General features: G+C 43.3%; 21 protein-coding genes across 21 annotated transcripts; 13 read left to right on the forward strand and 8 right to left on the reverse strand.

The window, feature by feature from the left end:
• Nucleotides 1-5,792: 5,792 nt before the first annotated feature.
• Nucleotides 5,793-7,200, forward strand: BDR25DRAFT_350756 (uncharacterized protein; the record flags this gene model as incomplete). Its single annotated transcript, XM_033694753.1, has 11 exons — nt 5,793-5,816; nt 5,868-5,916; nt 5,998-6,090; nt 6,123-6,505; nt 6,557-6,586; nt 6,663-6,695; nt 6,719-6,763; nt 6,822-6,855; nt 6,882-6,975; nt 7,017-7,031; nt 7,092-7,200. The coding sequence occupies 11 exons, from the start codon at nt 5,793-5,795 to the stop codon at nt 7,198-7,200; spliced, it is 909 nt and encodes a 302-aa protein (XP_033552214.1).
• Nucleotides 7,201-9,441: 2,241 nt separating this feature from the next.
• On the forward strand, nt 9,442-10,118 carry BDR25DRAFT_310763 (uncharacterized protein; the record flags this gene model as incomplete). Its single annotated transcript, XM_033691180.1, has 2 exons — nt 9,442-9,468; nt 9,534-10,118. The coding sequence occupies 2 exons, from the start codon at nt 9,442-9,444 to the stop codon at nt 10,116-10,118; spliced, it is 612 nt and encodes a 203-aa protein (XP_033552215.1).
• A 148-nt stretch (nt 10,119-10,266) lies between these two features.
• BDR25DRAFT_102196 (uncharacterized protein) lies at nt 10,267-10,648 on the forward strand. Its single transcript, XM_033683460.1, has one exon. It carries the CDS (start codon nt 10,322-10,324, stop codon nt 10,601-10,603), a length of 282 nt encoding a protein of 93 aa, XP_033552216.1. The 5' UTR covers nt 10,267-10,321; the 3' UTR covers nt 10,604-10,648.
• A 3-nt stretch (nt 10,649-10,651) lies between these two features.
• BDR25DRAFT_212787 (uncharacterized protein) lies at nt 10,652-12,596 on the reverse strand (the record flags this gene model as incomplete). The annotated part of the gene is made up of 3 exons (XM_033684731.1): nt 10,652-11,374; nt 11,615-12,254; nt 12,316-12,596. The coding sequence occupies 3 exons, from the start codon at nt 12,594-12,596 to the stop codon at nt 10,652-10,654; spliced, it is 1,644 nt and encodes a 547-aa protein (XP_033552217.1).
• A 3,724-nt stretch (nt 12,597-16,320) lies between these two features.
• On the forward strand, nt 16,321-16,962 carry BDR25DRAFT_213443 (uncharacterized protein; the record flags this gene model as incomplete). Its single annotated transcript, XM_033684752.1, has 1 exon — nt 16,321-16,962. The coding sequence occupies one exon, from the start codon at nt 16,321-16,323 to the stop codon at nt 16,960-16,962; it is 642 nt and encodes a 213-aa protein (XP_033552218.1).
• Nucleotides 16,963-17,098: 136 nt separating this feature from the next.
• Nucleotides 17,099-18,402, reverse strand: BDR25DRAFT_310766 (uncharacterized protein; the record flags this gene model as incomplete). Its single annotated transcript, XM_033691181.1, has 4 exons — nt 17,099-17,393; nt 17,453-17,925; nt 18,163-18,308; nt 18,387-18,402. 4 exons carry the CDS (start codon nt 18,400-18,402, stop codon nt 17,099-17,101), a joined length of 930 nt encoding a protein of 309 aa, XP_033552219.1.
• Nucleotides 18,403-19,281: 879 nt separating this feature from the next.
• On the reverse strand, nt 19,282-20,993 carry BDR25DRAFT_382319 (MFS general substrate transporter; the record flags this gene model as incomplete). The annotated part of the gene is made up of 2 exons (XM_033697769.1): nt 19,282-20,900; nt 20,951-20,993. 2 exons carry the CDS (start codon nt 20,991-20,993, stop codon nt 19,282-19,284), a joined length of 1,662 nt encoding a protein of 553 aa, XP_033552220.1.
• A 1,608-nt stretch (nt 20,994-22,601) lies between these two features.
• On the forward strand, nt 22,602-24,548 carry BDR25DRAFT_279414 (general substrate transporter; the record flags this gene model as incomplete). The annotated part of the gene is made up of 8 exons (XM_033687752.1): nt 22,602-22,763; nt 22,816-23,139; nt 23,179-23,271; nt 23,323-23,448; nt 23,498-23,930; nt 23,977-24,114; nt 24,165-24,330; nt 24,385-24,548. Exons 1-8 carry the CDS (start codon nt 22,642-22,644, stop codon nt 24,546-24,548), a joined length of 1,566 nt encoding a protein of 521 aa, XP_033552221.1. The 5' UTR covers nt 22,602-22,641.
• Nucleotides 24,549-25,163: 615 nt separating this feature from the next.
• On the forward strand, nt 25,164-26,244 carry BDR25DRAFT_382331 (uncharacterized protein; the record flags this gene model as incomplete). The annotated part of the gene is made up of 2 exons (XM_033697770.1): nt 25,164-25,580; nt 25,676-26,244. 2 exons carry the CDS (start codon nt 25,164-25,166, stop codon nt 26,207-26,209), a joined length of 951 nt encoding a protein of 316 aa, XP_033552222.1. The 3' UTR covers nt 26,210-26,244.
• A 7,391-nt stretch (nt 26,245-33,635) lies between these two features.
• BDR25DRAFT_382335 (uncharacterized protein) lies at nt 33,636-34,495 on the forward strand (the record flags this gene model as incomplete). Its single annotated transcript, XM_033697771.1, has 2 exons — nt 33,636-33,988; nt 34,029-34,495. Exons 1-2 carry the CDS (start codon nt 33,685-33,687, stop codon nt 34,493-34,495), a joined length of 771 nt encoding a protein of 256 aa, XP_033552223.1. The 5' UTR covers nt 33,636-33,684.
• Nucleotides 34,496-34,827: 332 nt separating this feature from the next.
• BDR25DRAFT_102232 (phenazine biosynthesis-like protein) lies at nt 34,828-35,968 on the forward strand. Its single transcript, XM_033683461.1, has one exon. The coding sequence runs from the start codon at nt 34,989-34,991 to the stop codon at nt 35,931-35,933; it is 945 nt and encodes a 314-aa protein (XP_033552224.1). The 5' UTR covers nt 34,828-34,988; the 3' UTR covers nt 35,934-35,968.
• Nucleotides 35,969-36,022: 54 nt separating this feature from the next.
• Nucleotides 36,023-37,272, reverse strand: BDR25DRAFT_331836 (uncharacterized protein). Its single transcript, XM_033692682.1, has one exon. It carries the CDS (start codon nt 36,939-36,941, stop codon nt 36,297-36,299), a length of 645 nt encoding a protein of 214 aa, XP_033552225.1. The 5' UTR covers nt 36,942-37,272; the 3' UTR covers nt 36,023-36,296.
• Nucleotides 37,273-37,474: 202 nt separating this feature from the next.
• Nucleotides 37,475-38,000, forward strand: BDR25DRAFT_279425 (uncharacterized protein; the record flags this gene model as incomplete). The annotated part of the gene is made up of 1 exon (XM_033687753.1): nt 37,475-38,000. The coding sequence occupies exon 1, from the start codon at nt 37,515-37,517 to the stop codon at nt 37,998-38,000; it is 486 nt and encodes a 161-aa protein (XP_033552226.1). The 5' UTR covers nt 37,475-37,514.
• A 4,747-nt stretch (nt 38,001-42,747) lies between these two features.
• On the forward strand, nt 42,748-43,986 carry BDR25DRAFT_340160 (uncharacterized protein; the record flags this gene model as incomplete). Its single annotated transcript, XM_033693475.1, has 3 exons — nt 42,748-42,965; nt 43,071-43,284; nt 43,397-43,986. Coding segments are annotated over exons 2-3 (723 nt in total), but the record flags the coding sequence as incomplete, so codon positions are not given.
• Nucleotides 43,987-44,058: 72 nt separating this feature from the next.
• BDR25DRAFT_301079 (uncharacterized protein) lies at nt 44,059-44,476 on the forward strand (the record flags this gene model as incomplete). The annotated part of the gene is made up of 3 exons (XM_033689497.1): nt 44,059-44,122; nt 44,174-44,259; nt 44,307-44,476. The coding sequence occupies 3 exons, from the start codon at nt 44,062-44,064 to the stop codon at nt 44,334-44,336; spliced, it is 177 nt and encodes a 58-aa protein (XP_033552228.1). The 3' UTR covers nt 44,337-44,476.
• Nucleotides 44,477-53,088: 8,612 nt separating this feature from the next.
• Nucleotides 53,089-54,420, reverse strand: BDR25DRAFT_350764 (uncharacterized protein; the record flags this gene model as incomplete). Its single annotated transcript, XM_033694754.1, has 10 exons — nt 53,089-53,242; nt 53,307-53,495; nt 53,527-53,606; nt 53,644-53,729; nt 53,782-53,855; nt 53,921-53,935; nt 54,001-54,069; nt 54,132-54,221; nt 54,251-54,305; nt 54,366-54,420. The coding sequence occupies 10 exons, from the start codon at nt 54,418-54,420 to the stop codon at nt 53,089-53,091; spliced, it is 867 nt and encodes a 288-aa protein (XP_033552229.1).
• A 721-nt stretch (nt 54,421-55,141) lies between these two features.
• On the reverse strand, nt 55,142-56,365 carry BDR25DRAFT_350766 (uncharacterized protein; the record flags this gene model as incomplete). The annotated part of the gene is made up of 10 exons (XM_033694755.1): nt 55,142-55,162; nt 55,250-55,441; nt 55,506-55,530; nt 55,577-55,653; nt 55,676-55,748; nt 55,799-55,843; nt 55,879-55,899; nt 55,947-56,052; nt 56,129-56,167; nt 56,236-56,365. The coding sequence occupies 10 exons, from the start codon at nt 56,363-56,365 to the stop codon at nt 55,142-55,144; spliced, it is 729 nt and encodes a 242-aa protein (XP_033552230.1).
• An 80-nt stretch (nt 56,366-56,445) lies between these two features.
• On the reverse strand, nt 56,446-57,685 carry BDR25DRAFT_340161 (uncharacterized protein). Its single transcript, XM_033693476.1, has 3 exons — nt 57,319-57,685; nt 56,756-57,269; nt 56,446-56,696 (listed from the first exon to the last, which is right to left on the reverse strand). Exons 1-3 carry the CDS (start codon nt 57,635-57,637, stop codon nt 56,627-56,629), a joined length of 903 nt encoding a protein of 300 aa, XP_033552231.1. The 5' UTR covers nt 57,638-57,685; the 3' UTR covers nt 56,446-56,626.
• A 669-nt stretch (nt 57,686-58,354) lies between these two features.
• On the forward strand, nt 58,355-59,233 carry BDR25DRAFT_301083 (uncharacterized protein). The gene is made up of 3 exons (XM_033689498.1): nt 58,355-58,414; nt 58,480-58,875; nt 58,944-59,233. Exons 1-2 carry the CDS (start codon nt 58,370-58,372, stop codon nt 58,867-58,869), a joined length of 435 nt encoding a protein of 144 aa, XP_033552232.1. The 5' UTR covers nt 58,355-58,369; the 3' UTR covers nt 58,870-58,875; nt 58,944-59,233.
• A 4,673-nt stretch (nt 59,234-63,906) lies between these two features.
• On the forward strand, nt 63,907-64,818 carry BDR25DRAFT_301084 (Rho protein). The gene is made up of 2 exons (XM_033689499.1): nt 63,907-64,037; nt 64,138-64,818. The coding sequence occupies exons 1-2, from the start codon at nt 63,958-63,960 to the stop codon at nt 64,676-64,678; spliced, it is 621 nt and encodes a 206-aa protein (XP_033552233.1). The 5' UTR covers nt 63,907-63,957; the 3' UTR covers nt 64,679-64,818.
• Nucleotide 64,819: 1 nt separating this feature from the next.
• BDR25DRAFT_254322 (uncharacterized protein) lies at nt 64,820-66,288 on the reverse strand. Its single transcript, XM_033686291.1, has one exon. The coding sequence runs from the start codon at nt 66,253-66,255 to the stop codon at nt 64,891-64,893; it is 1,365 nt and encodes a 454-aa protein (XP_033552234.1). The 5' UTR covers nt 66,256-66,288; the 3' UTR covers nt 64,820-64,890.
• Between the last annotated feature and the right edge of the window lie 358 nt (nt 66,289-66,646).

Here is a 66,646-nt window from a genome sequence, read left to right on the forward strand (position 1 = left end):
TTTGTACTATTTATAAAGGATAGCTTTAATATGTGCATTAAAATTTATTATGTCTTTAGCTTTTATAAGAGATGTAATATCCTTTCTATTAGCAGATTTTTAAATCTTTTTATGTAATTACTAGTGCTAGAGAGGGTGTATTAGCTCTCTAATTACAAGGTCTTAGAGTTATTAAAGGGGTGCATTGCTAGTTAGGACCTTCTTCTTTGTTTAAAATCTTTTAGAACATTTTCTATTATTTCTTGTTATTAAGTACAGTGTAGTAAGTTTAAGTAATTTCCTTAATTATGCTATAAGTGTCTGCGTTATTATTAATATGTACTTTATACATTGTTTTCTTGCAGTTTTGTAGGTTATAGGTGTTGCTACATTTCTAGCAGTTACTATAGTTAAATTAATATTGCAATTTCTAGGCAGAGACTCTAGTTATTAGTTATTTTAGAGGGAATAATTCCTTCCCTTCTCTTATGTTTGTAATATATGTTGTTGCTTATGTGTAGCCTTACTATTTTTTATAGACAGCTGCTTGTTCTAGTGCTTTAAATACATTATTATTATTTTAAACTTTAACTTTTTAGTATTCTGTTAGGCATCTATTAGATTTATAATTGCCTTTATATTACTAGTAGAGGTTTTTGTTTAGTCTGTCTAAAATTTCTAGTCCTGTTAGACCCTACTTTATATGTATTGCTTTTATAGTTAGTCCTTTATCTTTATTCTCTTAGTTAATAAAGTCTAGGCATTCTCTTCTATAATGTTCTACTTTTTTATAGTTAAGGCACGCTCTTTCTTTAAGCTATTTCTGTTGTTTAGTACTTAACAGCAGCCTTTTACTATTTTAGAACTTGCTCTTTTTTTTAGTTAAGCCCTATGTATGTTTAGCATAGCTAAGATCTATTAGTTTACTGTTAAATTATTAAGTTTTTTTCTTTTTCTAGAATACTTCTAGTTTCTAGGGTGTTATGCTAGGGCGCTTCTTATAAAGACGTTCCTAATGTTAATTATTATACGTAGTTGCCTTTTTTATGTATTCTTTAAATTTCTCTAGTTTGCTGTAATGCATAAATTTGTTTTTAATTATATTAAATAGTCTATTATAGAACATTCTTCTAATTACTACTTTGTTAGTCTATCTGCTAATAGCTAATTGTTTGTAGAAGCATGCTGCATATAATTAGACAGTGCCTTTTTCTTGTTATAAGGTGTTTATTCTATTAACTACCTTTTCTTTCTAGTTAGCTTACCTGTAGATTGTTATAAGGGCTTATTTAAAAGCGTCTATGCTTTAAAAGATTTCTTAAGTGTAAATAAAAAAAACTTTTTTAGTTACTTTATGTTTTATCTAGTTATTTGCATGTAGTTAGAACTAAATAGCTAGGGGTCCTTCTAAGTAAAGTCTTATCTATAAAATTATTTCCTTATCTGTCTAGAAAGCGCCCTTGTTGTATTACATGTATAAGTAGCATTAAGTAAAGAATAGCTTAAGGTCCTTAGCTATGCTGTTAAATAGTTTAAGTAAGGCTAGGCGTAGTAACTTCTTTAACTTAATGCTAGTCTTTTTTTTAGCAGTGTTGCAAAGTTTAGCAACTTCTAGATAAAGGGTGTAAAGTTGTTAGACATATAGCTGTTGTTAAAGCTAGGTTCTAAGTACTTTAATTTCTTATTAGAGATATTATATTTATTAACTATGTTCCTTCTTATTCTGTAACAGGAGTTTACTAGTGCTAGCAGCACTAGCTCCTGTTATTCTAATATTAAAAAAGGTGTAAGGTGCTATACTTTTAAAAAGGTAGTAATTAATGTTATAATCTTTACTTTAGAGAAATAGTGTTTTCTAGAGTACAACAGCCTATATAAGTATTAGTAAAGTTAGGGTAAGAACTTAGCTAGATCAGGTGTACAGTCTGTTAAGCAGAGTAAAGAATAGTTAGGGTTAAGAAGGCAGGCTATAGTTTGTCCCTATAGCTGTATAGGTAGCTAGGCGTGTACTAGTTAGGTAGACAAGGGTTAGAGGTATATATATTGCAAGATATACAAGGCAGCTTAATCCTCTTTAGAAAGAAGTTAAGCTTCTTAGTCTATTATAAAGAATAAACTAAACATTAATTACACCCTTCTAACTATAGTTAAGATTAAGACTATATACACAGGGTTGCATGCGTTTGCATGCGTTGCAGGTGCTGCATGCGCTGCCTACAACTGCCTGCGGCGTTTATGTTGCCTGCAATGCTCTAGTCCCTATTAGACAACGCATTCTGCTAAGCATTTGTCCATAAGATGACGCCATTCCTCTTCTGTTCAGTTATAAGGTCCGCTGATCGCGGGGTTAATCGTCTTCCATCCGCTGTGCTTAGGGCTGTGTGCCATAGCGAGCTGAGTCATTACGGTCTGTTCGTTGGCCGTAACACTAATTTAGCCATACGCGTGTATAGACACAGCTGTACTTACATACAAACATTATATAAAATATATTTAAATTATAGTTAGCTATATTTATTCTATATTTTTAGCTATATTAGTGTGTTAGAGATTAGCATTAGCTATGCTTAGTTACAGGCTATAATTAGTTACATGCTATAGTTAAATATTATTATTATATGTCTATTACCTATCTAATACTAATTTGTTAAGCATTATGCAACAACTATATAACAGCGCAGGCAAGACAATAGGTCTAAATGCAGTAGGAATTTAGTTAAAGGCATATAGAAGTGCGTAGGGACTTAGAACCTAGGAATGCTATTAACACCTATAAGCCTTATATAAAAAATATTAGAAAACTACTAAGCTAGCTAAAAAAAAAAAGGTGCAACTAAATACTTAAAAAAATAAAAGTAACTATAAAAGATAAAGTTAAGTTATAGTTAAAGCTAATATAAAAACTTATTAGATAAGTTCTAAGCAACTTAAGATAAAATAATTTATAAAAATTATTATAAACTATTCTTTAACCTAAATAACTTACTATAAAAATAAAATAGTAAGTAGCATAGATAGCACTAAAAGTAAGCTTTTAAAAAAAGATAAAAGTGTATTATAAGAGAGACAAATTGCTACTAAGCCTTACTTGTTAGAATTTATGCTTATATACAAAGTACAGGTCATGTGACCTCTAAACAGGTCAGGGGAGGCCATACTAGCCCGCTCTAGGACATCTAGCCTTACACCTACCTTAATGTGCTAACTATTGCTCTAAGCAAGCTTTGCTTTTACAGATCATTTATAAACTGTTGTAGTATTTTTAAATTATTTTACATAGCTTATTTTAGTAAGAGGCCTAGCTTATTAGCTTTACTTAGGTAGTTTTTCTCTAGGTTATTAAAAAGTAAGTCTAAAAACCTTTTATATTAAGTGCTACTTAAGTATTATTTAGGTGTAAGCATAAGTATATATCTTAGCATTAAAAAGAGTTAAAGTTTAAAACTTACTTTTAGTAATTAAAAGCAACTTTATGCTAATATAGCTATAGTTATTTTAGAATTAGGTTATAATATTTTATATTTATTACATAAAGCTTAATCTACTTCTTATAGTGTTAGTAGGTAATTATAATAGTTATAGTACAAAAAATAAAACTTTTTTTAAGTTATTTTCTATTAAATCTAGTTAAGTAAATTATTTAAGTAAGTAGTGTTAATTAAAAATTTAGTTTATATGCTAGTTTTTTATTAATATAACTTATGCTATTTACTTTTAAGTTAATAAGAGCTTATATTAAAGCTAATATAGTTTTTTATTATAAATATATAAGAATATTAACTTAGTACTTTTAGTTATTAGTAGGGGACTTAGCCTATAAGTTAGCAGAGATCTAGTGTTAAATTAGTTCTAGAGGGTAACTTAGCCCTAAGACAAGCCTTTTTACAGGCTCCTACTGCTATAGCTGTAGCTATGTTAAGAGTAGTAAAAAGAATTAGAGCTTAAATATAAGTTAAAGCCTTTATAAAAATAAAATTAAAATAGTAAGAATCTTTAATAAGTGCTAGCAGCGCTACTTATGTAGACTTAAAAAAGAGGAATAAAGTAGTTTTAAAATATATAACTATGCTTACTATACTTAAAGTATTAACTTTTTTTTTTATAATTTTTACACTTTCTAGAACTAACTAGAGCATAATTTAAATTAATTTTTATTATATTAAAGTCCTTATTTATAACTGTGCTAGTTTAAGGGTGTATTAGGGCTTATATAGGGAGGAACCTTATGTTATTATTATAGGTAGTAATTAGGTTTACATATGCATTAAGGTTATTTAGAAGGGGTTCTCCTACTATAGCACATTACAGTTTAGTTAAAAGGGAGTTATATAAGGCTATAATTAGACCTATTTTATTTAGGCCTATATTAAATGTAAGTTAGTAGAACTTAGTAAAGTGTAAAGTAAAGCTTTTTTTTTTATTATAAAGTGTTTAGGTAACTTAGAGCTGTTAACTTTTTATTTAAGTCTTTATAAGTTACTTATAGAAACACTATAAATTAATCTAGGTTAATAATATCCTTATGTATTAGTAAGTTAATTAAGGCTGTTATATTATAGTTAAGTTAAAAGTAGGTATATAGTAACTAAAAGTGTTTAAAAAAGAATTAGTTTATATTTTCTTTAAGTTTATATTAAAGCTTACATAGAAAAAAAGGTAGGTTTTTCTATTTTCTATTAAATAGTAGGGGATTAGAGAGTTAGTTAGATTTTATTACTAAGTTAGAAAAGTTATAGGTTATAAGTAGTATTAGGTAAAAAAAAGTTAAGCTATCTCTAGACTTCTAAGTAAGCTTTAAGGCTAGTAAGTTCTTAGTTCTTACTACTATAATAAAAGTTAAAGCAGAAATAGACTACTTAATAACATAAAGCTATTCTTTAAAGTTCTTTTAAAAAGCTTTAAAGCTTATAACATAGCAGCTTTTCTATAAAGTAAGCGCTTTTTAGAAAGCTTTTTAGCTTACTCTAATAGCTTAGAGTTATGCAAGTACTAAGCTTATTAAATTAAATTTAAAGGCTATTCTTAGCTAGAGTTTTAACACAACATAATGTTATAATTATGCATAAGTAAGGTTATAGAGCTTTACAGAGGTCTAGTTTAATTACTACATAAAGTATTATAGTAGGTATAAGACGTTATGTAAGGAACAGAAAGGTTTAGAAAGAAATTAGTAATTAAATACTTTCCAATACGGTTATGTCTGGGATCCGGGGAGGATACCGTGACAAGGAGGAACGTTTGACGAAAGCTGCTACATAGTACGAGCAATAAGCTCGAACAGTATGTTGCAGCATTTTGCAGCATGTTGCAGCAAATTGCAGCATGTTGCAGCAAATTGCAGCATGTTGCAAGCTGGTCGCGCATAGGGCTAGTGCGCGAGGGACTCGGATCGGAAAAACAAAAGCCGAGCAACACGAGTAGAGCAGAAAAAGGATCGATAAATCAATACAATCAATCATCATCCCATACATCATATCCAAACCCATCATTCATCTCAGGAAGCCCAGAAACAGTGCTTCAATCTGACAAAGTAATACTTTAAAAGCTTACTTTACTAATATTAGCTTAAAAGTTTAAGCTTACTAATTTTTTTTTTAGCTACTTTACACTTTTAAGCGCACTACTATATACTTATAGTTTATTAGTTATTTTTGTATAGCTTTACTTTAGTATTTACTTTGTTAAAGCTAAGGGGGTGTGTTGCATGTGTCTTACGCAATATTATACCTATGTTGTAAAGATGGGATAGTAGGTAGCACGGATAGCACTGAGAGCAAGGTTTCGGAGAAAGATAGGAGTGTATTGTAAGAGAGATGAATTGCTGCCAAGCTTCGCTTGTCAGGATTCATGCTTATATACGAAGCACAGGTCATGTGACCTCTAAACAGGTCAGGGGAGGCCATACTGGCCTGTTCTGGGACATCCGGCCTTACATATGTACTGCACTATTTACTTATTAGGCATAGCTCCTTTCTTGTACAGTATATAGTCAGCCTAGAGCTCTATTAAGCTCCTCAGGCCTTACAATACACTTGTGCAATCCACTTTGTTTGGATCTTAGTACCTTGTTGATTTGCTTACCATATGACCCCTTCTCAGCTCATGCAAGAAGTTCTGCCCCACCTGTCAGGCCAACCCTTAAGGGATTGACCCTCTCAGGCAATCCAAGGTTGAGCCCGACAAAGATATCTATCAGGCAAGCAAAGATCGGGTTCAGCGTTTGAAGACTCTCTCATCTGTCTGGGAACAACAACGATGGCCAGATCCGGAGGAACTGCGCGGATTAATAGACCAGATTTCAAGCCGTATTGAGATCGATGAAGAAACGTACGACACTGCAGCGGTTGTAAGCAACGGACAATCTTTAGAGAACGCAAGTTGGGCAATTCTGAGGAAGAGTCCGAAAGTAATGCGTGCTGTCAGACCCTTTCACCAAAAACGCCCAGCGAAAGTAAAGACCACCCAGGAAAAGCCCAGGCAAAGAATGTCGGATGTCGGTGTCCCCCGCTTGCAGCAAAGAGAGAAGGTGATATCCCGACGGTCTGACGGATTCCTGGCACTTCCACACTGGCAGTAGACTGCTGAGTTTCCTTCATGCTTTCCAGATGTTTTTTCTTGGCCGATCCTGTATCTGTACTAGTAAACTCTTTCTATTACCCTTTCTTGCCCGCACCCCGTCTCAGAACCTACCTTCAATATCACTCTTCATGCCTAAAGTAGCCTTTTCTACCTATGACAGAAGGCTATGACTGCTCGCCCTGTTACACTCCTCGAATACATCAATGTACCTCTCTTTTCACAGCATTCCCCCACACAACTTACAGTGACCTCATTGAATACAGAAACCTGCGCCGTACATTCCACTCCCCACTCCCAGTGATCCCGATTCCGACTCATTTGAGATATTATCCCAATATCAGGATCTTCAGCCTTTGACGCACGTTATTCCGGTCCTGGGCGTGGAAACGACATGGCCATGCCATTTGCTGGCGATTAGTTCCCCCACATGCTGTTCAGAACATCCTTGCGGACTATAGCTTCAACTACTTGACGTTCTAAAGTGGCCTCTGAAATTGTTTCTGCTCATCCGGGTGTCTTTTCAATTCCGTTAGCAATTTCCTAGTTGTTTCCATAGTCACCATGTATCAGGGACAGGGCTTCCAACGAGGCGTATTACTATACGATTGGGCGATTTTGAGGCCTGTACGAGTGAAGTTTTGAGTACGTTCGTACGACAGGAAGGAGGAGGGGTAGGTGTACGTGTAGTAACTGTCACAGCCTAGACTATAGGTCTCTAAAGACATAGAAATAAGGTCTAATTAACTATAAAATAACTAATTCTCCTCTAGGTGCCTTCTATAGGTGCTGCAGTAGCTGTACAATATTAGGTAAGTGCTCTCTATTAACTTTAACCTTTGCTCTCTTATTAGGGGTTAGATAATATAGCCATCTACTGCTACAGCTCGTAAGGCTAGTATCTATTAACTAGATAAGGCCTGTAAGGCAGTAAAGTGCGTAGATAGATAACTCTGCAATAGAAAATAGTTAGTAATAGGCATTTCTAAGACAACAGACTGCAAGTAGATAGATTAAAACACTTAAAAAAAGATTTAAGCGTCTGCTTAAAACTTTTAGTTAATTAGAACCTTAGAAACTTAGAAACCCCATAAACGCTTCCTGTAGACCTGCTGCTTACTAGCCCTTCTACTCTTTCTAAATCACTATATAAACTTCCTAAAAGGGTAATACAATCTGTACTACGTACCGTACCTAGGGCATCATTAGATGTACAGTACGGCTCACGAAGTTGGTATGTTCGTACTGAACACGTGACCGTTACGGTTCACTTTGTACGGACCGTAGTACGGCCCGTTGGAAGTCCTGATCAGGGAAAAGACTTGGCGAATACTTCCTAGACTAAGACTCCACGCATAGCTATGAGAATGAAGCAGCTTGTGGCCCCCCGAATGTTGTAGCTGTCATCGATTGGATCCCAAGTAGGGGCCTTCCATCCTTCCCAGCAATCGAGCCGCTGGTAGCGTCGGGACATGTCTCCACCCGCAAGATTCCGCACAGTAGCGCCACTTGCCAAAGTTGTAAGGGCAAGAATTCAATTAAATCTCTTAAAGTCGGAGTTCTAGATTTTTTTGGTAAGGATATCTTAGACTCTATTACAGATCACGCCTAGCAGGTCTAAGAAGCGGAATAGAATATCAGCTGCTGTAAACATGAGCCTGACAATAGCTACTTTAGTCTGAAGACCCTCGTATGTCTTGCCTGACTTGGGTCGGTTTGCTTTATATCGAATTTAAATTGTTTGCCGCTTTAGCGTTCAGGTACGTGGAACCCCCCGTGTCCACGGGGTTCTTCCATAAGTTGTGGTTTCTTGTTTATTTTACTGTAATTGGACGTTTTGACCATATGTGCTCGGCCAGAGTAACGACCTGTCACGCTTCTCAAATACGTCACTGCACCTTCTCTATAGCTGTTACTGTAACCACGCCAAGCCACTACCTACTAGTGTCTGTACCTCTCTATGTATAGCGGCTGCCCTAGAGGCTCCAGAACAGTACAAAACTTTCCCGCTGCACCACCGCCAGGCATACAGTTACCGTACGCACAACATAACAACCTAGCTAAAGATAGAGCCAGTGGTTCTTTACATCATCCTTTGTAACTGCAGCGTATTTTGCAGATTGAACCCTGAGGGAGGTCTGCACATTTATTCTAGTCACATGTTTCTCTGCTCTACGAGGATAGCCGCCACTTGTCCTACTTGCATCCCTGTCACTTGTCACTTCCCACCGGCGAACAGCGCGATTGTCGCATTTTGCTTTGGCAATCAACACCACCGTAAAGCTCACAGCTAGGAAGGGACGTGGTATTGCTCTGAGTGCGGTTTTGGTCCACCTCAGCCTTGCGCCTTTCTCGAGGGGCGTAATCCCGGGGCGTTATTTCCATCCTTGGCGAATGCTTTTTCCAAGATGTTGGGGCTGTGAGCTGTAAAGCTCGAATTTCGTCATGAAATTCGCCTAGAAGCAAAGCCGAATGACCAGACACGGTGGAACACGTCTGCTCTACCGCCAGCGAGCATGGATTCGTAGCGGAGAAGGGGCGCTGATGGCGTTGCTCCGCCCCGAGCCTCATTCTTTTCACATCAAATAACCAGACGCGGCGGAACACGTTTGCTCTACCGCACCCCGAGTAGGGATCCAAGGCGGGAAAGGGGCGCTGAAGGAGTCGCCGCGCCCTGCGGATGACACTTTTCCAGACTCCAAGTGGACATACAGGCTGTGGCAAGGATGAAGCTCTACCCGTGCGCATTAGCTTCTCAATTTTATATAAATCGATACTTAGACGGGCAATTTTGTGACTTTCGTCGAAATATCGCCTCAATTCTTCCCCCATATAAAGCGAAAATGCTGTCACTCGTGCCGGGAACTGCTCCTGTTGTCCAAACACATGGTAGCAGTTATTTCCATGGCACCTGTGAGTGGACTTGTGCTTGTGATCCTTCCCTTAGTATCTCCCTTTAACTCACCGCATATTTCTAGGAGTACGAGACAAATTCTGAGCTCTGGGGTATTGCTTTCGGAGGGCAATACTATCCAACCGCTGACAACTTCGATGTCGCCACAAACGATGCCAATCAGGCCCTGAGCCTATATCCTATTAGGGTATCCCAACCATCACCCAGGCCTTTAGTAAATGCGACCCTCCAGTGCTTTAACCAGTCCGTGGGTAACCTCGATATCGCCGACACGCAGGAAGCCGATCAAAACTCTTGTCAACACCATGTTAGCACATTCCCACCATCATCCAGGCTTTCAGCGAATGCAGTCTCCCAGTATCCTGGTCCAGGTTGCATCCAAGCATCATACCTAACTCTGGGATTTGGTGAATATGTGGACTACGAACAGACCGATAATAGTGGTGGAATACCATACAATATTAGCTCTTCAAGTACACACCATTCGACCAATGGACCCACTCATAGATGGCATCAACCCACTTCCAGCCTCGTCACACCCAATTTGACTTCTGGTTATGAGGGCCTTTCACAAGACTATCTACACCCATTCAATGAGGTCGATCCACCCACGGCGATACCACTTGAACTAACAAACCACGTCGAGTAAGTGCACATGAGGCGAATTGAGGCACAGTATATACTAAACTGCGTTCTAAAAGTAGCTCCTTATTTAATATGAATGCTTTCGATGAACCAAGATCGCATTTAGAATTTATCTGGGATGCTAATATCTTGGGTGATGACATGGTTGTAGACTTGAATAGACTCACCCCTCTGTATGTTCATACTGACTCCAACCTTGGATACCGCATGTTATTGATCTGTACCAGTGTCACCCCTATCTCTACACCAGAGGAGCTACCGGTTTCTAGTCCAGAACCCTCTCTGTCTTCCCTTGATACTTCCTCATCACAACCTCGTTTTGCTTGTCATTACCCGCAATGCGGTAGTACATTCAACCGACGCGCCGACCGTGATCGTCATGCAAGGGTACATGATGGTGTAAGAGAGTATGTCTGTCCGAAGACGAACTGCCTAAAGGAGTTCTATCGCAAGGATAAGCTCCAGGGACATTTGGAGAACGGACACTAGATCGAGCGGAACTCATGTATTTTATCACATCAAGGGAAATGTTATTCCTCAAGATACTAGCACCGAGTCAACATCGAACAGGAAGTGGATGACGGTCGTCGATAACGCGAACGGTTTAAGTGTTTTCTTCCAGCCGCTTACTATGCCATCATCCCTAGATTTTTCCGAACCAAGATCCATCTGTACGCAGTTAGACCTACGAAATTCGCAATCCTCGCTCCCCTTTAACTTACGAAGCTGGAACTGCGCCCAGTGGTAGGGATCATCCTCATCCCAGTCCTCCCACAGTTCAAGAACAGCTGCCTGAACTGCAACAGCGAGGTTGACAATGCCGTCTTTCCTGCTGCTAAACACCCTTTTGTAGAAACTTTTAGCAAATTCTCTGGCGTCAGATGTCTGCGTGGGCCATCGGGTGGCAATTACGCTGGTAGCACCAGCACACAGAAACGCCGAAAGCAGTCCCAGGGGATCATCGTTCGGCGCGACATCGTCCTCGCCAGATGCGCACGCTAGGAGGACTACCACTGCTGAGTCTAGCTGCAGGTCGAAGATTTCCATCACGCTCAATAGGCCATCGTCCCAGGGCAAGCCTGCGGTAGCAAGTCGAGGTTCTAGCTGCAATGCTCGGTCTCGACGCTGAGCTGCTTCTAGATATGCATGTCCGTGGTAATGCAAGAGCCTAACCCCTCGAGACCGACTCATGAAAACATCGCGGGTGACTTCGTTCCCACTCGCAAAACTCGTCTGGAGCAATTTGTCGGCCAGCCCGTCCTGCGCTGTTGCATACATGCGCGATTCTTCCTTGGTGTCACCTGGACCAAGTCGGGTGAATGCGGCTGTGGGGACGCTGTTAAGTACCGCAGAATTTGTGACACTGTTGACACAAGTCTGGAGTAATGAAAGACTCGGACAGAAAACCACTGGATTTGAGGCGATCAGAGGCTTACCCATGGGGCCGAAAGGGATGGCCTGCAATGGAACTGCATGGAGAATCCCACTGGGACAGAGAACGAGCAAGTCCTTAGGCTTTGCAAATCCTTCCAACTTCTCGAGAATTGGTGTTAGAGTTTTCAACCGCGTGACTTTGTGTAACCGCCTTCGGTCTGTTTGGCCTTGGTGAAGGGAAGATACTCCCAACTCACTGTAAACCCACTTTTCGATCATGTGGTAATCCATCTCTACGACACCTTTTTTTATCCGACCTTCAGTCCCGTTATAGGCGACAATGAATAAGGTATCATAATATCGCGTCCAATCAACGAATATGACACTCTGCCCTTCCTCGAAATGCGCTTCGGCGATTTCAGCCATAGTCCAGACTGACTCTTCCTGAAAGTCAGGCGGCTCGTCTCCTATATCCAACACAGTTGGGATACTAGGGACTCTCGATCCGGCTCCTCCAAAAGTGACCAAGTCCGGAGCTCGCACTCCACGTTCAAGTCGTCGAGAGATGGTATCTCGGAGCGAGACTGCTTTCCATTTTTGGATTGCCATTAATAATGGTCCCGGATCCCCTGTCAGTCGCGACTTATCCATCTCAAGGCCCATCTCATTCCAATAGAGCTCTTCCATATCGCCGAAGTAGAAGAGTCTACTGTTTTCTAAAGCCTGCATGGCCGGTAAATCTCCAAGCCTTCGACGAAGAGCTAGACTGTACATGGTCAATTACAAATGGTGGATAATTATTCAAGACTGTGGCAAAATCTACTCACTTTCCAGCAATGGCTTTCCGAACGGGAGACAGGCCTGCTTCAACGTGGTAAAGTAACCGCCGTTGGTTTGCTTGCTGATTGTCTGTTATGTTCTCTTTCCCCTCTATGCCTTCACCCCAGTCAAGTTCTTCAATCAGACTCTGAACTTCTCTCAGGTGAGCCCGGGTAAGAACCAGGCTGGCTTCTAGGCCATTCTTATAAGAAGACTGGCGCGATCCTTCGCCCCAAAAGAAGTCGACGGCTTGGTTCAGGTAGGCAAACGCGATATCTTGGAGTTCCATAAAACTTGGCCTATCTTGGTAGATCCACGATGTCATGCGTCGTCCAATCTTTAGCCGCAAAACGGCTTGTGTGTACCCGTCGGATCCAGCAGCTCGTAATTGACCCAAGTCGTAACTAAGTAGTGAAAGTATTGGGTTAGCTAGCATCTCGGCAGTGGTACCAAGAGCTTGACAGGCTTCTGAGAAGAAGAGCCCTTGAAACTCGCAGGGTAGTATAAGTAATAGGTCGACGGCAAGTTTTAGGGCCCTGTACACAGTCAAGATCACCTGCGGCGACATGATTTGGTCGCCATCATCCTCTACAATATGCCGAACAAGTTGTGCTGGCCAAAGAAGTGACTCGATAGGAAGACTCCCGGCCGAGATGGTAAACTCTGACGCCTCTATCTGTGCCAAAGCTGACTGACACAGCCGAGCGATTACCCTGTCGAAGGAAAAAGCAAGGCTCGCAATTTCGTAGATGCGATCTTCATCGGCTATTGTCGACACCATATTCCCAGCGCACCGGAAGTGTAACATTGTTGCGTAGTCTAAGAGCATCGGGTCATGACGGGCGTGAGCAATTCGTAGGTGCAGGAGTGCAAATGCGGATGACTCGGCGAAGTTGTTATTGATTTCGTAGATTTGGCTGAGAAGTTTCGAACCTTCAAGGAACAGCTGGTCGCTGAGAAGTCCTTCGCTGGGGTGAAAAATGTTCTCACAAAGCATGACAAAAGTTGGCCCTTCGATCCAGTTGCGCATCGAACGAATTTGGCAAGTCCTGAACAAGAGTTCATCGCCCGCCTCCTTAGCTATCGGAAGAAGCTGCTGGTATAAATGTGGTCCTGTCGGGAGCAATGATCTTGAGAGAATGTTATCAGACTTGTTGAGTCCAACGGCTGCTTTGAACTCGTAAAACTTGACAAGCCCCTTAAAATATCCCTGGGCCCAGAAGCGAGTCTCAATATCGCCCCAGGCCGGTAGTTCTGCAATATCGAGACTTATATTATATCGTAAGCTTAGGAGTACCGCCTCGGCCTGACCAAGCGATGAGCCACACAATCCAAATAGTTGCCAGGCTCGACTAAGATTGTCCCTCATAGTGTCGCTGTCTGGATCGTCCAGCTCATTTTCTGCCAAAGCATAGCCCAAAAGAAGTCTAGCAGAGCCTTCAATCCCGGCGATTTGACTTCCGCTGAGACCTTCACTACCTTCACATTTAGCCAGCATGGACGAGAAGTCTTCGAGGTTCTCTATGGCAGGTTTTGTTTGTGGGAGGAATATTCTCCGGTGATGGAGGTATTCTGTTCTCTCTAGTTCAAAGATTATTTCTTCTTCTTTCTGAGTTTGTAGCTCCATGTCCAGGACATATGATGCTAGATCATGAGCTCCAGTTCTTGCCAAGGCGCGTCGAAGATGGCGAAGTCGTGTCGCAAGGTTTGACACAAAGCCAGACTGTAAAATATTGTTTCTGTCCCTAGTTGCTAATAAGAATATCTTAAAGCAGTATAGCTCAAGAATACACTGTATCAGGCTCTACTAGTGAGCAGAGTTTATCATCACTATCAGTGGGAGGACTCACATTTACGCGCGTCAAATGTAATTCGGATGGTGAGGCAAGCTGCTCTAAGGTAGTAACTGCCCTTAACAGCGCATCTACCCACTGTCCCTGCGTAAAGCAGCGAAAATAGACTTCACACAGCTTGAATAGATCGCGAAATACGAAGTACTCTGGACCTTGTGCTTTGGCTTGACCCTGGATAAATTCGACTGCGGAGTGTGCGACACGATATGCTTCTGAGACAGCTCCACGAAGTTCGTAGAAGCATATCATTCTGAACATGTGAAAGGGGTTGAGATGGTCTAGCTCTGGAATTATGTCTGCCGCCGTTTTGAAATCTCTACATGAGGTGAGGCGTGTAAATGAGGCCAAAAGGGTATCAGCAGATTCAGGCCATGGAACATAGTCAGAAGAGCTGTTCACTATATTTTTGACACCACCTCGACATTGACCAAAATACTGCTCCTAGATTATGGAATATGAATCATTCATCTCAGCGAATATGCCAAGTGATAGAGACACTCACCATTCGGGTTAGGAGTCGCTTGTACGTTGACGTGTACTTTTGCCATCTTTGCATGCTCTCCGACAGAGACCACTAAGTTCCTGTAAGTCGACAAACTTCCATGTCCTATCTTGGGGTCACACATCAACATTTGGAGAACCCGGTTTCCGACGCCTCAGCAGAGCTTCCACTTCTCTAAATATGGGGAGCGAGGATGAACTAAGCTATAGTATTTGCGAATTAAAATAATTGTCTCATAAGCTAGATGGAGTCTTACATCGAAACCCTTCGACAGCATCTCGATATATCTTGCGGACTCTGAGATTTTATCTGTAGATATTGGCACCTCTATAGCACCACCACTGTTACATCTAGCAGCCAGGTGCGCATTCATGGCATCTTTGCATTTTTTGGTAGAAGTGCTATCAAGATCAGTAGTAAAAAGTTGCTTTCTAAGTATTAGAACGTTCGTTGAATCGGCATTCTGAACACTTTGTGCAACGACTTGTTGGCCTTTCAGGGCAAGGTATAACGGATGAAACCAACCAGAATACTCTGCTCGCACAAGTTGAAGCTCAAGAACAGGTTTGACGCCGTCTTGTACTTGGCGCCAGTTCCAGTCCTCTGGGGCGAGGAGTCGAATGACACCATCTAAGGCAACCTGTAACTGGACATCATCTAGAGATCTTTCAAGCTGCGTCAACAAGTTGCGAGATTCATCTTCATTTCGCGTTCTTGAAATAAGCTGTTCGAAGATCAGGGGGCTGAAGAACCAGGGATAATGTAAATAAAAGGACTGGCTGGTGGTACCCTGCTCGAATCTCTGAAGCAGTGCAAGGTCCTCACCATTTGCTGGCGGAAGAGATAGGCGACGATAGTGGATCCGATAGAACGAATGCGTCAGATCATGTTCATCGCTGGTTCCGTTAGATTGGCATTGCGAGCATAGGTCGAAGTCTTCGCATTTGGAACAGCGGAACCGCACGCCGATGACAGGCTGTCAGAAGATTTGTTAGCAAGGAACAACACCACACGAAAATAGTCCAGAAAAAGAGTCGTGAGCATACATTCCTGCAGATATCGCATTGGATATCTTGATGAACATATTCATTCTCGATAGTACAGGTAATGTCGATTGCGTCTAACAGTGTGGGTAGTATTTGGCTCTCGGTGTCTTCCATGATGAAAATTAAGCCACGGGAATTAATTGGAGACAATCTTTTCCGAAAATATCTCCGACTAATTGCTATTTATCAATCTCTAGACTGACAGATATGGCAGACAGGAAGATTCAGCAGAAGCAAGTCGCATTCTGACGTGTTCTGCCAAGGGTTGCAGCTTGGCAATCCAGGCAGCCAACCTTGCAGGTGGAATCTTGACAAGCCCCTGCCCCACTTTCCAAGTCCCGCCATTGTCTGAAACGTCCATCCAGTATATCTTAACATGATTCTTACTCTATAATTACGTAGATTTCCTTTGATAGGTGCCCAAAAGTAATCCTGTGTGCTAGCCTATCTTTACGTACCCATCTCCCATTTGCCTGAGGGAATTACCCTCTTGTACTCACAATGGCGGATCTTATAACGCCTATTGAACTCTTCTTCGAGCCTGACACCGAACTAGCGGAGCGTGACGCGCAGCCCTTCAGTGTCGACCTCATTCGCGCGAGCAAAGTCACCATGACAGCAACCCACATACGCTACGGAAAATTCGATGGAAAACCGGCATGTCTTGTCGTTGTCCAATTCGACTTTATTCCCACCTATCAAACCCGCTTCAAATATATTGAAATCGAGCTCAAGATCGTGCGAGGAGCTGGGTCCTCGATTATCACCTACCAGCCCCATTCATGGGAGGGTAAAGCTGGTGCGCTACCGGTCGAACAGACGTCTAAGTTCGGCAGTCAAGTGGGCGGTTCTGGTGGCGGTGCAACAGCAGGTCTAGACACAGGGTACGAGAGGCGTACGGAACGTACTGAGATCAAGAAGGCACGGATCTTTTCAGTGCTCGAGGATTCGACGGTGATGTGGCGTCTCAGCGAGAACGATGTGACTCGAGAGGGAGTTCCGAACCCCTTTCGAGCAGCTCTTATCGTTGAGACGGACGGGAAATTCTCGATTCGAGTTAAGTATGAAGCGAACATGTCTAGGTCTGTGGACCCGAGGTCCTGGAGATCAGCCCATGCGAGACTCACGGAGCCGTTGGATCTGAGCCAAAGCTCTGTTGGACAAGGGGTGGGTCCTGTCGTGGTAGGCATAGATGAGATGGAGAAAGGCTCGTTCAATCTTTCTGACTTTGCGCTGACTGAGTGGGACCTGTAAAATGGTGGTGTAGATACTAAGTCAGCACATAAATGTCAGATCGACGTGCAGATTACTCATTCTCTTAATCAAGAAGTTGGGCTTAATCTGATCGCTCTGACCTTAAGCATCCCTCTCTATGCAAGGGACGTTAAGATTAACGATGCTTTATGTAGAAACTTTCACCTCCAGATACTTGCTCTATATATATGATATTTCCTTCGTCGTATTCTTCACAAATCACAGCTAACATCCGTGCGAGGATAGACTGCTGTTCTAACTCATCATCTAGATCTACATGCGCGTCTCTCCTGTGGGAATGCCCAATGTTCTCTCGTCCTACGTCAGTATCAATATTGTGCTCAGTCTTTTGAAATATACAAGATCCACTCGACGGATTTTCTGATATGGCACAGGCTTCGCTCTTTGATGCCATATGAATGGGAGAGGAGCTACACGCGAGGTTTACATAAGTTTAGGTTATGCGTTGCATCTTAGTCTCCCTGCTTACAATATATATATGAAGGCACTGCTTGGGGAGGGGCTATACGTGATAACATCTTGGTTTTTCAGGACCTTGAAAATGGACTTTGCGGTGCGCAGAATAGGTATTAGTGTGGCGAAGCTCCTTCTACCACTCATAGCCTCGGTCATGGTCTGTCCCTTATCTCCGCTCCCATTTATCAAAAGCTGGAACAAGGAAGAGGCGGTCAGTTGGCGTTTTATGGCCTGCATCATCGGCATTGACTTCTTCCTGTTGTTGTTATTGTTGTGGGCATGGTTTGAGGTTGCAATAGTGAATAGAGGTAAGGCTCTCCCTGAATTGCCCTTTCCGGGGATTAATAAGAGCTCCAAAATAGGCACAAGACATGATTGGGAAGTCGTACTTGCGCTCCAGAGAAGAGAAGTTGCGGCTTGACCGGGATGGTCAGCATTATGTCGACAGAGAGGCATAAAACTTTGTGCTGGGTCGTCTGGTACACTCTGGTACTAGTGAGAGCAAGTGGGTTGCATTCAACTCTAAGCTGCATCCCCTACTACACATTCCGAAAACGATTGGAGGCGCGATGGCAGTCCGTCGGCATTCCTTGCCTTCACGTACCTAAGCTACTCCAAAACGGTCCCCCACTGCTCTTTGAGAGTAACCGAGGAGGTTCGCGCCTTTAGCGCATGCCACATATTTGCTCAATCATTTGATATCTTGCAAAACCGTTTCCCTACCCCATTGACTTTGAGCTCCCCACCATTGACTGTATAATCTTTGACATCTGAGTCCTTAACCTTGCTATTCATGCCGTTCACAACCTTAACCTTGTCCTTCTCAATTCCGGCGTCCTCTCGATTCTGAACATAACTCCACAACCTAACTAATAGCGACAATAGCTAGATGTTGTATATTTGCAGCAAGGGTGGATCCAAACAGCAGCGAAAAGCTAAGCGCGCACCAGCCATACATGGCATGGTCGGTAAGCTAGCAACACCGAAACCGAGAGCGGTAGGAACGATCAAATATTAGCCTAGGGACTCTCCACGCGAAGCAGCGTGAGGTATTTCTATGCGCAAATTAGCTTACTTTATAACTCAACTACATACGCTTCAAAGTTCTGAATGCCGCTTACCTTAACATCAATCCCAAAGCATAAGCAATCATCAACCGTTGCCACTTCCAAGACTCGTAGGTCCCGTATTCAGCCATGAGACTCACAACCCAGCACCATAGCGTGTGAGGATGCGGGTTGCGAGGCCTTTCTGGAAGTGGTTATTATCAAAGATTCGGAGGAGGCAGGTTGCAGCCGTGATGCAGAAGGCGTGGTTGGCGAGGGGGTAGATGTCGACGAATCAGATGTATAGGGGGAGAAGAGAGCGATGGAGATGAGGCAGAGGGTTTGGGATATGGCATCTTGGGCTTTGGGGATGTGGGTGTGTTTTAAGAGGTGTGGTTAGTGTAGGAAAATGACGATATACAATCTTTGCATCTGGTATGCTGAAACAATGCTTCGTTGATGGAAGCGACCGTTGGTGATTAAGATGTGTTGCAGTACATGCTATGTGTCGGGTTAGTGTCTTAGAAGGAGTACGACATGCCTAATGAATGGGTTAGCGACAGAGAGCGACTATAGGGAGAAACAAAGGAGAGGCCAGGAAAAGGCTCCCCGGGGGTTCCATAGCACTATGGGACAAGAAGCCTCGAGGGAAGTTGCGAGGAGCTATTACGTGGAATTCTGGAAGTAACCTATACATAGCTGATATTCTCAACACTTAGTGGTGTATATTTCTTCCTAAATGTTGCTCGCAGGTTTCTAAAAACCGTTTCTTAACACTCATACTATTGCCTGGCACCTACTCCATTTCCGCGTCTATTCTTTCCTCATGGTTATTTCTCAGAAAAAAACTCCACCCAAAAGCGAATAGCGCGATCAAGCATAACCAGGCCCACCACACAATTCCGACAGCGCCAACATCGATTCCACGAGCTAACAGTAATCCTCCGATAACAGGCCCACCAGCACTTGCAAGAGCGCTGATAGTGTTACCAGCTCCATGAACTGTGCCCAGAACACTCTTCCGTGGAGCCGCTTCTGTGAGAAGAATGACAGTACTGGGGATTGCCATCGTTCTCGCCATAACCTGGGCGAAAAGGACACCTGCCATCGCCGGCCACTTTACTTTGGCATTTCCGGAGAGCAAGGCAAGATAAGGCGCGAAAATATAGGCGAATGGAAAGATGGAATTTGCAATCCGGAATGCCCCTATGGTACCAAAGCGTTTGTGGATTCGAGGGTAGACGAAAAGTTGAATCAGAATCCCGCCAATCCCAAATGTCGCAAGGTAGAGACCTACGGTCGGAGAAGCCAGTCCAAGACCGCCGGTGAATTTAAGGAATGTAGTATGCTCGTTAGTGGAGCTCGGCATGCTTAAGAATACCGGGAAGATGTGCAGGAAAGTAGAGTTGTGGAGTGGTAAGAGGCCGAAAGCAAACAAGGTCTTTAGTAAATCGCGGGTCCAGATCTCGCGAAAAGGAGGTCGATAGGATTTACGCGTTATGGGCGTCGAAGAGCCAGAATTAGAGGCCTCCCCAATCGGGGCGTTAGTCTCGAATAATTCTGCTTCCTCTATTTGGAGCGGCGCGTATTCGGGTGCAGATCTTCGCAAGATCGTCTTTCTCACAAATCCTGAGATAGACTTGCCGATGACAATACCAAGGTCCCACTCTTTCTCCTTGGTCGGCAGGCTTTCCCGAAGCCAGAAAGATGCTAAAACGAGGCAAAAGCTGAGGATGGTACCGTTAAAAATTGCGGGCAAAGCATATGGATACCTCACGGCCCAATCGACGCCTTTAGGGTTCCCTGAGAAGTTGAAGAAGCCGGTGGGACCGAACAAGATGGGCAAGTTGTCTACTGGATCAGCTAAACACCCTCCAATTGCCAACGCCGCCACACGTCCCGAGTTGAAGATCAGAGGCGGTGCCAAAAAAGCTCTGGCATGGTATCTCCGTTCCTTAACAATTTCAGCAGTCATCGTCCTCATCACTCCAAGTATGCCGTTCGCCATGCCTGCGAGTACTCTCCAGAACAATAACATCCCAATCGTTCTCGAGAAGCCGAAAGAGAGATTGGCGATGACGCTGACCATGAGGCCAATGAGAATGGTTGGCTTGCGCCCATAAGAGTCTGAGACACGACCCCAAAGCATGCTAGTTGACATCTGGCCGAGTGGGAAGGCAGCGGCCAAAAGACCGGTCAAGCGTGAGATCTCCTGGGGGGCGGATGCGTGATTGGGATCTGAAAGAATGGACTTGACGAGGTAATAGAGGTACGGGAGGAGGCATGCATTCGACAGTGGAGTCGAAAGACGACATAATGCGAGGAGCAAAAGCTGTTTTTTGTGCGGAAGACTTTTCCATGTAACCTTCTCCTGGAGTGGTTCGATAGCTGTGGACTTCTCTTCATCGAGGGGCACTAAGGTTGTCAGAATTCCTGAGGTGAGGCCTGGTGCCAGAGGAAAGTACCTTCAAGCAACCTCTCCCCCTCTTCCCCATCTCCTTTGCGCATTATCTTTGGTTAGTAGTAGCTGTCATTGAATAATTCGATTCCGAATCTGGCTACTCAAAGCATGCAATCAGGTCAGGTTGATACGCTGCTCAGCTCAGGATGTTTTCATGGGCTGAAACGATTCAAATAACGTCCGTGAGGAAAGCCCGACGTAGAAATCGAAAGGAAGAATAACTCAAGAACATCAGCGCAGCAGGATCTTTTGAGGCTCTCCTGAGCCCGAATGAACCCGGATCGCATCGTCTAAATGATATTATATATGTATGGCCGGCACGGCGGCTGTTTGCGACAAATAGAGAAGATACATTCTTCAAGTACCTTGATGCTCCAGTTTTCCTTCTAGAAGTAAATGAGGAGCCTTAAAGTGTATATTGAGATGGAAAGGACCGGGATACAAACAGATCGAAATCGAAATGATGCAGGGGATGGGATTGGTCTGGCGTTTCGAGTGCTGCTCGACCTGATTCGCTTGCTGCCTCAGCCATCACCTCCTCCGCCACGGTTTTGATTGCTCGGCAGATTGCATTTAGCCATCACGGCGCGAGAGATGCATGGGTGGCCCTTCGGGCCATGACTGCTGATAACTCCGTATTAGGGCTAGATAGGATGAAGTTGGTTTCGATCGCCTGACCATCGTGTCTCGTCTTTTGACATCTGGTTCCCGCTTAACGGTGTCCTTTCTAGAGCCGACGGGAACATAGATGCAGAAGTGGCTGGATGAGTTGTTGCTTTTGCATTCGAGATATGATCGCACAGTGTAACAGACGATGATCATTTCAATCTATGTTGATGGTTGGGGTAAAACCCATCTATCAGGGAAAAGTGCGGGGTGAAAGGAATTTCGTGCTACGGTGTTCGGATAAACATAATTTCCGTGGAAACTACAGCTCATTGTCCTATCAACTTCTTTTCCTCCAGCCACTCTTTTTGCTTTTCTGTCAGCGCCATGAGCTTCTCTGCATCGATCTTCGCATTGCCGTTTTTTCCTGCACTTCTCCCGGTGGTCTGGTCAATATTGACTGAATGCATTGCCGCGATGTGCGACCTCACCTGATGATCCCTGGACAACTCACCTAAATGGCATGGCTTAGCATGTTAGAAACGTAAATCTACGCCGTAAAGCCGGACAAGATTCAACGTTACACAAAGCCCGCTTGAGAAGGTCATCGCTGAAGCTGAATTCGTTCTTTGGTGGAATGGTGAGGGTACAATTCTTTTACCGCCTGATATTTATCACTAACCTCAAAGCTTCCAAGCCACGTCCCGGGCCCAAATTAGTCTTCCGCTGCGTTAGTGCAAAAGCCCACACTATTCGCGAGGATCGCTTCCCAAAGCTCGGGTGGCACTACTCCGGGAATAGCAAAGGTTGACCATTCAAACAACTACCACCCCAATTCCCTCACCGAAACCATGCATTGAGATCATGTGAGCCCTTGCCGGTTTTCCAGGGCCTGTAATGCTTCCTATGAACTAACCACAAAACGTGGGGGAGAGCGAAGAGCGGAAGCGCCACCATGAACGGAAGGTGCAAGGGTTTTGCTGCAGCTTAAATCCCAAAGATCACCGCGCATTGATCCGATTTCACCATTTCTCTGTCTCAGCATAATATTTGAACCTCCATCTCCAGTACTGTAGTTGAGTTGCCGTTATGGCACACACGCACACGCACACACACATACATGCCGCATCAAGCAGGCCTGTGCCTCTCAAGGCCACTCTGCGACTTTTGGCAATCTGTGTATTCTTTGCCCTGGCCTCGCTGGCATGGGGGTATGTTGTATGCTTTAGTTGCATTAATGATTAGCTAACTCGGTGCATTCAGGTACAACATCGGAGTGATGGCGTCAATATACGTCCACCCAGGTTTCAAGAAAGCCCTACACAAGCCCACTAAAGCCACAACTGGCTTAATTACCTCCATATACTACCTTGGTACATGGCTCAGTTATATCTTTGTTTCCCATCCATTGGCGGACAGATTCGGTCGCAGAGTCGCAGCCGCTTCCGGTGTCCTCATCACGGGTGTGGGTGCCGCAATTCAGACTGGAGCAAAAGGACCAGGTGCTCTAGGCATGATGATAGCTGGGCGCATTATCTGTGGGTTTGGTCTGGCAATTGTATCCACCGCGGTTCCCTTGTATCAAAGGTTGAACACCTCCCCTGGCATAAGATTTATGCTGACGAGATTCTACAGCGAGATATCCCCAGCGAAGCATCGTGGCCGCTATGTCGTTATCAATCATATTGGTTTGGTTGCTGGTCTTGCTGTTGCATTCTGGTATGTTCAACGCCTACGATCGGCTTACAAAAATCAGCTCATGCGTTGTAGGGTCGGGTTTGGATTCAGCCATTGGGAATCGAAGCGCGGAAACTATTACGGCTGGCGCTTCTCTATGGCAATTCAATTCATTCCTGAATTCATCTTCCTGGTGGGGATTTGGCTGTGTCCAGAGACGTATATATACCTCCCTCTTCTACTTTTTGGCAAGATTAACCAAAACTAGACCACGCTGGCTCGTAGAACAGGGCCGCAACGAAGAGGCAAAGAAGAACTTAGCCTGGCTCCGCGCATCTGATCCTTCGGACGCATTGGTCGTCGACGAGTTGAGCGAGATCGAGAAGGACGTCGAGCGACGCAAGATCGCGACTAGCCAATCCTGGACTGTTCTCTTCACTAACCGACCGTTGTTCAACCGCTTCTGGCGTGCTGCTTTATTGCAATTTATGGCACAGATGTGTGGCAACACGTCCATGAAATACTACCTTCCAGATATCTTCGGCAGCCTTGGCATCGAGCGAAAGCTAACTCTGATGATTGGAGGTATTGAGAGTACTTTGAAAATCGGATGCACGATTATCGACTCCTACTTGGTGGACAGGCTTGGACGAAGGTTCACCCTGATAGCTGCGTGCTTCGTGATGAGCATGGCGCTGCTGGTATGTTTTCTGGTCTCTGCCTAGATTTCCTCACTAAGACATGCAGATTAACGGCGCTCTTCCGCTTGCCTACCCCAAGAACGCCAACCACGCGGCTGACTACGTTTGCATCATCTTTATATTTTTGTACACTTTTGGGTACTCCATTGGTTTTGGCCCCGCTGCGTGGGTGTACGGGTCCGAGGTATTGGATTTCATTTACGACCCCTAGCAATATTTTCTAATCTTCAGTAGATTTTCCCCACAAACTTCAGGGCGAAGGGTCTCAATCTTGCCGCATCTGGCAGCTCTATCGGCTCAATTATCGCCTCCCAAACCTGGCCTGTGGGCATGCAACGTATTGGCTCAAAGACTCATTTTATTTTCATGAGCTTCAATATTGTCTCTGCAATCATCATTTGTCAGTCCCCTCCCACTGCGAATTTAGAGTGATATCTCATTCAAGTACCAACAGACTTTTTTTATCCTGAAACTAGTGGCCGAAGCCTCGAGCATATGGAAACGCTCTTCAATCCTGACTACCAGTCTCGCACAGACCTCGAGAGTCAGCCTGAGCATTTTGACGAAGATGATGATGCCGATATCATGAACGCTCATCCAAAAGACACTCGAGCTTGACAACTGAGGCCTCTTCTCAGCGACATGGACGATCGCAGAGAAGGCCCACAGTGAATCGGTACAACTTGTACTATGTCTAATACCAATGTCGCTGAGATAGTACACGATTAAACTGGCGGTCTTTACTGTGGAGTTGCTTGTACATAGCTTCAAGTGGGATGATTAATACTATTAGGTGGATAATGACCCTCCGTACGACAGCTCTGATTCATGTGCGCCACTTTGCTGGCCCGAACAGCATTTCCAAGCCTTCGGGGTAGCTAGTTACGCGAAGGATTGGGAGCCATGTGATACGGCAGCCAAGCTGCATGTGCAAGCGAGCCGTGAAAAAGCAAGGGTAGGAGAAACGTGGGGACCCCGCTGGTACCCACACTGCGAGCTCGGGATGCTATACACTTGGCTTCTTTTCACATCAGCAGGTCGTGAGCTTGCTGATTTATTATTCAACATGTGGGAGGCAAGGCTCTTTTTCTTTCGATTTTGGAATTTTTTTTTCTAGCTGTTCGTCCTTCAGGCTCATAGCCTTCGCTATGGCGTTAGGAGCACACCACTCATAACCTTCGTTTCAACCCCATCACACATCGTAACTCCTCCTTCTTCAATTCTACTTCCAAAATGCTTTCCACAAAGCCTGCAAAAGTAGCTCCGCCTCCTACAACTACCCCTCGACCCTCCCCGCCATCCTTCTTTCCATTCCACATCGTTCCGGGTCTCACAAACTTCCGGGACATTGGCGGCTGGCCAATTTCCTCCGCAATCGACGAATCAAACATCATCGGCTATGTCCGCAAAGCCATTCTGTATCGAGGTTCTGACACCAACAGGATTACTGCTGAAGGCGTCATACGATTGCGAGAGCTGGGGATCAGAACAGATTGTGATTTGCGGAGTAAGCAACAAATCGAGAATACAGGGGGATATAGGGAGATGGATGGGATTGAGAGGGTCTGGACACCGGTGTTTAAGGAAGAAGAATATACGCATGAGGCGGCGAGACAGAGATATGAGCTTTATGCTGGGGATGGAACGGAGGTATGTATCGACATCCCACTGTAGTAAACCCTTCTCGAGTAAACCGGGGCGAGTTGAGTTCTGCTCGTGGCTGATGAATTGCTGTGTACGTCTAGGGCATTGTGACAGCTTTTGTCGAGATCCTAACATCCGGCGCTCCGATATTCTGCAAAATTCTGCGCCGGCTCATGTCGACCATCGGCCCTCCCTCATCGGAATCATTACCTAACATACCCGCTCCAGGAATCTTCATGCACTGTACCACAGGCAACAATCGCACTGGCGTCTTCATATCCCTCCTCCTCCTTCTCCTCCACGTCCCACACGCATCCATCTGCAAAGAATACGCGCTCTCGGAGCAAGGCCTTGCACCAACCCGACATATAAATATCGAAAGGTTAATGAAGAAAGGAGCATTTGAAGAGTACGGTCCGGAAGAAGGGAGAAGAAAATGTGAGAGGATGGTTGGGGCACGAGAAGAGAGTATGTGGGCGTTAATCGAGGAAGTGCAGAGGACGTGGGGTGGTCCGGAGGGGTATTTTAGGGAACTTGTGGGGTTGAGCGAGCAGGAAATTGGGACGTTGAGGGATGTGATGACGGTGATGGTTGGAGCGGAAAAAGAAGGAGCCAATGAAGAAGCTCAATTGTGAAGGCTGGAATGGTTTACACATTTGGAGGAGCCAGGGATGGATATCAAGCTAGTGCGGGGTAGCAAGACGAGCTACAGTCAACTCTCGATGGCGCGATGCGCGATTAAACAATATTTTAATATAGCAATACATTTCTTAAACCTAAATTAATTTCCTACTAAAATATTCTATTTTGTAATACCTACTATATTGCAAGCTTTTAGCTAGATTATTATTATATTAAGAGATAAAATGCTACATGTGGCAATTACTAACAAGCAGCAACAGGCTCTGTAAGGACGGAGCTCTGTACCACTACGCTAATACAACTAAAAAGGTGCGAATAATTAACCAACAGTTAATTATTGCGTACAGAATAGTATATATACCCGTCGCACATAAGCACCATCTCGGCCTTACACGTAAGCGCCATCCCGGCCTTACAGGCTCTATGTTAATAGTATTAATGTTAGGGTCCTAGCTAGAGGCAGCTTAATATAATTAAGTAGTTTAAGTAAAAGTATAACTATTACATCTATTAGTTAACAGTATTAAAGTCCCTTTTAAAGCAATATAGCTACTTTAACAGTAGCTCTGCTACTACCTGCACATGTTAATAATAGGCATAGTGGCCTATTTTTAAAGCTGTTCTTTTTAACTAGCAGTAGCACCTTAAGAGCTTTAGCAGTAACGTCCTTAGTAATATTTTTATTAAAAAAGCAAAGGCTATCTAGCTGTAGATACCTAATTACGCTAACCTTTTTATACTAGAGTTTAGCTTAAGCTAGCTTACTAACTTTAAGCAATAGCATAATATTAAGCTTTATTAACACTAGAGTAAGGCTGCGTTAGTGCTAGCTAGGGCTAAAAAGAAGATAAGGGCTATTAAAACACTGTGTAAAGAATACGCAAAGCAAAATATATTTAATATAGACAAGACAGGCCTATATTAGTAGTAGGCGCTGTTGTTAGGGCTTTCTACTAGAGCTTAACCTAGCAGAAAAAAAGATAAGAACTAAATATTAATTATATACTGCTATAACTTTACTAGCAGTAAGCACTTTACTTTTTAAGCTATTAAAAAGGTAGCTAGACTACATGCTTTATAATCTATTAACCTTAAGGCTTTTAGCATCTAATAGTTGTTAAATTTTAAGGTGTAGATAATACATACTATTATAATAGATTAGCTATAGGCCTTTTATTAGTAGATAGAAAAGACTAGGTCTATTCTGCTGCTAATAAACAACTATAGTGCTTATATTCTTAGTGTTAATTTTAAACTACCTCTACTAAATATCTGCATTTAATAGCTGCCTACTAACTTAACTAGTGTCTACTAGCTACTTAATTAGGGTGTAATTAGTTAGTTTAAGCACTTATATAAAAAGTAATAAATACACTATATAGTTACTAGCTATAAGCGCAGCGTAGATCTAGTAACTTAAGTTAACCTTTACTATGCCTTATACTAGGCCTTTTAAGCCTAGTATAATAACTTTTAAAGTAATATAATTTATTACTGCTTCTACTAAGCTAAAATCTAGCCTTTATAAGAACTAATCTACCTGCTTAATTTAAAAAAGCAGTCTTAGCAGAAGCTAGAGAAGCTCTACTAGCAGGTGCAGCATGCAGGTAGGATTTAAAACGCTATAAGCTTTAAAAACTTTCTAAATCTTATTAATAAAAATTATAAGCCTACTTAATCTAACTTTAATATAGTAAATGTAATTATAATATATAGCTAGCAGCTAGTTAAAGATAAATTAAATAATAAAAAGCTTTTTATATAAATACCTACCCTTACATAGGCAGAGCAGGCTCTTAAATTACTACTCTTATATTAAGAGCATACAGATTTAACAACTCCTTAGCAGATTAGAGCGCTCTAGCAGCTATATACTAAAGCAAAGGCTTAAAAGTCTAAGCAGTTTGTCTAGAGCACTCTAGATAGTTAGATTACATAACCCTCTTACTGCAATAATATTGCAATAACGTACTTCATAGGCGAGTTGCTTACACACCTAAGTCACTTACTTTTACTAAAACCCTACTATACTACTCTTCCTACACTAATGCATTTCTAACAACACTACTTAAACATGTTAAAGGAATGTTAGATGCAGCTTACACTCTAGGCTTTTAAATAAAATATAACACTTTTTAACTAACACGCTACAGCTATCTATAGGGTCTTTTAAAATATAATAAGTAACTAACACACTAGACAACCTTTTTAAGCTAATTATACAGCTAACTTATAAAAGCTAGATAATAATAAAGAGTAAGTAATTATTTAGCACATACTTAAGCTAAATGCGTAAGAATTTCCCTTCTAGCTAGTAGCTATAGCTAATATAGCTAATTCTTTACACACTAAGCATAATATAGGCTATATTAGCATAAACTAGCTTAATATGTTTATTAAGTGTTACTTAAAGCTTAAAGTAAAGTTTAAGTGTAAGTATAACTATAAAAAAGCTTTTTATAAAAATCTTATAGTAATTTAAAGCTAGTTTAACTTTATAAAGAATATTAAAGCTAAGTATAGTATCTAAAATAATAACATGTATAACTTTAATAAAATAAGGTTTATAATAGGCTAGATATCTACTAGAGCAGTTATTATAAGTTTAGAGAAATAAGAACAGCTAAAAGCAGTCTAGCTAGGTAACTAGAAGTAGATAATAGCTATCTAAGGCATTAATACTAAAAAGTAGGCTATTTTACTTTTTATTATTTTCTAAGGTAGTAACTACTTTTTAAACTAGTATAAGAAGAAAAATCTACTTTAAAATTAAGTTATTATAATCTCTAAGTGTAGCTAGACTACTAATTAGCTTAGTCTAGACTAGTTAAAGCACTTTAACGCGCATATAAAGAAGTGTACTGTTAGTAGCTACTGTCTGCTAGTTATTAATAGCTATAAAAGCTATAACTTACTTTATTTTTAGTAATACTATAAGAATAATAAAATTATTACTATTTATATACTTTTTTACTTATTACACTTTTTATAGTTACTTAATGTAGGTTATTTTACTTTTTTAAAAAAGGTGTATAAGCGCTAAGCTAAAAACTTTATACATAACTAAATTACTTATATTATAAAGATAAAGTTTTTACTATACTTTAAAGCAGCTTATAATACTATAATTACTTTTAGTAATATCTAAGAAGAGTTTTAAAGCGCTAAATTAGTTCCTTTTAACTTATAATAAGTTATAATAGGCCTTAATATAAAGTTGTGCACTTTATTACTACTACTACTTATATATAATAAGCCCTAGCAGTTGTAAACCCTATGTCCGTACGCAGCAGCAGCGTCGCGGCCTGGATACAAGCGATCGCGCACGAGCAGGATCACGTATCTATGTCACATGATGCTCGTGCGCGAACCTCTGTGCGCGAACATCTAGATATCCCCCTTTTCCTCTATATAAAGGAAAGATAAGAGTAATAGAACTAGAAATATATTACCCTTACTTTACCTACTTTATACACTGTGCACACTATACACTACTTTTACTCTTACTACTTAAGTGCTTATACTATAAGCAGCTAGCTATTAAAGCCTATTTAACACTAATTAGTAGTTAATTTAATTAACTATAAATTAGTAAAAGTAATAATAAAGTACTTACACTTTATAAAGTACTTTATTTTATTACTTATTTTTTAAAAAAAGTAATAGTAGAGTACTTATACTTTATAAAGTACTTTATTTAGTTACTTATTTTTTAGAATAGTAAATTAATTCTTTACATTATATAGTAAGCTTTGCTACTATATAAAGTAAAAAGAAAATAGTGTAAGACATACACTAAAGCTACTAAAGCTGCACAACCTAGTAGCTAGACAATAGCACATTAATCCTTTACATTATACAGCAAGCTCTGCTACTATACAAAGTAAAAAGAAAATAGTGTAAGGCGCACACTAAAGCTATTAAAGCTGCATAACTTAGCAGCTAGATAATAGCAGTACCTATGTAATTTACTAAAAAAGTAATTAACTATACTATTATAATAAAATCTTATTAGTAACTAATAACTCTATGTAATAATAAAAAAAATAAAAAATAATTTTTATTATATAAATAACTTATAAAAAATATAAGAATATTAAAGGTAACACTATAAAATAAGACTAGCCTAGAGTACTAAAATAATAAGATTAATATGTTAAAAGCTTTAATAAGCTTATAAACTTAATTATATATAAGTTATATAATTACTAATTTATATATAATAACTTAGAAAAGTGCTACCTTTCTAAGTGTATATATAAAAAATTTTAAAAAATAAATACTATAAAACTTCTTAGCACTTAGCTACACATTTAAAAGAGAGCTTATATAAGTGCTAAAAAATAAAAAAATTATACTATAGCTAGGCACTAAAAGTACCTAAGCCTAAAAGCTGTATAATATAGCATAAAAAAAAGTAATTACACTAAAAAGGCTTTATATATAACTTTTATTACTATATAAGGCTCTACATAGAAGTAGACTAAACATAATACTGCTATTAACACTAAATGTACTAGCATTACTTGCTTCTACACCTTAGCTAGTACTACACTAATTACTGTACAAACAATACATGCCACCCTACCTAACGCCTGCTCCACACCCTTAATTGTACACACTACCGCCTGCAGTAGTGTATGCACTACTAATACCACCTGCATAATCTATACTACATTACAACCTGTACAAACTTCTACTTTAGAAGAAAACTACTAAAGAAAAACTTTTAGCAGATAAAATTATATAATTTTAAAAAGTATAAAAAAAAATAATAACTATATAAGTTAACTATATAACATTTTTATAAATAAAATAAAGATCTTTATTAATTTATGTTAATAGCTAAATATCTAGAAAACTTAGTACATAGACATCTTTCTAAATATCCTAGAAAGTTAGGTAAATATGCACTATATGCATAACATAGGCCTTAGAAATAACTAGAAGCATTTATACAACACTTTAAGTATTATAATAAAAGATTTTGTGTAAAGAGAAAAAAAAAAACTATAGAAAGTAAAGTTCTATATAAAAGGTAAAACTATTCTAGCAAAGAAGCAGCCTATTAAGTTTAATAGTAAAAGAATTAAACTTACACATAACATAGTAGTTTTTACTTAGAAAAGATAAGTAAGCTACCTTTATATAATTAACTTAGAAAATAAAAATGCTGCATAATAATATATTAAGCAATGTGTAAGAGAGGTATATATTACATTTATGTGTTAACTAAAGGCAGCATTTAACTTATTTATTACTACATAAACTATAGACCTTTTATATAATAACATTAACACACTTAACGCACAAATCTAATAGCAGATAAATAATAGTAAGCGTAGTTTTACTTTTTTACTATTATAGCTTAATTATGTAAAGCTGTTTATTTTTATAAATAAATTATTTACTAATAATAAAAACTTTAGCTTATAGCTAGAATTTTTAATTATATTAAGTAATAAAGACTATATAAAGTAAAGCAACTACTTTAAAATACTAAGTAATATTATATACTAAAATTTTACTAAGTGTAAAAGAGTAACTAGAAGTGTTTTTACTAGTAAACTATATAAAATAGTTAAAAAGTTTAATAATATAATTACACTTAGTATAACTTTATAGTAAATTATATAAACACTTAAACTACTACTAATTCTAGTAGTAATCTATATAAATTTAAGGTTTTTATATAATTACCTTATTAAGCTAAGTACTACTAGTAAAAAGTAACTTATAATTAACATTATGTTACTTTATAAATTATATAAGAAAAAGGAAATTACTAAGATTAAGTAGATTAATAGTAAAAATAACTTAGTAAATATATATATAAAAAAAACACTAAACTAGGCTTTTTAATTACTAGTCCTAACTAACTGCCTCTCTGTTTAAATAGAAGCATCTGTAGACTAGCTAGATCTTATGCGTAAAGATGCTTTAGACTAACTAGACTAATAACACTTTTATATAAAGCTTATTTTTTTTTATTTTTTTTTATTTTTTTTTTATATTATATGTAATTATTTTTCTTATTATAAAAATCTGTTACTACTAGCACTATACAAAAAGAGAAAAGAGCTAAGGGATTATATAGTAAAGCTTAGAAAGCAAAGGATAAAAAAAAAAGCTATTTACATAGCATAACTAGCCTATTTTAATATATAGCATTACTAAGGTAAGTCTTAATAAATAAAGTAAAGTAAAGGCAAAACATAATTAGATAGACCTACACAGACAGAAGAGAAGTAACATGTATAGAAGGTAACTTTTTAGATAAAAAAAAAAGTTACTAGTGTCTGTACACAGCAGCAGTGTTGCAGCCTAGATACAAGTAATTGCGCACAAGCAGGATCACGTATCTATGTTACATAATGCTTATGCGCAAACCTCTGTGCGTAAACATCTAGATATCCCCCTTTTCCTCTATACAAAGGAAAGATAAGAGTAATAGAACTAAAAACATGTTGCCCTTACTTTACCTACTTTGTACGCTGTGCACACTGTACACTACTCTTACTCTTGCTACTTAAGTGCTTATACTATAAGCAGCTAGCTGTTAGAGCCTATTTAACACCCTAAGTAATACTTTAGAACTTAGGTTATAATTAATGCTTATAAAGATAAAAATTTAAAAGCATATAAATAGTTTACTAACTTTTATAGTTAAAGTGTTTAAAAAAGTTTTAAAAGAGGCAGTAATAATTACGCATAAGCTAGTGTTAGCATAATAAGAAATTACTAAGCTTTAAGTAGCTAATAAAGCTGCTATGTAATATAAATTACATAAAAAAAAGCAGATTAAGGCAGAAAAGACTTTAATAATTTAAAAAAGCCTACACTTAATAGCTCTAAAGGAGTTTAGGGCGCGCAGTAATAGAAAAAAGGCAAAGAAGCAGGTGTAAGCTAAAGTAAGTAAGCTATTCTAAAGGCGCTATAGATAGTGCAATTAGACTAGGCATAACGCGCAAACGTGTAAGCAAGAAGCAGAAGTAGTATCTAAATAATATTCTAGGCTGTACTGTACTATATAGTGCTAGAGCGGGTTGTTATAGGCTATAATAGAGTTTGTTAGGGTGGGGTCTTGGCAAAAGTGAGCGACTCAGGTGTGTGAGCGACTCGCCCATGAAGTACGTTATAACAATATAATCCTTGTTCCAGAATTGTATCGCGCCATCGAGAGTTGACTGTATGAGAGCTGAAGGAGTTGTGGCGCGCTTTACGAGGGAACGTGGCGCTTCTTACATCTCAGCTGGGAAGTTGGTTGGATTCTCGATTAACAGTAAGTTCATCATATGCAACGGAAATTACCGCCATCATATTTTCCTTTCGGATCTAAAACCTTATCAATATACTCACCTCCATTGCTCTCTAGACCATGCTTCATGTTTAGATAAATCTCACGACCCCACTCAACAAGTTCCTACAGAAGAGCTTTGCATGATGTAGCCACACCCATCCACACTCTATGGATCCTACAAGACTTAACCCTGGCGCCGGCCCCACGCCTTCTCCTACGACAAGTACTAGCTCTCCCACAGACCACCCTCTTTCCTTCATCGGCTTCCCTCCCGGACAGATATTCACACCTACCTCCCCGATTCTTAACCTAACATGGCAAAACCGCAATCAATACGTCAACATATCACTCTCACGTTTCGACTATTATGGCGGCGGGGACATTTTCCAAGATTTCGTTGCTAGTGGGTCGCTATCCCCTCACCTCCCTCGAAGTTCCCAAGCCCGAACGCCGGAAAGTGGGAGAGCGTTGTGTGAGCCAGAGAAATCCTAGCTAATCCAAAATCTTTATAGCATTCCAAGAAACCGATTCTATGAGCTACACTCTCTCACGGGATGTCAAGCTCGCTACGGGTGTTTACGCGTTCTTCATTTCAACGGTTGGGAAACCGCCGTCTGAGTCTCCTTTTTTTGTGTATCTTAATTCCGCCTTACTGGTGCCGTCGAACACGTCGACTACGATTCCATCGGTATCACCGCTGAATAAGGGGGATAGTGGATTAACTTCGGCGCAGAAGGTGGGTGTTGGGTTGGGCGTGCCGTTTGCTGTGCTTGTTTTGGGGGTTATTGGGTGGGGAGTTTGGTGGTTGAGGAAGCAGAGGGGGATGCGTGCAGAGGTGAGTCCAGGGGATAAGAATGTTGCTGGAATGAGAGAAGAAGAGACTGGGGGTGATGAGAGGAGAAGAGAGACCACGGAATCGAGCGCAGGAGAGCAAGATACGGCTAGGGAATTAGAGGGAATCGAGATACGACGAGAATGAGGCTCGATTACTGTAGAAACTGTCGAGTTTTCTTCTTTAGTATCCCTTTCTCAAAATTTCAAGCTGCGCGCCTCAGAGTTGCTCCACTTAGCTTATTCTTTTTGCGGCTTATGGCCGTCGCATGACGGATCATACATAAACACATATAGTTTATACGTCAGCACCTTGCTTTACCCTTTGAAGTCATATGCTCAATCCTCACAATCAGTCTATTTCTAATTTAATGCTTCAGGGTGGACATGGGCAAACCGATCTTCGGAGCTGACTAATGCGAGTGTTGGAATCCGCTCCGAGTGACTCATTTAGACATCTATCACATCAGTGCACTACCTTTTGTTCCTTATAGCGCTAGAACCGCTGTTACTGGCGCTGGCAACAAAATACAGAAAGTAGGAGGTTGAATTGGGGTATAAGACCGCACTCGGGCCAATTGCACAAATCTACCAACGCAAGACCCCCAATCCTTCAATCCCCTTCCGTACTCTCTCCAAAAATGCACCTCCCTTTCACGACCTTCGATGTCTTCACCTCCACCCGCTACCTCGGCAATCCCCTCGCCATCGTCTGCGTCCCACGCGCCCTCCGCTCGCAACTCACAGAATCCCGCAAACAAGCCATCGCAACTGAATTCAACCTCTCAGAAATCGTGTTCCTACACGAGGTCCCCAAAGGCGAGGACGGGGAGGGAGAAGTCGCAGACTACGACATCTTCACCGCGCGGTCGCGCATAAGCTTCGCGGGCCACCCGACGGTCGGGACAAGTATTTATATTGCAAGACATAGGAACGAGTATGCGGGTGTGAAGAAACTGAGGACGGTTGCGGGCTTAGTTGAGTTTGTATATAGTGAGGAGGGGGGTGGAACAGCATCCGTGAAAGTCCCGCACGACGTGCATATCCACAAAGCGAGGTTGCCACATCCTCTACCATCGCCGGATATGAATCCAACGTCTTCGACTACAGTACCTCTTGTTTCGATTGTGAAGGGTATGGCGTTTAACCTCGTGCCGTTGTCGACACTGGAAGCGTTGGGCTCTGTCTCTGAAGGCCTCGTTCCTGTAGCTGACGTATTCGCTTGCGAGTACCTCGATAAAGGATCTGGCTGGGATGCCGGACTAACTGGGACGTTTTATTTTGTCGACTTAGGCTGCGATCCTGATTCCCCTGACAGGCAGTTACTGAGGACGAGGAGTATTGGGTCGAGGGAGGATCCAGGGACCGGGAGTGCGAGTGCGGCGTTGTGTTCTTATTTAGCGTTGCAAGAAGGGGTTGAGAAGGGACGGGGCCCGTTTGAGTTTCATCTTGTGCAGGGGGTGGAGATGGGGAGAAGGTGTGATATTTTTGTCAGTGTGGTTAGAAAGGCTGGGGGGAGGGAGATTGAGGAGATTAGGTTGAAGGGGGCAGCGGTGGAGGTTATGGAAGGGGTTATCGAAGTTTAGTGGCTCGTAACAAGTGTTGCAAAGCTGAGACCATGAAGTGTATAGTTAGCTGAGATAAGAACTGATGATAGGAACTGATGATAGGAATTGATGATGAGATTATTTATGGTTGTCGTCTACGCTAATTGGAAAGGCATTAACGTCGTAACAGTCGTAGAGAATGGAGATGCATGCCGAAAAATGTGGATCGCGAATTCTAACTCACCCAGCCCTCGGTCCGAGCCTTTCCAATAACACGAGTCCCAGGAGTACTGATTTCAACATGATCCATTGCTGACCAGTTTGTGTCCCTCTCATTACCGAATCCGGAACCACATTTCTCCCCCACGGTATCCGCTCTGCTCCGAGCCCTAGAACACCACCCTAACCATAAATAATCTTATCCGGAAGCCTCTGACCTCCATCTGAATCAACTCTTCCCTTCCCCTTCGCCGCCGTCCTCACAATAGCCTCCTGCCTCTTCAACATCTCCACCTTCTCCACCACCTTCCGACAAATATCCCTATGCGCGCCCTCCATACTCGATCTCACAAACGGCATCATGTACCACGCACACTGCACCTCAACATCCTCCACAAGAACCCACTCCGCATATCCAATCCCCTCGCCCTCTCCCTCTACTTCCCCAATATCCGCCCCGCCTTTTATCACCCTAAACTCGGCTCTCAGCACCACACCCGAAGTATCCGCCCGTGTTTTAATCCCATGGGGAGTGTCCTGGAAGCAGCTAGGGAAGGTGATATACTTCTTTCCCCATTCGCCAACCCCTGGTAGTATCGTCACCGCTTCGGTAACCTCGTAAGTTTTGATCGGGTGCAGATCCGGCGGATACCAGTACGTATCCTTCCTTGTCTCCGGGTTCGTCTCCGGTAGCTCCTTATGCCCTGTGGTAAGAGCTTGGAGCGTCAGACATGTGTTGTGGTCGTGCAAGGCGGCGATGACATCGGCTGGTGTCAGGTGCGGTGGAATCAGGGCTGCGACGTGCAGATTGTGTTTTGCGAGGGTCATGGTGGTGCTGGGCGTGCAGGTACGTAACGGCGGTCGAGCGAACGGGGGAAATGGGCTAGTCAGGGCATTAAAGAACAGAGCACATGGCCCCAGACTGGACGGGGAGGCTGGTGGGTGGGAGAAGAGGCTGGAAACCTTGCTGTGGCAGGGCGTTTGGCGTGCAGCGCTGGGTGATGTTTGTTGCTATTTCAGCTCAAGCCAGCTGAGAGAGCTGATACATGCACTCTCATGCAGTGCAGTGTGCTAGCGTCCGTTACGTCATCGAGATCCCCTACCAAATCGTCGCGCGACACTGATTGAGGATCGCGTGTTACTTATTCTAGAATCGTTGTTCACGATGTCTATTATTCTAGCTTTGTGTTGGTGTAGTGCTGAAGGCATTGATACACTGGGCAACAGCCTCGACTCGGGAAGTGCCCAGGCGGGGAGTGGATACGACGCTGAGGCCATCTAGATGTGGCACAGCTGCTTACATAACCCCCACATATGCCCCTCCTTTGCGGATTGAACATTCAACTCTCTTCAGTTACGATTTGTACTCTCCGCCATCAAGACGATAGACAGCCTAGAACTATGTCATCACCTATCTACAACATCTATAGAGTTGAAGAGAAGCTCGGCCTCCAAGACCCGCTGATGGGACCCGACATCCGGTATCACAACTCCCTTTTCATCGAGACTTTTCCCAATGGCGGAGGCCGATTTCTCCAGGTCATAGGTACCATCTCAGATGCGACCGGGATGACCTTCCAAGAAAGCCAGGGGCCAAGACCAGACGATTTGGACACTTTTCACCAAAAGCATTTACTGGGTCAGATCCGGGCATCGGATTCTGCGAGTGTCGTACGGCTGCTAGCAGGAATTGATCCACCTCCCCGCCAGAGATCTTTCAACTACAACACATTGGCGTGGGAGAAGTGTAAACCGGATGGATCGTCTTATGGAGAGGAAGAGTTGCGGCCGCCATATATGAAGTGTACGGAATGGATGCTGCAGAAGGCTATACCTGCACTACAGCAATCGGGTATTTTGCTTGCTCAGGGGGTTACGGCCAAGTAAACTTACAATTAGATCTCTTTTAGGCTCTCGTAGAAGGAAGATGCTAGTTAATCTTCCCCTGGAATAGAGGTCTGTATAGAATCAGCTATTTCCCTCTTAGTTCCAAAGACATGTTTATATACTCACGGTTTACCGGAGATGCTACATAGTAGTTTACTATTCTTCATCCTCAACACACAAAATCCAATCATCCTTAGCCAGGACTAAAGAGTCCGAATGAGGGTCACATGTACAGCCATGACAACCTTGAAGAACGAGTCGAGAACGAGCGCCGACTGAGCTAGGGACAAAGTTCCGAATCCAGTCGTCGGAAAAGCAGCCTGGTGGGGACGAAACGTTTGAAGAAATTATCTCGCTCGTCCTGTCGGGGGAGAGAAAGCAAAGGAAGTTGGGTCCGGTTGCAGGCGGATCGGGCTTGAACACCTGTCAGCTTCCCTTGACGCTCCTATTATCTTTAGGGCCCTGTGGGCAAAGTTCAGCGGTTCTCTGTTCATTGTTCCCCTAGCGGAACCCTCTTACGCTGCCAGGCCGTCGATTCCAAACAAGGTTACCCACGTTTGGGAACCGATGGATGGAACGTAAGGAAACCGAATTCTCTTTGCAGTCCAACATAGAGCGTGGTAACCCTCTTCTAGGAGCCACACTGTATCGCTTTATATTGGGCTCTCTACCGGCTTCTGTGACCCATTTATTTCATTGTCAAAGTTTATACAAGGTGCTGTCTTGGAACTTATCAACAATCTTCCCGCCCAAAATCTCGGCATAGATTCAATTTCCTCGGCACGGCTGCCGGCAGGTGATGGTATTATGACTATGATAGCTGTTGTTGTCCTAATAAATTGATTTAGCGTAGGCGGCTTGACAGTCAGCGCACACATGGCAATCTGCCTCCAACGATACCCTCTTCGACTTCCCTCTGGACTAGGCGACTTTATTGATCGGTCTTTGACTTTCGTAACATGGGGATCATAGGCTAGGAAATCGTCATAACGATATTCTCGCAAGACCGATTATCTAGAAACATCCGTATCGGGCCCTGGGACCAAGGGCATTGGCGTGGACAGGCTTTGTTCGAGATAGTATTCGTACCTGTGAATCATCTTCTTTGATTCTACATAAGTCTGAAGCCTAGCGGGTTTTTCGACTTGTTCCCACTCAGGACCTTCACCATGAACATGGTCGGAACGGGTATTCTAGGCGTGGCTTGGGATGTGCAGAAGATCAAGCTAGCATAAGGGACTGGTACAGTGTTTGGCGACAGACTCGCCACGAAATGAAGTTTCAGAGATGGCCCTGCAGGCAGCATCCCACCAAGTGAAGTGATACGAAAGAACATGCGTGTCTAAGGTTGCTTGGTTCTTGAATGAGGCTGTTGGCCCACTGGAGCAAGTGTCCAACCTCAACTAGTCCAATTCCTGTTGCGCCACTCCACAATCTACCCTAAACTAACTCCCAAGAAGTCCCCCTCACCAACACTCCATGTTTTAGTGCGGGTTCTTACTTCCGCATTCAGTATGGTCTCTTAAGTCTTAGAATGTTGGTCAAGCGACGCTAGCTTATTTAGGCTTCCTTACCAGAGCAGGCTAGTAATAACATATCTAAACTCGGCTACAGCGCTGTCAACAGTAAGTAGTACGTATACTACTACGTGAACGTAGCAGCCACGTGAGCAGTAAGGACGTAGGAGCTTTTTGAGCCGTTACTTACAGGTATAGAGATACCCATTACAGGCCGTAGTAAGTCTCAAAAGGTTAATTTTTCTTAGCAATATAAGACCTAATTAGGCAGCTTTAGAGTTAATATAATTAAAGCTCTTTAGCTTTAAAAGAACTAGCTACGTTATTACGTAGTAGAGAGTGAATTAATAACGCTGGCAGACTATATTAGGACGAAGACTCTAGCAGTTATGTTGTAACCTCTTGCGAGAAGTACAACTGTAGGAGGATTGCGAGCTGTTACAGTTACGCTCTGTAGGTGCCAATCAATTCACTCTTAACGTACGTACGTACTAACAAACTGAGAAGCTACGGGCAGAAAAACGGTCAATCGTAGCGCACTACTTACTGTTGACAGCGCTGCTCGGCTATGTAACCGTCAATTATACACCCATCCGCGACAATTCCATCTCCTCGGGTCGCAATCCTTAGTTTTAATCCGCAACCCCCATCCTCCACTCAACTGAGCTAAGTAATACTTGTCCGTGATTAGCTTGGTGACGTCTCGTAAACGCATAAAGACCTGGAAGTCCAAAATCGAGACTTTTCCGCACAACGCCGGCGGTCAGAAGTGCAGTTTTAAGGTTCATGGCAATGACTTGAAGGCGGAGCTAGAATACCTTAGGGATCTGGCGATTTCAGCCAAGAATTGGGAAGGATTCTCTTGTAGTGTGCGAACTAGTTCGATGAGTCCCATTAGCGATGGATCGCATGTGATAAGAAAGGAATCAAGAGATGAAGGATATTAACAAATTAAAAGAGAAGAAGAATAATGTGGGATGTTAGGGAAATAGCAATCTCCGGGCTATGCCCTACCTAGGTTCCAGCATTTGTCAGGGCCGCACGCGCATTCATCCATTTGTCGGTGTCAAGTCTCATTCGTCAAATGAAGTGTGAAACGCGATTCAGAAATGAGCGATCGATCCCAATGCCGCGTTTTTGTTTCGGCTCGGCTCGGCTCGGCTCGGCGTGCCGCAAATCCCCCCACTTTTAAGCTCTGTGATTCGTCAATCCACATGGCATTCATGGAAGCTAGGTATTTTTGGGAAAGGAAACAATGGGACGCTAATTCAAGCTTGTACTTGAGTTTACAGTGCTGAGAAGTACACGGTATCGATTTCTAGGGAATAGAACTGCATCGAAACATCAGCATGGTGAAGATAGCAGTTGGCCACGAAGTGATTTATTATTGGTCCTTGTCATGGAAAGTGTGGCACCCAATAGGTGTGGGAGTTGTTGAAATGAGGCAAAGCCCGCTTGCGATCCCGCTGCCGCTGCCGTCGCTCCAATGCAAACGATCAGCAAAACCGGACGAAAAAGATACAGCTGACTACATACGTTGGGTTTGGATCAAAAACATGCACTTTTGCAGCGCAGTCAATATGAGGGCTTCTGCCTATCCCTGTGTTTCGCGTTTCAGTGAAAAATGTCACAGGATCTTCACGGTCCGCGCGGCTAAAGACTTAGGAGATAATCTCTTCTCTACATTTGGCGAGTGATGCAACTCTAACCTGGAGAATTCTGCGTTGGGCGGACAGCTCCATCAGCAGGCTGAAGAAATTTTCAATCGTTGCATGAGCCTAGACTGCAGAGGTCCTTCAGTGGACGAAACCAAGCCGGGAAGCAAGAACACGATTAGGTCTTCTTTGGTTAGCTGTGGCCTTTCACAGCATTCTATCCACCCTTCAGAAATAACCCAACGGATCTCAGCTGGCACCCTCTGGACTTTGTAAAGACGACGAACGCTGCGTAACTAGAGGGTCTCGCATAAATTCCCGGGCAGACCCCTAGGAGCTACTCACCTGGGTGCTTGCATTAGCCCGGGTTAACTTTTCAAAAGGGTCAGGCTTCAACAGGGATAGTTCTACTGCGCCGACCGCGCGAAGCTTCCCTCCTGAAGAGGTACTTATTAAGGCCATAAGTTTCTGGCCGAATCAGAATTATGCTAAATATTAACGCGTTTGAGCGTTGCTTAACTCTGCCCAGGTTACCTATGTATGGAGAGCCTAAGCCCTGAATTTGGGGCGGGTGGGTCGATTGCGGCTGCAAGCAGTAAGCTGGGTCGCAGCGTTAACTTCTCCTTCACGCCGGGCGTTAGCGAACCATATCGTCAACAATATAACATGTTCTTTCGCTAGAATTGGCAAGATACTAGAAAGGATAGAAGTAATTATGGCGTAATGCGAGACGTCCGTCAGAGAACGAGGAGCATTACTATTTGAACACGAGGTCGGGACACTGTCTCGAAAGAATTATAGGAATCCAACCGTCTGTCTAGCTGCGCATCACCTACTTCGACTCAATAAAAATGGGTGTGAGGAAATCCATCTGTAGGCACAGGCGCACAGCCAGCGCAAATGCTGCAAAGATGGAGTATCATGAATAAAAGTGAGATTCCACAAGTACGAACAGGTGCACAGTCAGCACGGATGCTGCTAAGATGGGTATCATGCTGCCATTAATGTGGAGTTTATCGGTACTAGCGACTCGAGGTGTCTCGAGGAGAATAGTGCTGAGGACAGAGGAGGCCGAAACTCAAGAGAAACAGACGCATTTTGGGCATGACTATCTTCTCAAAATAGGGAGAAAGGCCATCTTGAATAAGGAAAGGATTCCAAGAGTGAAATTGTGCCTATGGCCAACGAGGCTTTATCGCCAGCGAGGTTCTATTGTGACAGATGCCCAGGAAGAGGGTCGAATCAGGCCTGACCCTCAATCTTCTCGATCTCTGGTTGGAGCATAGGCATGGCCGTGTCTGTGCGCAGGCTTGGCATGGCCATGTGCATGGCCATGTGCGCAGGCTTGGCATGGCCACGCGCCCAGGCTTGGCATGGCTATGTGCGCAGGCTTGGCATGGCCATATGCGCAGGCTTGGTTTCGCGTTCGTTGAAATAGGCAATGGTCTGTGCGCAGGCGATTGATCAATGGCCAAAGAGCTGCAAACTACGACACTTAAATTCTCCTGCACCTCGCTCTTGTCAACTCTTCTGACCAAGCTTCTCCGCCTCTGCACTTCTGTCGTCTTTCCTTGCCACAATTTTTGCTCCCGTCTCCTCTTCTACATAATTAATACCTACTGCATCCAACTTTATTCGAGCTCCCCCCAGTCGGCTGTGAACAAGCTCGCCCAGCTCAACAAACGCCTTTCCAACCGTGTAGCTCATCGTGCAGAACGGACCTCCACACACCCCTGCCCTCTGCTCGTCTTTGGAGTTCGACGATTAATTACGACTCAGGCTCGCTCTATTAGGTGAATATGCTTCCACTCGCAATGCATGTCCGCAAAGCCAACATCCCTTCTTGTAAGGCTGCGGCAATGCAATGCGATCGCTGTTTCCCTCTGACTCGTATTCAGAACATTAAAAGAGCGGTCTCGAGGGCCACACCAGACTTCGTCTACTCGCCCTTTCCCAGGTAATTCACTACCTATCCACCGATGAAGCTTCCCAAATCACGAGCGCCTGGTCCACCATCACCACCACTCCCCTCCTCACCCTCTAAACGGATACCCGGCGCAATCAACCCCCAAATGAACACAATACCCATGGGCGAAGCCGAAAAATCACATTGTGAGTTTCTCCCAGGCTTGATGTTACATGTGCCAAGACCTGATGAGCGGCCTCCCAAGACCGGCTGTGCTGGCCGACACAACTTACTTAGTGATGTCTGACCTTGATGTAGCACCGAAATCCCACCACATAACCACACAGGACGATGTCAAGGATACTATCGAGAGTGTCGGCCCGCCGACGTATGGTATGAGAAGCGACCCCGAGGCTCCTCTCCGCCCATCGTTGCCGGAGAGCTGCCGCATGGATTCCCACGAGGACCTTATCATCTACGACCCAAAACCTACGCGACGAAAACCGAAACATAGGCACCGGATAAAACACGCGTGGGAAGGGCTATTGATCTATCTGAAGTCAAGAACACGCAAGTTATGGAAGCGTCCTAAGCGTTATGCTTATTCCGATGGCGAGGACAATCCATTCGTTAAGACTATTCAAGTCGCTTTCCTCAATGCCGATAGCAATAAGGAAAAACACCGTTACGCCATAGCCCTATTTGATACGGGCAATCCCAAGAATCTCATCTCACCGGCATTTGCAGCAATATTCGGCCTACAATTCGAAGCACGGGATGGGGAGGTCATTGTCGAGAGCTTTGGCGGGGGGCAGTACATTTCGATAGCAAAAATTCATGGAAGGTTTGCATGCAGAGGGAACACTTCCGGCAGTCCGCTCTTCTTCCACCCGAAGTTCATGGATGCGGAATTTGAAGTTTCTCAAGACACGGAGGTCTTTGACATCATCATCGGTTCAAAAACCATCTACGATAATAACATCATGGAAATGCGCCCTGATTTTGCGGCTACTGGCTTTCGCAAAAAGCCACCTACCTATACTAGTATGTCAGCCTTGAGCATGCCGAAGCTCCGACTAACAACTAGTGTCTTAGAAGCCGAAGCAAAAACAATTGAGGAAGAGGCTAAGAGGAGAAGAGAAGAGAATGACGCGCGCAAGAGAGCGTTGCGAGATGAAAAGGTCTGTGTTGCTCGCCTTTGGCTTAGACGTGGTCTAATTTCCACTAGGCCAAACTAGAAAAGTCGAAACATCCTTAGGGATCACCTGCGCGCTTTCAATCCTTTGCGCACTATACGCATTAGACGGAGAACTGTTCGACTTGGAATAAAGGTGATGTACATACACGTCGTTATACCCCGGCGATCCATCCTCTAAGTCGGCTAGACTATAAAAGTGCCAGCCACAAAAGTTCGTCCTCTGAGTGCTCTCCTTCATTTTTATCCAGCTAGATACCACGACCTACTTACGACTTATTGTTGGGATGTTATGCCCTCGTATGCCTAATGGTTATTTTCCCGACCTCGATTTACAGGTGCGGTCAAACGTTCATCCTCGCATCTTCTCATTTTATTCCGTTTTGTGCAAGATTTCATTTGTAATTCCACCATATGCTGTAATGATATTTCAACTGATGGGTGCAACGCATGAATACCTCATATCCAGAGTGACCTTTGGGTCCAATCTCCGGCTTTGTTCACTTTAGTCGGCCGTCTCAATCCCTTTCAGTTCAAGTTAAATATTGAATCGGAGAGCCTTTGAGTGTCTCACGGTTTGAAAGAGTAGAATTGCGGATGGAATGGCACTTGGGCGAAGCTTGTGGGTTCTTTGGGTGGAGAAAATGCTGCACAAGGCGGGAGTTAGTACCCGGTCAATGTAGATTGATATCTGGGCGCGAGCCTGACGTACTACTGTTAGGAACATACAGACTTCCAACACATGACAATGGCGTTTGAAACAATAACGCGTTGTTTTCCTTGAGAACAGATCATTGTGATGGAGGTGGCCGACTTAGAGAGCTGATGACGCGACGACTTTACGTAGAAATAGCAAGTGCTCCTGATTAGTCAGCCCCCACGCATCCTCTCTGCTCCAGCAAACATAAGTCACCAAATCCCAAGCGCTCACGTAATGTCTGTCCAGGGACTCCCTCTTCGGGTTTAGTGCAGTCCCTGCGCTTATCCATATCGGGCATCGCTCCTCACCCCATCAACCCGCCGCTTTTGACGTCTATAAAATGCTCGCCCTCCCCTCGCCAGGCTTCCTCCCCTTCTCTTTCCCTTAATTCTCTAACCTGACCCCGGCTCCTCTGCTGCCGAGCGGTCCACCCCTTTCTACGCCTCGCCTGCCTGCTCCTCCCATCTCATCTCCGGCCACTAATCAAAAACTCGCTTTCAGCAATCAGCCAACATGCTGCGCGACTTTCCTAGTTTCCGCCTTATCGTTCTTTTTACCGCGGAAGGCTGTGATGCTGTTGATACGACTTCTGTGCAGACCTGGCGATCTAACAGCGTCAGTTAGGTTCGATTTAGGCTTTTAACTCTCATTTTTAGAACGTCTTCCCTCTACTTTGTTTTTGTTCTTTTCTAGTGCGCTGTTCTAGGGCCTTTCACATTTACTTTTGTTATTTACAATTCTACCTTTACGCCTCTCTAGCCTCCTTGTTACAAGCTCATAGTGAGGGTAACCTAATCTAGCTAGGATGCTGACCTGCTATCTTTCTTCTTCCTGCTCTAACAGCCACCGCCGCAACTGGACCGGAGCTGAGCCTGCCCTACCCCTGGACCTATCCGCTAGTGCCAATCACGAAAATGCCTCATCTCCTGACGAGGGGAGAATCATGGCCCCGGGCGGAGCAGCATGTAGACCGTAGAGAGAAACGAGAGAAGATGGATCCGTTCCTTGCTGCTGTGCCCAGGTCCGAAATCCCGCCGTTGTTCTACCAGCCACGCCTCATAATTCGGTCTAACACGTCACATTCTGCGGCTTGCAACACCCCCCCCTAAACTAGATTAAGTTCGAGCAAGGGCCTAATCTAGTATGCATGAAAAAAGAGGACTGAAACCAGGGCAGCGCATTAGATTGCCCTTAGCTAGTGGAGGCGCAGTCCTTTAGCTAAACGTCGAGGACTACTATAGTGGGAGTGCGTGGTATCAACCCTGCAGCAGGAGGGAGCAAAATTCATGTGATATGAGGAAGGCTATACCCTCCGACGTGCGACGTATCAAATCAAAGAAATGCCTCGCCATTGTCTCCACTCGCCTTGCTGCGCCCTGGTGGATACCATACTAGCAATTGCTCTGCTGACTTCCTCCGTAAGATGGGCAAGCATCTTCCGTCCTAGGGTACGAACCCAAGCGTAAGAGCAATGGGCCTCCTTCGGCATGGCCGTGACGGATCCCTTTAGTCTGCTTCAGCAAAATTGTTGGATTTGCCCCCTTCGCCATCTCCGAGCCCGTTTGGTCCACGGGTTCAGATGCTATTGGCAGCTGGAATCGGAATCAACGGATGTCCTGGGCATGCATCGCCCATCGAGTACTAGGATCGACTATCAGCCCCCTTCTCACACGACGCACCTCTTAAGGGAGGTGCGATAAGCAGGGTAGACAAGCTGCAACCTGACGTAGCTCGCGCATGATTTTGGACCTGGGACAAAGTCCCAATCCCTTACAGCACTATTATAGGATGGTGAAAAGTTGCAGCAAAGGATATCTCTACTGTATAGGCTTTTTTATACCTAGAAAGAACTACTCTGCCTAGATATTTCTCTATAGAGGTTAGGAAAAGGAGAAGAGGTAACTTAGGTGTTCCACTATAAGCCAGTGCTCTAAGATGGGATCTTGCTAATCTTGCTATTATGCCTAGGCTGCGGGCGGTAAGAACCCTGCTGTAAGAGGGTAGAGCAGTGCTCATGCGTTGTAATCTCTTAGCTAGATTTATGTGCTTTACACAGCTACTGCAAATAATTAGAGCTGGCAACAGGGAGTGCTTATTATCTAGTGGGCATAGGTACGAATCCAGCAGCTAAGAAGTCTGGTTATGCAGAGGAGACTAAGTTAGGGAGGTAGATAGAGCAAAAGGCGCGAGTATATAAAGCGGCCTACATTCTTAGTTATATTTTCTACCTCACTTTGTCTCCATCTTCTGCTCTGCTGTATAGTTATTAATTACTTATAACTGCCCACCTTAACTACATAACTATTAAAATGTATACTACTTTCTCCTCTAAGTCCTAGCAGACGGCTGTCTATACCCATACAAACACAGCACCTTGTCTTCCACCAGCCTACAACTGTCACTCTGCTAAACCCCTAAGTGGAAAAAGCGGGGCAGGCTGGCACTGTAGCAATTAGGATACAACTTTAAAATCCCCTAACTTAACACAAGTTGTGGATCTTACAGGTAACAATAAAAGTAATAAACCCTATGCCAGCTACGCCTACTACGCTAAGGATAGGAATAATAGCGATACTAAAGACCTCCTATCTAGTAAACAAATCCTACGCAAGGAGAACTAGAAGAGAGCTCTAAGTCCTAAGCAGAAAATCAACAAACCTACTCACAGCAGCAATCCAGCAGCACAGCCAGGTCCTAAATCACTAAATAATAAAAATAGCTATTTAAGTTACTCTTAAAGACGCCAACTTTACTAAACTTTAGATCCAACCACACAAGCAGCTAGAGGGGGTTCAATTAAGGCTAGTGGTGTAAGGACGGAGCTCTGTACCACTACGCCAATACAACCAAAAAGGTGCGAATAATCAACCAACAGTTAATTATTGCGTACAGAATAGTATATATACCCGTCGCACGTAAGCACCATCTCGGCCTTACAAGTGGTATGTATGCATTGTATCATTATAATACTACTACCTTAGGCGATTACACCTAACAGCATACAGAAGGTTCTGCCGCGACAAGATATTATCATCCTAAAAATAGTTGCAGCTAAACAAAAGACAGCTACACAGGGTCTACACCTATCTTAGGGATACTTGCCGAAACGAATAGCAAACTAGTCTAGAAAACTATGAAGCTAAATCCTCTACCTGTAACAATTAAGTGAATGCGCGATGGAAGCCTTAACAATAACTCTGCTAACATAAGCAGTAGTAGACTAGGTAAGAATTAAGGTAGGAGATCCTGGCTATTTTAGTTCTGTAAACACAGCTTGCTTACGACAACCTAGAAAAACGAATGATCCAAGATGGCGATGATGGCAACAGACCCACTGTGAATGGCGAAGTCCGTGATGCTATTCAAACAAACGGTGGGCCTGGCACTTGCCATCATTCAGGCAGCGTTGTCAACAGTGGGGAGAACCCCAGCTCTGGGCCACTAGCGATCAGGGCTTCCAACGAGGCGTAGTACTGTACGATTGGGCGATTTTGAGGCCTGTACGGGTGAGATTTTGGGTACGTTCGTACAACAGGGAGGAGGAGAGGTAGGTGTACGTATTGTAACTGTTACAGCTCACGTGATCTGTACAAGTAGTACAATTTAATTAAAGTACACTGTACTCTAGTTAAAACAGCTAAGATTATAGGTCTCTAGAGACATAAGATTAAGGTCTAATTAACTATAAGATAACTAATTCTCCCTAGTAATAAGAGCAAAGAGGTCTAAAAGCTTGCTACTTACTACCTTATGCTGTAGCTAGTTCTTCTAGAGTTAAATAGCCTTAATTATTACACTTTTTAGTAAGCCTTAATTATTAGTTACTATATAACTAGCTGCGCTAAAACACCTCTTACACTTGCAACTAGTAGCTAGGATAGTAAAGAAATTAAAGGCAATCTTAAAAAGAATAGGATAGGCTATTTTGCCTCTAGTAAGCCACTATTATAGAGGTTCTCTGCGTAGTAAGGGGTAATCTTTATAGTAATTAGCTTTTATAGAGTTATAGTAAAGCTGCAGCTTATTTAACGCCTTCTTGCGCTTATGTAAGCGCTAATTTGTTATAAAAAAAAGGTTAACAGAAAGGCAAGCCTTATAATTATTATTATAATAGTTGCTACCTAGCAGCTTGTAACGCCTAAAAGATAATAGCTTATTCTTAACTTTATGCTTATCTTTAGCATCTAAATACTAGTTAAAGATTATCTTTATTAACCTAGTTACCTTATCTACCTAGCTTTTATAATACTGCTAGTAATCTTAAAACTAAAGTAAGCGTAATTAAGGGTTAAAGATAGTAGCAACTGCGTAGTATAAGACTAGTAAATTAAGGATTAGTTTACCTTAGTAAGTAGTAAGCTTTTAATAGCTAAACTTAACAGTGTTTTTAAAGTACAAGTTGCTTAGCTTATTAGTAGTAATTACTCTTATTTAATTAAGGTAGATTTAGAGGCACTAAAGCTCTATTATAGTCCTTTATAGTAAGCTAGATAAGCCTTAGCCCTTAAGTCTTTTTATTATCTAATAGAACTTCTCTAAAAAGTTTTTAAAATGCTTAATCTTATCTTAATTATCTTTAGTAATAAGATCTACTAGGGTATTAAAGCTAGCTTATTAAGTCTTTTTATTAGCATTAGAAAAGCTTTTTTATTACTGTTAAAAGCAACTAATAGCCTCTCTAAGCTTATAACAGTGTAATAGCATAAAGTAAACTAAGTGCTAGTGTACTCTACTATCACGCACTAGATTAAGCGTGCTAAACTGCTAAATTAAGTCCTCTTCTGCAATGTTAATTTAGAGAGTCTTAAAAAGCCTTATGCGCTTATGTAATGCTAGCACGCTGTTTATAAAGTTATAAAGTTATCTAACAACTCTACACTTTTTATATAGCTTAAATTAATTATGTAGAGCAGCTCTAGTAAGCTTCTGCTTAAATTTTATAACACCTTTACTGTATATAATAGCTTTAACAACTACCTAGATTATATAGGCAGCGCAGCAGATTTAGTGCTGTTTATTAAGCTTATACAGCAGGTTAAGCTTCTTATTAAGGCTCTAAATAAGCTTGTTGTTGTTATTTAACACGTTATCCTTAACAAAGCAGCTAAATTTTAACGTAATATTATACTTATTAATAACAGCAGCTATCTTAGAGGCTTGCGCACTACTAGTATAGTTACTGTATAGGTTTTTAAAGCTAATTAAGAGGTCTTACTAAGCGTGTAAGGCATCTAGCTATTATTAGTTACAGAGTTCTTATAATAGTAGCTTGTGCGCGCATACTAACAAAGTAAGCTACTACTGTAAGGAAGGAAAGGTAGTTTCTAGAACACTATATATCTATGCTTAGCGTAATTTTTAACAGCGTAGTAATTAGTATTATTTAAATCTCTTTCTTTTACTGCATAAGTGCAGCGTAGATATCCTTAGAGAGTGTAGTAGCAGAATATAGTAGAGCAGCAAAAAGATTTATGTAATTCTAGCTAATAAAACTATAGGTCTTTAATAAAATAGCCTTTTTAAATAACTAATCCTACACTATAACCTAGTTAACTAGGGCACTGCGTAGAGGACCCTCCTGCTATAGTGTATAAGATAACCCCCGCAACAAGCCTGCTGCTCCTCTAGCTGCCTCCCATAGGTGCTGCAGTAGCTGTACACTATTAAGTAAAAGCTCTCTATTAATGTTAACCTTATGCTCCCTTAGTAGGTGCTAAATAATATAGTTATAGCTATCTACTACTTTTACAGCGCTTTAAAAGCCCTACTTATAACACTAACAGCAGAGCTAAAGGCAGATTACCTTGCCTTACTCCTCTAGAAGTGTTATATCTGCGCTATAAGCTTACACCTTTAACAGTGTATAATTGCCTTGCAAGGTAGTCTTATTCTTTACTTAGTAACCTAATTATGCTAAAGGCAACGCCTATTTTAAGTCTAATAGCTATATATTATTCTAATTAATTATAAACTTAACGCTAGTGTTATAATTGCAGTTCTCTAAGAACTGCTGCAATTAATCTTTAGCTATAGACAGTGTACTATTGTAGGATAAGGCAAAAGACGCAGTGTAGAGGGCTTTTAACTTCTACAGCCTATAAGACTACGCAAAATAGATAATAAAGAGATCTAATTAACTAGATAAGGCTTATAAGGCAGTAAAACATGTAGATAGATAACTCTATAATAGAAAATAGTCTATAATAGGCATTTTTAAGACAACAGACTGTAGATAGATAGATTAAACCTTTTAAAAAGAGATTTAAGCGCCTTTACAAAACTTTTAGCTAATTAGAGCTCTAGAAGCTCTCCTGCAGACCTCCTGCTTACTAGAGTCCTCCTACTCCTCTAGAATTGCTATAAAAACTTCCTAAAAGGGTAATACAATCTGTACTACGTACTGTACCTAGGGCATTATTAACTGTACGGTGCGGCTTACAAACTCAGTACGTTTGTACTGAACACGTGACTGTTACGGTTCACTTTGTACGGACCGTAGTACGGCCCGTTGGAAGCCCTGCTAGCGATGTCCACAATTAGACTGAACGGGGCGACATTAGGAATGGATATAAAGATGACGACATTCGGACCGTATACAGAGATGGAACGGCCAACGAGTCTGCACGGTCCCCTAGGGATCGAGCGTACACTCACCCCTTGCCGCACGATATGACGGGGCACGAGACACAGAACAATGATAGAAATGTTTGTGGAATTGTCCAGTCACCCAGTGAACGCATTTGCAACTTCTCTAGTAGACACACTAAACACTTTAACGAGGATAGGGTAAGCGGAGAAGCTAAAAAGTCAACTTTGTCTAGCAACAACCCCCCTCACAGCCATACCAAAGAACAAGTCGCCGACAAGATTTTAAAGGAGAACACGTTTAGCAATGTCTGCGCAGGAAGTCCTACTAAGGTAGCAAGTAATAAAGGAGCTGATAATAAGTTTAAGAAATGTTAAGACTATAAGCTACAACAAAAGCTGCCCTCCTTTAAGAAGGCCTTAGATATAGATTATCCTCCTGTAACTGTCAGCCTCCCTAGATGCCTCCCTAGAAGCCTCCCTAAGGAGAATAAAATTATTAAAACAAGAAATAGATATTCTTAAACTGCTAAATAAAGTAAGCCTAAGATTCTTCTAAACTATCTCTAAAACACTTCTAACATGTCTTTTAGAAGATACTACTTCTGCTAGTGTTCTAGCTGCTAGACTTAGTAATGAAATAGACTTTGTGACCTGCCTACTAAAGGAGCAGCAAGCTTAATACGCTTCCCTCTAGAACAAGCCCTCACTACGCAATATTAGAGCTCTACCTTAGCAGATTCCTTGAACCTAGAAACGCTCTAGATCCCCCGTCCTACCGCCAGCACGCCCTGGTGGCGCCCCTTTACTGAATTCTAAACCAGACTTACGGGCGAGCTCTTTGACGAACAACAAGAGGGGTTAAAAATTGGCCGTGCCCATCATTCGTAAGTACCGCTATCCTGACCCAACGTCACGCTTATGCTCACAAGTCTAGATAATGGCAGGGAAGTGTGTGTTAGACACTATGTATTTGTGAAATGCGAAGGTGAAGACAATGAAACTCAGCCACTAATAGCAAGAGTAGATAAGATCTGCCCAGATGGCCAGTTAGGTGTGCTATGGACTTATCACCACTCCAGCCCGGAGGTGCCAGAGAGATCTCTTGGGCGCTACAAGATACTACTCTCAGATCATCATGACAGAATTAAGGTAGAGTGCCTGATGGGATTCGCTAAAGTTGAGGAGAATTGCCAGAACTGCTATGATACCCTGGATTGGTGTTGGAATAAGCGATTTAAGGTCCATAAGAAAACAATTGTCCTAAATGAACAAGAGACAAAGAAGCAAAGGCTGGGAGGTTAGAAAAGGCGACTCAAAATGGTAACGTTCTATAGGAATAGACTTGCTCAATCACACAATAAAGACAGTGCCTTGATGTGGATTGAAGAATGGGATAACTTCAGCTCGGTCGATTCTCTCATTGCACCGAGAAGTACTGGAGCTACGTTCCCCTACTATATCATTGATATCGGAATTTCTTCGATTTTTGAGACCAAAGAATGAAAAAATCTACCTAAAACGACCATCTCATCGGGCTTCATCCACTCTCAGGCCTCTATAACCAGCAATCCAGGAGTTTAGCCAGGAAGGCGCTGAGGCGGATGCCAAGAGATCTGATTTTGCGAGCGACTGCGACACACTCTTTTCATTTACCACTTTGTGGCAATAAGGGTGAGAATGACTAAATCAAGCCGTAACTTGGGAGGATTCATAACTAATTAAAGTTTGACTATCTGATGCTGCACCCACTGTTTCCAGGTAACCTAGCAGAACCCAGCCAATTATATGCGATCTGATGGCCCTCCCTACTTGGGTTGTTGCAACCCTGCCTGCTCATTTCCCTGTCCACTCTATCGCCGCAGCCGGTATAGATGGTCGAAGACATGGTGACCTCGCGCATTTTGAGAACTAGAAGGATGCCTGTATCGTGACAACTACTTAGAGTTGGTTAGGCATGTAACGCACTGGACTTCCTTATAAGTGATTAGCTTTGCGCTGGCGTAAGAATAAAGCTGTGCTGAGCTGAGGTTCTTTGTCAGGCACTGCTATGAATGGAAGTAGAATAAGGGCTGATATGATTACCATCAAAAATTCGCCAAGAAAACTGCACAGGGCAATAGGGCAAACAGGGCAAACAGGTGTGCGTGCAGATGGAGGGTACCACGAAGCTGTGGTTAGTGTGGTGGGGATAGCACAAAGGTGTGACTCGCATCACATGACCTGGTGCCTCTAGCTCAGACTTCTTTGTATAGCTCGTAGCACCCAACTCTGGTAGACTCACCACCTCTTTCTCTCTCGCAGACAACCAACCCGCACCTAGATTAGTCGCCCACGCCAGTATTATACAGGTTATGTCCACAGATACACAGCAACGCTTCAGTTAGGTGTGAATATCGTCAGACCCGAGATCCCCTATCAGATTCTGTAATGCCAACCGACAGATTAGATGGTATAAGAACAATACCAACGACAGTGAAAGTGATAGCAGCCTTCCTGGAGCGACTACGGCTCAGTTTCATGACGCTTCAGACACTGAAAATAAACTGCGTCCCAATACCCATTCAACCGACAAAGTGACTGGTGCTAAAGGCACTCCTAGGCGCAGAGCGCGTTCTGATGTTGTTAATTCAGAGACGCGTCCAGTACCTCGCGCCGCTATGCTACCAGACAACGCGCCTCAGAGCACTACCGATGGCCTAATTGCGAAAGAATGCAGCCTTGAATCATAGCTAGAGCGAGACGCGCTCATTAAGAAAGCCACACGAGATTATCAACTAGCAAACCTAGTTAATGTTCTCCAGTACATGATCCAGCGGGTCGGCGTTCACCACCCAGAACAGTGCGGAGCATTTCTCGCATCAGATGATTAGGTCTCGCAACTAGAGAAGATGATACTTCCCAAAGCTTAGGGTATCCTAAAATCTTAAGATTACTCTCGCCTGCAGTAAGTCTCTTTAAACATTCTTCGCAGCAATTACTAATACATAACAGACTTCTTTAACTTCCAATCGCTCTAGCTGCTTAACCCTGCGGCCACATCGCTAGAGCGTGGTCGCAGGCACCTCAATAATTGGCGATATATCTGCATCAACCTTCCTAGGTTCCTTAGGGGGCTTAGGAGCCTTTCTCTTACTATTTTTAAGTGATTTAATATAGTACTTAAGCAGCTTTTTAGACTAGCAAGCTATCTTAACTTTCTTGCGCGCAGCGACTTTTTGTTGATACTACTATAGCTTGCATCTGCGCTGATGGCTCTGCGCTTTCGCCAGCGCTGATCTATCAAGCTGTTAGCGGCAACATCTAGGATACATGGCTGCAGGGTTTTAAGGCATCAAAACATCAGGCTTTCTTTACAGCCTCACCTACTAGATGGACAAGTAACGATATAGGTTTCCGTATCAGGAATGCCACATACATCGTAATAAAAGACAGGGAAGAATTGAAATATAATATGTTAATGCCTTAGCTACTTACTCATAATGTATAATAACTTAAGTTATAAGTTAAAAAAGGGAGGGCTAAAATTGGACTATATTGCTATATTTTACAACTATAACAATGCATATCGGAGGACTTTATTCTAAGCCAAAGGTATAACACCCTACATCTCAATTTCGTGAGGTATTAGTCAGTAATTGTGGAGATACTAAGATGAAGATTGTTTACTTTTATGTATTTTAAGGTGCACAGTTGCTTGAGAAGTACGCTTCTCATATACTTGTGGATAGAATACATTAGTCCTAGAGCATTCTAATTCCAGTGCCTGAAGTCGTGAAAGGAACTTCATCCCTAATACATCGCTAACATGAATTACAATCCAGAAGGCACTACCTAGCACAATTGGTACACACTCTATGCTTTTGGTAATATCTTTCCCTTGCTAATCATCATCTAATGCCTTCCTTTGCTCTATACTCCTCTCCTTAAATCAAGCCAAGGATTACTTTACCGTAATAGTTAGATGGTTTCCTTTTCTGATCTCAACGCAATAGTAACGACGTGTTTACAGCCAGACGAGACAGGTTCAGACCCGGTTCGCCTACCACCTTTGCCTGAACTTATAGTACCATATTTGAAGACCGCAATGTTTGCCTAGAGAGAGCAGGATTAATACCAAGTGAATTGAAAAATACGAGCATTCTTCAGCGCCAAAAAGTGACTTTATAAGCAAGAATCTAAATAAAATACTGGTAATTGCGAAGGGTTCTGTTTGTATACTTAATGTTCTTAGCAATACCTCCCCCTTTTCTCAGCTTCGAAGGTAAAACTAACAACTGATAACCTTAAAGGGTATTACCCACCCCGTACTACAGCGACACTTCTCGTCTTGTGATGTTACTACGTGTGCATTGCCCTCAATTTCACATTCCTGCAGCAGCTCTCACCTGGATACAGCGCCATTGAAGTTACCCCTAATGACACAAACGGCAAAAGAACCAATTGGTTCTAGTGGGTTTATCGTCGCATGAGCCAGCTCAACTTTACCTAGCTCTATTTATTGTGCTCGGCGTAGAGTTTGTGAGAGCCTCTGCTGAACCGCTAAGATTAAAATGTAATATAAAGCGACTCATTAGTTGCATGTTCAAATGCCTACTTAAATCACTTACTCATGGTTGCAACACCATGGATCTAACTTAACCTTAAACATATATGAGACTGTTCTGTCATCCATACGGAGATCTAGATTGGGTGCGACTGTTGATGTCCATCCGGCATTCCCTGACCTGATTAGGCTAGAAGTCGGCGTGAGCAACATGGTGAATGCCAATGCCCATATTAGTTGATGTTGAACTTTGTGAAGCATAAAGAGGCAGCACATTAGCCATGAAAGGGGCTAGTTCTTTGATTGTTCCGTAAATGAGCTCAACACACTTTGATCTCCTAGATTTTCTTATAGCTTCGCTCAGTGTCATTCAATTTGTTCAATTTGCTCATTATCGAATAACCTGACTTCGTTCCATTGAAAGAATATAAGACGCACATTTCGTGCCACTTCCGACATGCATTTTATTCACTATTTCCACTCTAGGAAGTCTTTTCCCGGGGTTTGAAAAGTTCTAGTCTCTTAGGCTTCCGCTCCATTCGTAGAAGCACTATAATTGGTTCCGACAAATACGACTTGAACTGCAGCAAACCTAGAAGTACGGTCATTAGAGTACGCCTTCCACTTATCCTATTTTGAGTTTTAACTTACGCTGCCGTCACCGCAAAAATCTCAGAGCGTTTTGCGTTGGTCAGAGTGCTCAGACACGTCGATATCAGAAGGTTAAAACCCGCGATTATTCCTAACCGAGCTTTCATCGAGTGTACTGTATAAAGTACCAGGATTGATGCTATCGGGATGAGGGAAGCTACTATGCTGGTAAACCAGGAAGTGATACGGAAGATCGTACTGTCTTCGAATCCGACGTCTCCATGAACTCTTGAAGCCTTCTTGAAACGTGCACAGCCGCACCGAAACAGAGTTATTACTGCGCTTCTGGAAACCCAGTTCGAGAATGAATCTTCATTCTGGCGAGGGCGAAGTGCCACAAGATCGGTTGAGTAACCCTTTGGATTGGTAACGGAACCCCAGGTTGTAGCATCATCCCCAATCAATGCAAGGGATCCCATTTCTTTAGTCATAAGAAAACCCTGCAGATAGTTCAAATCCCATTTATCTGGCTCTTTGAGATTTGCTAGAGTCGATGCTTGAATGAGTGCCTTGTCTGCAGATGAGGTTAGTATGCTAAATCGTAAGCAGGGCTTAGAAAATACTATATTCCTTGAGCTTCTTTCTCATTTCTAAGATCAATTGTAGTTGACTCTCGTTCCCTTCATTTTGTTTCGATTGGCTCAGCCAAAACCAGTCCAGCGCATATCGGGACCTTTTCTCATCCTGACTGTCATTTGATTCGGAGTCTAGTAATTGTTTCTCTAGGGAAATGAGTTCAGCCTGCAAGTAAAGAAGATTGCGAGCATTGAGGGCCGAGAATGTGCGAAACATTGCCGCTTCAGGCATTATGCCCATCTGCCCGGCTAGCTTGGGATACCCAGCCACCAGATGTCGAAGCGGGTCATTCGTTGCTTGAGTCATTTATAGTCACTGAAAATTAGTGGGAATAGTTCTTGGGATGATTTTGAGTGCTATTTGCGAAAGTCTCTTTATTGCTTACGACATGAAGATATCTGGGGTCAGTTTTTCAGCCTTGTAGACTGGCGCCCTCTGTCTTATCGAGCGGAGACTTGGGCAGCCAGGGCAACGATCCCAGTCCTGAGGACTGGAGACCATGAGGCTCACCTATCATCCAGTAAAGGCTGCAGCTGCCTTCCGCATGCAATGAGACCTGGCCACGCTGCCTTGGAATGAATGGGGTTGCGAGTTGTCAATTACGCCTCATTGAATCACGTCCTTTGCTTTGGTGGCTGCATGGACCCAAAAAGCATAGTTCAGAGACAACAGTTCCACGTAGTGTTAATATTGAGTTACAGAACAACAAAGAGAATGTCAAAGATGTCAAGCGTCTATGGAGGGGCGTCGAAGTTTTAATTCTCAACTGGGCAATACCTCGTGTTAGCCTTGTTTCGTGGGCTGGAGTGTTGGAGCCACGCTTCCCGGGTCGGAAGATCCAATATCGGCCACCGCTTTGATGTCGCAGTTCATTGGCGCGTGCACGGGCAGGCTCTATTAAAGAGGGCGGCCGCCCCGACCGGTGAACCCAAAGTAGCATCTGGAAATCTGCCTTGTCGGAGGACCTGAAGGTGCGTCCTGCAACGTATCGCTCTTCCGCAACATGCAAGCACTAATAGACATAGAAACCCTTTCAAGATGATCTGGTGTATCCCTTCCTTGAATATTCGTCCTACGGCGAAGGTTGTTAGTCTTTCTTCGTCCTTTACTCGTTATGTTCTCTCGTTTTGAGCTGACTCTCTTTGCAGCGAAAAGTCCGAAGACCCAACCCACGAACGATAGAGATCCATACAGACTCTTCGCGACATTCCTCTGGGATATGGCGAGTCGCAGAACTATCGTTCGATATAGCTTCTGAAACGAACGTAATATCTCAGAGACTCGTTAAGAACGTCCTTGAAAAACCAATAACACAATTGGAAAAAGAGGATCGAGAATGGGCAATAGCACAAAATGATTGCGAGTCATCAGTGGGAGGCTTTGTGGACCTGGTGTGGTGTTTCGAGCGGTCACCGAGGAGATTACATGGGCCTACACGATTTTTGGTGTCGGAAACGTATGACCCGCCCTATGATGCAGTGCTTGGAAGAAGAGACACTGTAGAATGCGGGATCGCGAAAGGCAAAGACTGTGGGTAATGCATGGTGGGTTCACAGCAAAACGAGGGGCGCAACGCTAACCTGGGGGGCGCCAGCTGACTCGAACCCGACAGAAAGAAGAAATACGTTCAATCAGAGTAGGTATTCAACTCGGATCCTGATATCAAAGGAAGGTACCTACATCAAATGACTTCCCTATCAAATATTCTTGCTTTAGCGTTCTTGGTGTACTCTGCGTTGGGCTTTCTTCTGCCCTGACCAGATCCGGCTCCTTTGCCTACCGGCCCTGCCTTGTCGCCAATCAGGCTGAGAAGGTCACTCTTTTTCTTGGTAACTCCCAACATCCACAACCGCAGATCAACATATCGGGAACAATTTAAACAATGTCTACGCAACCTATTAGTCCTTTGTACACTAATAAACCTAACGTCACATGCAAGACAACTATTCCAGCAGATTTTCGACACGACTGACCTCCACTTGACGTTCCGCAAAACGACATCCATTCCGCACTGGTGCACTCGATGGACCTTATGTATATTTAAATTGATCTCCTGACTGAACGCATCACTCATCAGCTCTAGGACGTGGCGTTCAGACTTGTCAACAAGCAAATCAAGCAAATAATTTGCTGTAATTTGATTTGATTGATCAAAACTCACGAAGTGATTTGAGTGGTTTAATTTTACAGCTTGTAGAGCCCTGTTTGTTTTCATATTTTCATAGATTTAACAACTTTTCAAGAAAGCTGTAAAAGAGAAGCGTTATGCCTATTTAGGAAGCACCCAGGAAGTCTCAGAGTCGCGTGGACTTATAAAGGGAAGCTTTGTATAGGAGATATTTCTGCAAAACTTCTGCACACTATTACGTGGCTATCCAAGTTCCCTGCGTACGCGACTCAGACGCCTAAGTTTAGGTAGCTAAGCTAACTATAACACTAGAAAATTATCTCAAGACTGAAGAAACCCAATAATCAGCTCCTGAACAATTCAATCAAACAAATCAAACAACTTCGCACTTAAAATTGATTTGATTGAATTAAGAGTTGGCAAACAAAGCAAGCAAACTATTCAAATATATTTGCTTGTTGACAAGTCTGGTTGCGTTCGTCATATGGATCGCTTCTGGTCCTGTGCCGATGGCATAATCTCCGAAATGTCACAAAAGTCCTTAAAATTCCTCCCTTACGACGCCCTTTACACCGGCTATATCATGACCATATAATGTATATTGAAACCGAAGGAAATGCTAATACGACGCCTTTTTCCGTCTAAGTTTGACTTAGCTAAGACCCCTCATGTCATTCTCCGGGAGATTAAGATCCATCCGTACGACTCGGATTAGTAGTAATAAAGTCAACCGCAAAAGCTGATTTACGTAACATCCACAATAGATGCACCGCGCCTTCTATGCGCTTCGAGGGACTTGCCAGACGGGTCGGGTACCAATTTCGACATTGATTCGCAATCTCTTCCTAGGGACACGAAGAAATTCGGAAATTATTCGATTTAGGTCTATGGTTGATCGCGCCCAAGTGTGAAGGGTACGTATTCTAGCACATAGGATGACACCCTGAACTATGACGGTACTCCTCGGAAAAACTAATCGCTTCCACATTTACAATGTTTTTTTGCAGGCTTCCAAATTATTGGTATGCCTGTCGGTGTGGAAATCGTTCAGCTCAAATTCCCCTAACAGGAGACTCCGAAAGGTCCATAGAAAAACGAAGAATGTGCGCAACAAACCTCACTCCGGCCTCGCTATTGTTATGCACATTGCCGAGGTTTAGTCGCGCTTCGAGTCACAACCATGCCTCTATCATATTCTGCGATGGGGCATCCAACACAACATTTATAGGGGAGACCTAGTTTCTAACTTCGCATCTCACTATGCCGCGATATTTTCGAACATGTCAAATGAAGCCTTTGGAAAAATGAATACCGGAGAATACATGAACGGTAACCTGAAGAGACACTAGTCAAAAAATTTCCTCAACCTCGGCCGTATTGACAAACTTCGAAAGAAAACGGATCACAGTTCTTAGAGGCAGTATTTGCTTCGTAATATTCTAGCTGTTGGTGATCGCTGCATTCCGTATAGCAAAGGCAGGCTATAGACGGTCCACTAGCGCACGTAGGTTAGACTTTCCTACCTATTGGCTGAATTGAATTTCTCCTGGTAGTGAGTAGCACGATATTAAACGGGAAGATATTATGGCGAGTTATCACACAATGTGGAACATAGTTTGAGCAACTTCATCGGTTCACCCCCTTGCTGGAATTGGGTAGAAGGCCCACATGATTCAAATCTTATTCTGAATTACCACAGTAACTCTATGCCCGAAGACTTTTGACTCCTTTTTTAGTGGTTTTCTGTCGCCGCTTTTGGAGTCACTTACACCTGTGAGCTTTTGTAATCTCTAGCAATGTTTAAAATAAGTGCTACGCAAGCAGCCACTTTAGTGTTTGCTACTCTAGCTATAGTACAAAAAGTTTATAGCTTTGTTGCTGTATTACTTTAAAATGCTAGGCCGAGCAATGCAGTTAAAGAACCTTTGCAAGCTGCGACTAAAGCAATATTTATTCCATTCTAACTATCTATTCTAGTATAATAGCACCTCTCAATAATATATTGAGCGCCATAATGGTACCCAATCTCCCCGCCAAAGACTTCAAACAAACTAGCATCACAATGAATGCTGTATGGTATGAGAATCAAGCTTGCCAGAATACTCGCTATCAAGAACGTGACTTTGATGAATGAAGAAGCAAAATATGCTATTCTGATCGCGACTTTATTCAGCTTCCTCACCCGAGCCTAACCACATTTGAAGAGGACGACATGTTCTGCAATCCAAGTGGAAAATGCGTGTTCCTTCTGCCGGGGCCTCAGACTAATGAGATCGGTAGCATGCTTATTCGTGGAGGCGACGTGGATGTGACGGGACCCCAGGTCATTCTATCTTCACCCATAAGGAACTGCCTTCCCGTGATTTCGTTCCCGAGGGAGTGTTGGGAGTGGCACAGGTCGAAGCAATCAAGGGACTTAAGGCTGTGTAATATAGATTGCTAGAGAAGTGCATGATCTCTACATCGTGCGATGTTAGCAAACAATTCGATTGTATAGCACCTGGCCTGACTGGAAGACAAACAAAAGAGAAATCAACAGATTTGTGATAGTGGCTTGTGATTCCTGTACTCACTTATCTTCTTTCGGATCTCCTTGACGAGGCCAAGTTTATTGGTGCTACCACCCAGCTTGGAGATATTCAGCTTGGTATAAAATGATGCGTACTTCTTTCTGCCATCTTCACCATTTCATCTTCGTTCTCGGTCTCGATCAATTTGAGTCCGAGTGTGCTGAACTCAGCTTCAGTTAATAGCAGATTGCAAGCGTTGCGGCGTCGAATCGACGGAATGTGGCGGTTTCGAGCTTGTCGGTTACAAGACCTGCGAGCCGAGAATGGCCAAGAACGAGCCCCCTTTTGTCTTTGAGATCACCGTGCGGAGTCTTGAGGATTCATCCTCAGAAAGTCCGAGTCTGGGTGGATTAAGTTCAAGGAGGAAGCGGGGAAATGGCAAACCCACAGTAGCCTCCACCTTTGTGCAGTGAGCTTATTGGCGCATAGGTAGATAACGATACAAGCATCAGAAGGTCTGTGTGCTGTCCTGATAGCTCACCAAGAAAACGCTGTGGAATCCCTCAAAGACTTACCGCCATGCTACTAGCGTCTTCCTCTTTCACTCCCCTTGAAGGATATTGGTATGAGGGGTGTCTACTGCTGTGATAACTTCTCAACGGCATTTACGGAACTCTACAGTTTGACAACTACGCCATCTACTCACCAGTCAATCCTACATCGCCAATAGGAGGATACTATCCACCATCTTGCCATGCTCAATTTGAGGACTGCTAGATGACCAAATCGTGTCTGCTACATTTCGGCAATCTTGATCCCTGAGTTATCCTCCCCATTGCAAGTCTGTTCGTGAGCTTGCGGGACTGTCTTTCAACGCCACGATACCATGGTCACCAGTCTCCGGCATCGAAAACACAACGCTCATGTATGGCCAATCTCTCCCCACTTGAAACTCTCAAGCACACTTCCAGGGCGAACCTAGAATGAGAATTGAAATGGTGTACACAGCATCATTCCGTTGTGAAGGTGCAGGGAACATGCTCCGAGTAGGTCTTCAAGACAGGCAGCAAGGCTAGGTACGAGGGTTTGAAACCAGGGCTCATTTTAAATAAACTAGGCATCGGCGATGGCTATGACTATTCCGATGCTCTGGAGGTCAAAGTCGAGCGCTTTTTGTAGCACCCTGGTCTCATTCCCTCGAGCATGGCCGACGATGACAACTTTGTGATCGTTGGAGGTCTTGCTAGGGCGTTGCACTCTCCCTTAGAAGCAGCAGCAGCGCCGATGTTTAGGTCCGGAATGTGGAGATCTTGTATAATAGTCTTAGCCATCTTCTCACAATGAACAATCGTGCTGTTGCCCAATGTGGGATATTCCGTGGCACAGAGAGGATGCTCATGATGACCAAGCCCCGTCGGAGCGGATGTGAGCAGTGTCACTGCGCAGCTATTGCTTGGATTTGATCTAAGTCTTCCACGCAGGTGCACTGTTTCCAGAATGAATGCCCTTGATATCCCGCGTGTCAAGTGTTAACAGCCCAACCTCAGTCATTTTTTTTCGGAAGGGGTTACCCTTCGGCAAATTCACTGCAAATTCGGCATTGATAGCAATGAGAAAGAGACTCTCTGGCGGGGTAGAGGCAGCGAGATTGAGCTCTGGTGACAATGAGACTGGGAAAATACATTATTGCAAGTGCTTGTGTGATAAGTAGAACAAGGTGGAGGAAACCATAGACAGAATTTATAATCGAGAACGAACCTATTATTAAGGCATAATCCGGGGCAATGGCCGTAAGACTCTAGAAAACAGCGCTGATGGACAAGCCATTTTTGAGTTCATGAAGAAATAGTGGGCGCGAGTGCCAAGCCTGTGACTAATCGTCGTTATCACCAGTCTCAGAGCACTACCAGGCATTGAAAAAGCAACAATGAAGCCACCTTGAAGCTTTCGATTGCGCCTGAACGGCCTTAAACTCCGCAATTTGCGCCATGGAACCTATATATCCGCCGCCTGAGGTCAGCGTCCTTCTTCTGGGCGACCCAGAAGTAGGTAAGTCGACGTTCCTGTCGTACGTCTCCCCTGCCTCCCATATCCAAGTAATACTCCCTCCTCCCCCTCTTACCCAGGTATCTTAACCATCTTCGCGCCGCACCTCTAACTTTTACCAGTCGACTAAGCCTCGGCATCCGTCCCCACAATGATGACCTACCGCCCTACTCCCTCCCCGTCCTCCACGACATGGACCAACCCTTTAAATTCAACATAACCCTCTATCGCCGCCCCTACAGCTTACAATTCTACGACACCGCTTCTCCCACAAACTACACCCTCCTCCAACCCAACTTCATAATCCTCTGCTTCGACATCACCCGCCGCGAGACCCTCCACTCCCTCCGCACACACTGGATAGATCTCGTAAACAAGCACTTCAATTACGATGAAGTCATGCCCGTCATGGTGCTTGGGTTAAAACGCGATTTACGACAGGAGTGGACGGATGAGGAGAAGAGGGGTGGTGGGAGAGGGAAGAGCGTGATGCCCCAGGAAGGACTGGGGGTCGCACAGGAAATGATGTGTGATCGGTATGCGGAGTGTAGTGCATTAACAGGAGAGCTGTGTAAAGAGGTATTGGAAGATGTGGCGAAGACGAGTGCAAGGACGACGACGGAGAAGGGTGGGAGGACTGAGGCGGGTTGTTGTGTTATGTGATGGATGCTTAAGACTGTTACAAGATATTAAGGGTGGAAAATAAGGGTGGAGACTTCGCTGGAATATTGTTGACGGTCAGTTGCATTGTTTTACGTGCTGTTAAACGATACTTAACCTGTCTTCGTATACCCTTATATACATAATTGCATAATAGCATTTACATCGAGTCATATCTATCCCGATCCATTAAATCCACGTACTCTGTCTCCCTCTCAAATTGTCGCCTGACTCGCCCTCAACGCGCCAACAACTGTAAACGCCAAAAGCGGACTAATAACATAACTCACAGTCAACAACTTCGCTACCCGTCTCTCATCTTCAATTCCCGCATCACTGACTTGAATCATTGTAATCAGCTTCATCGCGGGTGGTCCGGTCGGCATCAGCATCATCGCAAACCAAAGCATCGGGTCATCACCTAAAACTCCTCCTCTCCCTTGCTCCCTAACAACTATGTAGATTAAACCAATAGAGAAAATAGGCCATAGAACGAACCGAACTACGAGGATAAAAGTAGTTGTTAGCCAAGGAAGTGGCGGGTTTGCATTTTCCGTATTTTTGGAATCCTGGTAGGACGAATAGAGCGAGATTCCAGCGACGATGAGCGGCAACGGGACAAAGAGTTGTCCGGCATTCTTCCAACTTTCAGTCAGCCAGGCAGTGAAGATTCCACCTTCGTATGTGTCATTGAAAAACGCGCGGTGGAAGGGAGGCGTGAGACCGATTATCGCACCGAGGACAGCGCCGAGGAGCGGTGCGTTGAGGAAGTCGTACAAGAAGAGCAACCACCATTGTGCACGTGGTGAGAAGTCTCTCCATTTTGGACGCGGGATGTAGTAAGGTCTGCGATCGTACGGCAAGGTTGTGAACCTTGGCTTCGAGGGGAAAAAGGTTAGACTAGCAACCGACGCGTTTCTATGTCTTGCTGAGAGACCTGGAGGAGCTAGGAGGCCTGTTTCCTCGTTTGGAATTCCATCACGTTCGACACTATTCTCTGTCTCAACCTCTTCTCCTTCTTCTTCGTCTTCTTCTGATTTTTGGTCTTCAGGATCAGGAGCATGCTCAGTATCTATCAACCTCGGTCCCACAGCAAAAGTAAGACAGGAAGACACGGTCGCAAACACCAAAAAATAGCTTTTCGCTCTCTCCATCGCTTCCTGACTCGTCTCGTCTGTAACAATTAACTTCCTCAACACACCTGTCTCGTCCAAACTCTGAATCAACAACAACGGGTAACTTGTGGTATTATTAAACATAATTGCAGCTGTGATCCAGTCCGGTAGACCCAACCAAAGATGGCTTGCAATCCCGATCAAGAAGGAAATGAAATGGCACAGAAATGCCCAGAGCAGGATAATGACGTATCGGTGCGCAGAGCCAGGGTGCAGTTCGGACCCAATTTTTACGACGAGGAGGGCGGGTAGGAACATCTTGACGCATATCTTGCTCAGAGCTTTCCCGTTCTTGTTGTCGAGGAGAGATAAGCGGGCGGCGATGGCGCCATATGAAATAACTAGCAAAACTGATAGAGAAGCTTGTATAGCGGCTAAGAACGAAGATACAAGACCTGAAGACATGACAACGGTGCTGAGGATAGGGGATGCGGCTGATTGGGTAGGGGTGGTGAGAAGAGAGAGGTGAGTGGAGGAGCGGCAACGGACGGATATGTAGGGCATCTGGCAAGGGCGGGTTGCTTTTTCCCCGCGTAGATTTGGGAATGGGGAGGGGAAAGCACGCAATTTGATTGGGGAGGGGTGCGAGGTGCCGCTTGCGTAAACGATCCATTGGAGGCTAGTGAACTCGACTTCAGCACTGCAGAACATATGCACGTGGTGATATTGTCGCTCGCGAAGCGCCACTTGACTGGAAGAGCTGGTGTGGCTCCTGTTCACGGGAACATTGAGGATAGCTGAAACCCAGAGCTTGTCACAACACGCGCGAAGACACGCGGTCTGGTGGTGAGGGATT

Source organism: Lindgomyces ingoldianus (genome assembly GCF_010093535.1).
Source record: "Lindgomyces ingoldianus strain ATCC 200398 unplaced genomic scaffold BDR25scaffold_5, whole genome shotgun sequence".
NCBI lineage: Eukaryota > Fungi > Ascomycota > Dothideomycetes > Pleosporales > Lindgomycetaceae > Lindgomyces > Lindgomyces ingoldianus.

Coding starts and splice junctions, on each gene's coding strand:
- BDR25DRAFT_340161 (XM_033693476.1), bottom strand. CDS start 57,637: ATGACTCAAGCAACGAATGACCCGCTTCGACATCTGGTGGCTGGGTAT. Junction 57,270..57,318: donor AAAGAAGCTCAAGGAATATA/GTATTTTCTAAG, acceptor CCTCATCTGCAG/ACAAGGCACTCATTCAAGCA. Junction 56,697..56,755: donor ATTTTTGCGGTGACGGCAGC/GTAAGTTAAAAC, acceptor CCGTACTTCTAG/GTTTGCTGCAGTTCAAGTCG.
- BDR25DRAFT_331836 (XM_033692682.1), bottom strand. CDS start 36,941: ATGACCCTCGCAAAACACAATCTGCACGTCGCAGCCCTGATTCCACCG.
- BDR25DRAFT_102196 (XM_033683460.1), top strand. CDS start 10,322: ATGTTATTGATCTGTACCAGTGTCACCCCTATCTCTACACCAGAGGAG.
- BDR25DRAFT_301083 (XM_033689498.1), top strand. CDS start 58,370: ATGATCTGGTGTATCCCTTCCTTGAATATTCGTCCTACGGCGAAG. Junction 58,415..58,479: donor ATATTCGTCCTACGGCGAAG/GTTGTTAGTCTT, acceptor CTCTCTTTGCAG/CGAAAAGTCCGAAGACCCAA.
- BDR25DRAFT_102232 (XM_033683461.1), top strand. CDS start 34,989: ATGCACCTCCCTTTCACGACCTTCGATGTCTTCACCTCCACCCGCTAC.
- BDR25DRAFT_301084 (XM_033689499.1), top strand. CDS start 63,958: ATGGAACCTATATATCCGCCGCCTGAGGTCAGCGTCCTTCTTCTGGGC. Junction 64,038..64,137: donor GGTAAGTCGACGTTCCTGTC/GTACGTCTCCCC, acceptor AACTTTTACCAG/TCGACTAAGCCTCGGCATCC.
- BDR25DRAFT_254322 (XM_033686291.1), bottom strand. CDS start 66,255: ATGTCTTCAGGTCTTGTATCTTCGTTCTTAGCCGCTATACAAGCTTCT.